The 72089-nt window shown below is 39.7% G+C and overlaps 6 protein-coding genes across 7 annotated transcripts in view; 2 read left to right on the plus strand and 4 right to left on the minus strand.

The window, feature by feature from the left end:
• Window positions 1-2504: 2504 nt before the first annotated feature.
• On the minus strand, window positions 2505-9943 carry LOC125767040 (proteoglycan 4-like). Its single transcript, XM_049433274.1, has 4 exons — window positions 8480-9943; window positions 5898-6229; window positions 3114-3760; window positions 2505-3031 (listed from the first exon to the last, which is right to left on the minus strand). The coding sequence occupies exons 1-4, from the start codon at window positions 8498-8500 to the stop codon at window positions 2739-2741; spliced, it is 1293 nt and encodes a 430-aa protein (XP_049289231.1). The 5' UTR covers window positions 8501-9943; the 3' UTR covers window positions 2505-2738.
• A 9127-nt stretch (window positions 9944-19070) lies between these two features.
• LOC125767049 (nascent polypeptide-associated complex subunit alpha, muscle-specific form-like) lies at window positions 19071-22135 on the plus strand. 2 transcript variants are annotated; one of them, XM_049433293.1, is made up of 4 exons: window positions 19071-19733; window positions 20760-21091; window positions 21165-21367; window positions 21506-22135. In XM_049433293.1, exons 1-4 carry the CDS (start codon window positions 19713-19715, stop codon window positions 21997-21999), a joined length of 1050 nt encoding a protein of 349 aa, XP_049289250.1. In that variant the 5' UTR covers window positions 19071-19712; the 3' UTR covers window positions 22000-22135. The 2 variants fall into 2 exon arrangements, with proteins under 2 accessions (XP_049289250.1, XP_049289249.1); XM_049433292.1 differs by having other exon boundaries at window positions 21165-22135.
• Window positions 22136-24072: 1937 nt separating this feature from the next.
• On the minus strand, window positions 24073-27464 carry LOC125767073 (uncharacterized). Its single transcript, XM_049433323.1, has 3 exons — window positions 26282-27464; window positions 24879-25210; window positions 24073-24801 (listed from the first exon to the last, which is right to left on the minus strand). The coding sequence occupies exons 1-3, from the start codon at window positions 26300-26302 to the stop codon at window positions 24285-24287; spliced, it is 870 nt and encodes a 289-aa protein (XP_049289280.1). The 5' UTR covers window positions 26303-27464; the 3' UTR covers window positions 24073-24284.
• Window positions 27465-48026: 20562 nt separating this feature from the next.
• On the minus strand, window positions 48027-48650 carry LOC125767102 (pulmonary surfactant-associated protein D-like). The gene is made up of 2 exons (XM_049433365.1): window positions 48548-48650; window positions 48027-48459 (listed from the first exon to the last, which is right to left on the minus strand). Exons 1-2 carry the CDS (start codon window positions 48606-48608, stop codon window positions 48083-48085), a joined length of 438 nt encoding a protein of 145 aa, XP_049289322.1. The 5' UTR covers window positions 48609-48650; the 3' UTR covers window positions 48027-48082.
• A 123-nt stretch (window positions 48651-48773) lies between these two features.
• Window positions 48774-50053, plus strand: LOC125767101 (perlucin-like). The gene has a single exon (XM_049433364.1). The coding sequence runs from the start codon at window positions 48805-48807 to the stop codon at window positions 49243-49245; it is 441 nt and encodes a 146-aa protein (XP_049289321.1). The 5' UTR covers window positions 48774-48804; the 3' UTR covers window positions 49246-50053.
• A 2006-nt stretch (window positions 50054-52059) lies between these two features.
• LOC125767059 (uncharacterized) overlaps window positions 52060-72089 on the minus strand; it is a 30627-nt gene continuing 10597 nt past the window's right edge. The window contains exons 2-5 of the mRNA XM_049433304.1: window positions 54417-54929; window positions 53555-53790; window positions 53356-53490; window positions 52060-53265 (exon numbers count right to left, since the gene is read on the minus strand). Coding sequence (XP_049289261.1) covers window positions 53088-53265; window positions 53356-53490; window positions 53555-53790; window positions 54417-54929 — 1062 coding nt within the window. The 3' untranslated portion in view covers window positions 52060-53087. The remainder of the gene's footprint in view (window positions 53266-53355; window positions 53491-53554; window positions 53791-54416; window positions 54930-72089) is intronic.

Genomic DNA, 72089 nt, shown 5'->3' on the forward strand with positions numbered 1-72089 from the left:
TATACGCTAGCTGGACTGCCATAGAGTTTATCCAACCGGTCGAGAATCGCGTCGACGTTTTCTGGATTAACCAATAGACCGCTGACTGCTCGTAGGGCGTCTCCCTTTAAGTGTTTTTGAAGCCGGCTTAGATTGTGCAAATTTGTCAATTTTCCCGTCTTCGAGGTTTCCTTAAAAAGCAGTTTGAATCTTGGCCAGGTCTTACTGCTTCCGTAGAACTCTGGGAGTTCCAGTAACGCATTCTTGCGACAGCTTGGGCCGAGGCTCCAAGCATCTACCAATTTATCGACATTCTTAGTCAGCTCGTGAACGTCGTGTTGGCTTGTCCCTGATTGATTTAAGATTTCCTCTGCCCTAATGATTTCTTCTAGCCGTTCAATTTCCTTTTCGTATTTTGCTTTTTCTTTCTTCTCTTTTTCTTCTGCTGCTATCTTCTCTGATAATAGGCGTTCAGTTTGCATTATAGTTTGCCTAGCTTGTTCCTTTTCTAACTTCATTTGTTCACATTTTGGACATGTGAACTTGCTAGGAACCGTTTTTAAATTAAGACATGCTGAGTGGAACCATCTGTCACACTCCTTGCATTCTGCCATTTTTCCCTGTTCATCTTCTTTGACACACAGCTTACAGTGCCCGTTTGGGTTTTTCTTATATTTGTAATCCATTTTACTTACTCTGGATAGCTTGTTCTGTGAGGTCCAAACGGTGCGTCGTTACAGGGAGTAGATTGAGCCGTCCGCTCAATTGGCTGGCGACCTCCGCTTCAAGGCACCTCACCGCGAGCCGTCCGCTCGCCGTCGTAAACACTGCGCACTTCTGGAACGCTGCGGGTTGAGCCGTCCGCTCAGGATTGGCGTCCCCCGCACCTCACCGTGAGCCGTCCGCTCACCGTCGTTAACACTGCTCACTTCTGGAACGCTGCGGGTTGAGCCGTCCGCTCAAGATTGGCGTCCTCCGCTTCAAAGCACCTCACCGTGAGCCGTCCGCTCACCGTCGTTAACACTGCGCACTTCTGGAACGTTGCGGGTCGAGCCGTCCGCTCAGGCACTTTTCACAAGATCGTCACTGATTGAGCCGTCCGCTCACCGCTGTCTTGCACTTTTGAGGTCGTCGTGGGTTGAGCCGTCCGCTCACCGCTGACTCACACTTCTCACTATGAGGTCGCTGCAGGTTGAGCCGTCCGCTCACCGCTGACCTATTCTTCTCACCTCAGATGGCGTTGTGAGCCGTCCGCTCGTCGCTATCTGGTTCTCCTCGCTTCAGATGGCGTTGTGAGCTGTCCGCTCGTCGCTGACACTTCTCACTATGATGTCGTTGGGTTGATCCCCCCAACTTACTTTATTCGGCACTTCTTGCTCCTGGCACCTCTCAGTGAACAGTTTCTTGCGTGTCACGAACCTATGTGACTTTTAAGCGTCAATATCACTTGACGAACTTCACTGTTCACTTGTAACTGGTGTTGCACTAATCGCACAAGAGCTAGACCTTTCGTGGCTCGTCGGCGTTATGTTGCCTATGACGGCCGTTACCACGGTTTGACGCGCGCGAAACTTGGTCGTCGACGCGTCCCGAGGGAGTTTGTCTTTCTTAAGGTACCACCGCGGGAGAGTTTCAGGCGTGAGGAAGTTTTCCTCTCTGGAGCCACCATGTAGTTTATGCGAGTTTTCGGATAAACCTTCTCGAGACAGGCGCAGTTCACGCCGACTCAAGCACTAATATCTGAAGCCTCCACACCGGGGTACTTTTAGACATACTGCCTTTATTGGTTAAATTAACGTTCTTAAATACTAAATTTTTGCTTACTTAACGATAATGTTTACCATACGCGCACCACCTGTTGCTGGCTTATTTTATCGTTGCACGGCACTCAAATTGCCGACGATGCAAAGCCGTGGCAAGGTACGTGGTGCGTGCGATCAACGATGCACCAGCATTTTGGGCTGCGATTGATCGTAGCACCCAAATTGTTGACGCCGCGAAAACCGCGGCACCGGTTTGGGGCGCGAAATTCGATCATCCACTGCACCCAGACTGCCGATGCAGCTCTTATGTCTCACACGCGGCGTGCGCTTCTAACGGAGTGACCCTGTCGGCGACAGTTGCTTTGAGTTGATGTTGAGAACGCCTGAATGTATGCAATCTATTGTTTGAATTTTATGAAAGAATACAACGATGGGAATGAGTGAAATTAAAGAGGAAGAGAATAACCAGGTTGAGGAAGTGAGGACAAAGGAAGATGTGAAGGCCGAGGAAGGAAGAGGAGAAGCTGCAAAAGAGGGTGAGGGACGAGAGGATGAAAAGGCATTTTGAAAAGGCAGAAATGGAGATGACTACTACCAAATAACTTCGGTCTGTGTATCTCTCTGTGTGTCTCTCTTTCTCTCTCCCCCCCCCTCTCTCTCTCTCCCTCTCTCTCTCTCTCTCTCTCTCCTTTTTTCTCTCTCTCTCTCGCTCTATCGGTTGCTTAGGACGTTTTTCTATTCATTTATATTTTGTTTATTACAGTATTTACAATTGGGAACTGATAACATCTTGATAACTCGAACTATATTTCTTTACAAACAGAGATGATATGTTGATTGTTTAAGAAAAAAGATTTTCCACATCCACAAGCATCATTCAAACACATAACACAGAACGGAAACAGATTTAACCCCACACAATTGCTTTATGTCTTTTCCACTTATTTATTTAAAAGTCTTAAAAGTAACATCGACATTACAGTTTCCACTATCCGGTTAACCACAGGTATTACACCGTGACGCTCCGTAACCAAACGACGGGATGGCAAATTGACTGCCGACGGGCAGTCCACCAGGAGCACCCTGTGTCACGGAACCTCTAGCACCGGGCAACATATCCACAATGACCAGCGGAAGAAATACTTGCTTGGCGGCGGGATTTACCGGACCCAGCGAGCTAGCATCGTCACAGTCAGGTGCCGCCTTCGGCGAACTGTTGATTGACTTCAGCAGCATCTGTAGCAAAAACTTCAGCTCGGAAATATCCTGACCGACCGCTTGCAAATCCTCTGATAAGGGTGTGATGAGAAACAAAAGCAAATATGTTATCACATTCTACATTCAAAGCACTTAATTGCGGCGATCACTTACGTGGTGGTTTCAGGGTTTCCGCTGTGTTGGTTGCCGGTGAACCGACAAAGTTGTCCCGGTTGTTGCCGAACTTGTTACCGCTGGGTTTCGGAGTTGGGGCCGGAAGGCTTTCCGGTTTGAAGGTGTTCTTCGGTGCCGTTCTGGCCTGTGTCGTCTGGGCCGGTGCTGGAGCTCGTGGAGTTGGTGGCTGTTGTTGCTGACGGGACGAATCTGTGATTGGTCGAATGGTAGTTGTACGCGGAGTAGTCTGTTTTGGCGTTGGCTTGGGCGTTGGAGGTGGTGTAGTTGGGGCCTTTTTGGGGGTAGCCGGTTTGGCAGTTGTAGGTGAGGTAGCGGCACGGCGAGTAGGGGTTGGAGTCGCTCGTGTTGTAGTGCGGGAAGAAGTTGCTTTCGCCGTGATCGTTCGTGCGGTCGTTGGTCGTGGTCGTGTTGCGGTCGATGGTGCCGCAGTTTTTCGAGCTGTTGGTGCGGATGTTTTCGGTTTCTTTGTCGTTTGTGTAACCGAACCATCATCGTTCACTTGAAATCCTTTCGGGATAGATAGCTCGTTACGTTCCTCTTTGCTCTTTTGCAGCACTCGGCACACATCGGGGAAGTAGAGCTTTTCCCAGTCGTACGTTTCACCGACGGAATCGTAAATATTAGCCCTGCAATGGTACGAAAAGGAGTGCTATGCGATGAGTTTCCGTTTACCAGTACGATAGATGGGCATTTTGTACAAAATTGTTTCATTTAATGCCTTCTTGGTTGGGTTGTAAATGCAATTTGACTGAAAATGACTTCATCAGGTTTCATCTAAACATTTCTAACCACTATACAAACGTACAAAATATTTCTGAAAATAAGATTTCTCCAGTGAAATCACTATGCATTTTACGGACAAATATCGTTTTTCTTGACAAAGGAAACGATTTTAAAAGTTAAAATAGTCAAATAACAGTATCAACGCATTCAGAAAGTCCTAGGTTTTTGTTTTAATATTTCAATAAACAGCAAAATACTTGGGATCGATTTGCATCATAACGATGAAGCAAATAAATCCACACCTGTCCTAAATTACGCAAACTTTTCAAATAAAATAAATAAATTACAATCTACAACTTCAGTAAAACAATTAAGTTCTATCACTTGTTATTCCTCGATTTTCCAATAGGCCATCAAGAGAGTATTTTAATAAAAGCTGCCGTTTTAAAAAAGCTGGCAAAATGTTTCCTGAAGAGTTAATTTCATAATTTTATTTTTCGTCCGCCGAGTAAAAAACGTGCTAAAAACCCTGCTAAATTATCTGTACAGTGTCCGAAAATGCCTCAAATACTCTAACAAAACAAAAGACACTTTTTTACTCCCTTTTGGGGAAAAATAATGGATAATCAATAAGCCTTTTAAAATATGCAACAAGAATTCCCAATACCCACCCCTCTCCCTAACAATTTTAAACTGATAGTATGATGAACTTACCATATAAATGGCAAAAGGTTACTACTAACAATGGCCAAAACAATTAAATTCCACCTTAATAGAAATAAAAAAGAAACATCTTTTAAAAAACACTCTACAAAATCTGTACACTATCTTGATTAGGTATCTGATATATTCAATCTACGTAAAAACAACTTATAGTGTCATATCCGATGTAAATATGGAACCGATCAATATATCAGTAGCTGTAAAATTACTCCCAGCCTTCCTGTTCATGAATGTTTCTTTTACTTATTAATTTAATAAGCAAATTGGCTTTTTTCATGCCTAGTCTCGGGGTATCTCTAATCGTGGCATCATGTTTAGCGGCTTCTTTTCGGTCTTTCATCTTTCCGGTGCTATATTGGAGAATTATTTGCCGAACTTAACTTTTGTAGCTTAATTGGGGTTTCCGCACATTTTCAAAACATTATATAAGTTTTCGTTTGAAGTTTATACTTCAAAATTTCTTTAACAATTCTTCAAACATCCCTATTCTCTGTTTCCCATCCCTATTTCCTTATAGTAAGGATTGATGTTTCCAACAATACATTCCCTAAGAAGGTCCTTATAGCAAAAAGGAAAATTATTTAACCTTCAGAACACAGTAAAGATATGGTCACACAGTTTCTTGAACAAGTTGTTGCTTTCAGCAGAAAGTAAGGCGCGACATAGAATGCCAACTTTTCCACTAACCAGGCCTCGCTGTTCAATGTCAAGAATTCATTGGAGAAGGCCTCATCAATGCCCCTCCATGAGGACTTTCAGAGCCAATTCTCAATCGGTGAATCTCATCCAATAACTTGGAGATCAAATTGGGGGATTCTTCTAGAATGCTTATTAAAAACACGATTCACGCAATCTTTATTACATTACGTTATCGTTTTCCGTTTTTGTTTTTCATAGTCATTCGATCGCAGTTCATGTTTCGAAAAGGAATACTTTACGCTAATGATGTCATCTATTTTAAGCTTATTATTTACCTTGTGTTGGTCATTTTGGCCTTTTTTTTGCTAATGTGTCTATTTTCTCGTTTTCGTGAACTACTGACGTATGTTATAAATATATTTGAATTTCATTAGTATGTTGCGTATTAGTTTCTCTTTCTGTGCGTGTTGAAATTCTCAAATGTAAACATTGCAATATCTTCTTGATTTAGATGATTTCATTCGGATTTGATATTTGATTCAGTTTTCCCAGTAGATTCAAATAATCGAAACCCTTTTTCTGTTTTATAGTTTTTTTTTTCTTATCCTCAACCAAAGTAAAAAATCGAAAATGTTATAATAGTGAAATGAGATTATTAAAAAAAACGGCAATACTTACACGCTGTTTGCAACCCGATCGGTGTACACCTTGGTCGGCTGATTCGGTGGTACCACCCGGTAGCCCTTCAGATCCGATACGTAATGGTAGAGATGCGTTCCGTTCGTTGGATCGACAAACCCGTAACAGCCGTACGTCACACCGTCCGGGCCCTTCACCTTGTGCTGGTACTGGTTGTAGTTTCGCCGTGGCACATTGTAACCGTAGTTAAACGAACCTTCTACCGTTTTGCCCTGATGGTACAGCTTCGAATCCGTGTCGACCTTGATATCGATGTCGATGTTGTCGTTCAGTGCAGCCCCAAACACGCTGCACACGCCACAAAGGACAATCTACGGTGGGAAAGATGCAGGAAATGAGCAACGCAATGAACCGAACCATCGTTAAGACGTATCGGATGAGCTAGGCAACTAGGAATGCCATCGAACAGATTTCAATTTATCGATAACCCGACAACAGGCTCAGCGTGGCAAAGTTCGTTACCAATCGATACGGCTGGCAGCAACGATCAATCCCGGGGCGTCGATTGGGGGCCTCTAATCTAATCCCACGCACCGAACGACATCTGCCTACGCATGGTAGCATCACAAAATGTGCTATGCATATGTTCAAATGCCATGGTTATGATACATGTATTTGTCACCCTGTGCGTGGAACCACCGGTCGGCCAGGTATGCATAATTGAGCAGAAGCAAGAATTTTTAATGCTCGCGATGACACCTGGTGACATCAGTCCGGTGGCCACGGTCGACCGAACGACCAAAAACCAAGTCCGAGATACGGAGACCGGTTTCGTTGTGCCATGTGTGATAGCAAAACGCAATCCGTCATCAAGGTCGGGCCATGTAAAGTATTGTGAACGAATTTCGAATGCCGCAACAGCTGGCGCACGGATTTTGTGGCTCATTAGAGCTGGAAAGCAAGCGAATGCTAACCTCCGACGATGAAACCTAAACGGACCACATCGTCCCGTGCCAAACACGACAATGTATGAGCGCTGTCATATGCGGATGTGAATCGGTATCACTTCGGCAATGAAACATCTTCGATGTATTGTGCATAAATTAGGCGCCGTTACAACCATGCGGTCGTGTGTGGTGGCGGGAACCTGTAATGGCAAATTCGTTACACTTTTTTTTGTTGGTAACCCAACAAAACCCATTCCTCAAATGATAGATCCCATTTATTAACTTTCTGTTTGATTGTAGGTTTTTAATTCTTCCTGCACCGTAGGATACCGATGGTGATTTTTCATGGAAATTGCTTTAGCATGTTATTCATAAGAGGGAAAATTTCTACATGATTGATGTGCTTCGGAAATGGAACTAGCTCCAAACCTCTATCCCTTCAGCAAGTTCAATAAAAAACACACACTTTTTTATTCAGTTTCACTGTGCCCAATTATTGATTGGATGCTCACTACAAAAAAAAAACTTTTCTCATAAATCTAACTAGAAGTGAGATAAATAAAGCAAATCGTAAATATCTCTTAATATCATAGAACATCGAAATGAAATAAAACCTTCAAACCTTACGAAACTTTTTTTTGTGTTTTCCCCCCTTTTAGAGTGCTTGAAGTTTTCATCAATCGCGTAGAATTTGGATAAATCTCCGCTAAAGGCCACCATTGAACGTTTCGGGTAAATCAAACAAAAAAACCAATCAAATGCACCAACTATACACAATCACCCGAAAAAACAAAAAATAATTGAAAAACATATTCAATTCAATGTATTCAATAAAAAAGCCGCAAAAATTGGTTAAAAAAAATTTTAGAATGTATTACGACTAAAACCTATTTTTGATCAACTTATTTGATCCGATTTAGTAGAGCAGAAATATGAAGCACATCCAATCACTTCCGGATAATTGCGTGTATTAAACATACGAGCATTTTATATACCACTGCTGCAATATTGCAAAAAACATCTTTAAAAAAAACTTTAGAGCTTAACAGAACGCGTGCAATATGATGAAATCTAATGAAAATACCATCGCAATAAAAACTGACAACCACAAAAAAACTCAAAATCCATCATTACGCTAGAATAAGTTAGTATATGCGAGAGTAAATCCGAAAACAGAAATAGGTTAATGTTCATTAGAACGGAACAAACATTGAAATATTTATGAAGACTGTAAATGAACAAAATATTTAATTATTTTGAGTTTAGGATGTGCATCAGCCTCTGCCTTTTTTCTATTCTATTCTGTATTCTTTTCCATTTCTATTTTTTTCTATTAAATTAACAAATAATATATTAGCAAAGTCAAACTGTGTTACAAAATCTAATCAAACTTTTCACTGGATTATCCAGCATAAGTTGTTGAATAACTCATCTACATACAGAAAAAAATAAATCACATTGAACTATATTGCATTTTTTAAGCAGGTTTTTCCAAACTAAGTAATAGTAAATTTATTTTAAGTATCTTTCCATTCGAAGAATTTAATTTATGTTAGATTGTATTACATTGTTTATTGGTCTTTTTTAAATTTCCGTAAGGAAATCGCCAAGCCGATTATTCATTGATTCAATTAAACAAAAGACGCTTAAGCTATCCTTTCATTATTCACTTACCACAATAGTTAAGCTCCACATAGTCACTGATTTCGGTCGCTGATGCTGATAAATATGGTGCTTCACTTTGGATCGTTTCGCGAAACAAGATAGACGGGTCTAACTTTATTTTTTTTTATTCGCAAAATGCTCTTCCCACGAAACGACCTCCACGTTCGTTATTAATGTCCAACAATTTGCAATGGCAGCACAACAAACGAAAATGGTCTCTAATGTCCACTGGAGGATGCTCGTAACTATATTCACCTTATCCTTCTGAACACGACACGACACGGTGAAAAACGACGCTTGTATTATTTATGTATATGCTCGATACACTGACCAACGTCTAGCCTACAGTACTATACCGGTTTCCGTACCGACTGTACCAGTTCGGCAGAACTTTCTACGGAGCGTGCTCAGCACAACGTTTTCAGTCCACCAGCCGGCGTTCGACTAAAGTTCGGGCTATGGTTTCGAAGCACTTTTAAATAGGTGACAACACCAGAAAAAAACCCTCACCAGCATCGGTAGACGCCCAAAAACTTACCCCATAGAATACACTCGATAAAAGATCCTACGTTGCTACCGTGGCAGGAGGATGCGAATGCTTCATTTTTTTTTTTTTTTTCTAACGAAAGAAGGGAACACAAAAGATAAAACGCACGCTTCTCCACACATACATGGTTTTACATATGCTGTGCCGTGTCGTGATCGTTTTATATATATTTTGCATTTTTGATGAGGACCAGAACGCGGCTAGGGCGCCCCAAGAGTGCGACTTATGGCCGAAGCTTACGATCATCTCCAAAACCAGATCTTTCCTTTACCGTACCGTACGGCGATGGTGGAAGATGCTCGGGGTAAACGGGACTGTGCGTATCACCCGCTGATGGTGGTTTGAACGATGATTTCCAATTATTTTTGAAGCTCATCTGCTAATAGAACTGTCTTCCGTCATCTTCCGGCGTGTTTATGCAAGTCGTAGATCACACGGGTCGAGGTTGGTTGCTCGAATTACTAATTTATGAGACAAATTGCATCCTCCCTCGGTTGTTTTTGGTATTCGAAACGGGCCCTTCGGGGCAAGTGTACCAATGGTCGTACCGGGTGTGCGTGTGTGTGTGTGTCTCGTGGCTCTGGTAGCTATAAAGGTAATCGAAAAACCGGGGCATGATTTACATCCCAAGGTATTTAATTAGCAAGTTGTTGATATGGATTTGAAACGTTTACCAGAACGATGGTAAAGTAGCAAACTGAAGTTTCAATTGGTTGTCGCTGCTCTAGCTCCCACGACAAGCGCAGAATGTTTGCTGTAAGCAAATCAGCTAAACAAACTACAAGTGAAATCAATTATCGGTCATGGATTATTACGTGTCTACCTTTAAGGCTAGACTTATTTCAAGAATACTCCCAACTCAGCATCATTTTAATGTTATAATGCGTGTGTGAATTTTTAATGTCTTTTGCAATACTTGCGGACACCCTTAAAGATACAGATTCGTTTTAGGAAAACGTTTTCTAAACAGTCAATTTTAACTATAAATCAGACCTTTATGATCAATAAAGTCATGAAATTAAAGTGCTATTTATACAGATTATAAGAGTTGAGAATTTATGTGTGAATTTACTAACAAAAATCGTTGTTTGATGATTCATCCTGTGAAGTGATCCTGCATTTGCATAATAATAACAGTGTGCTTCCAATGATTGGTTGTGTTTTCCGCAGACGCCATTATGCATCGTTCGATAGTGTTTGTGAGCAACCCAAATTCCAGAACACGCATTTACGCCATACCTCTGTTGTCTGCATCTTATTTTAATGTGTTAACGGAAGTAATAGGTCAGGTAGTTTGGTGTGATCTTCATGACATGATCATAACAAAGCATTTGTAGCTATTAATATCTTCTTCTGGAATATAAGGATTTATCAACCTTAAGCAGTCTTAAAGCCATGTCTTAAAGATTGATAAAAAAAATAATGAACAAACCAGAATTTGATATTCATAACAAGTTTGGAGTCATGGACATGGAGTTGCTCACCAGGAAACTGACTCGCATCAAGTGCTAATATCGATTTCAAGTTTAAACAAAATGTATTATTTTTGGACTGGTTGAAAATGGCTTAAAGTTGTGGCACTCGGAACTATTTCAACCCGTGGAAATAGAATACTTTTATATGACATTTGGCCATACCTAGGTGTCACATGTCAGGACTGCTCATCAAAATTAGTTTTAAATCTTGAGAACTGAGCTAAAAACTCCTCAAACTTATTGCGTACCCGCTATCTACTATCTCTCCTGTACCAAAGTCACTCATTGCGAAGTTGCCTAAAAGACCAATTAGAAAACAACAGCACTCTTCTCGAGAAAGTGAGAATGAAATGAAATAGGTAAATGAACCCATTGACGATATCAGGAAAGATTGAAATATCTGGCACTATTTCCTAATGTCAACAAAATGTCATATTGCTGTCCAATAAATTCCCCCACATACAAGACATACCAATCAGAGAAATATATCAATAGTCGAACAATTCTAACCTCATCCTCGCTATCGTAAAATAGTTAAAGCCGATTGTTCTATTTCTTGATATGCTATAATTTATGTGCCTCCCTCACGTTCATCAATATGCTAATGCTGTTGCTTTGCAGACATCATGTCCACCCGCCCGATCAACATCCCGTCATCTATTCCAGATCGTTTCATTTCTTGTCCGTTTCATTCTAAACACCCTCCATCAGTGTGGCGCTATTTGCATAGCGCCTCAACCACCAGGAACCACATCTGTGGTCTGAACTGATGACATTTAACCATCAGCGGCACAGGTTAAGGCCAGTGCGAACAACCTACGATCTTTTGCAACGTGATCGACCAGTTGCGAATTTTACCGATGCTCGATAATTGTGAACGAAGGATAAGCGAAGATTCTACCGGACCGGATCGTGAAGCAGCGCCTCACACATAGCAGACAGCTGAGTCATGGTTATTTTGAAAAAGCGTCTTTTATTAAGCGCCTGGCACACTATAAATGTTAACTACAATCAATTAAAACCATGGAAAAGATAAAGTTCGTTAAAACGAACAAAATTTGTCTGTTCATAAAGGTTAATCTGTAATAGTTCCGTTTGCAATCGCTTTATAAAATCTTTATCACATATGTTAATCTGTGTGCAATCATTCCCGACCAACCGAAGGTCATTAACACGCTGCATGCGCCATGATTATTTTATGTCAATCCAAGAACACGATTTAGTTGCTCATTTTCTATTCATGCTAATACCGAACACGAAAACAACACATTCGAAACCGGTACTAACACCGTCTGGCCCCATTTAGTACGACCCCAAATATAGCGTATCTTAATTCGTTGCTCAAATTTCACGACGACAACCTTCACCCTGTGGCAGCCCTAAGTCAGTAGCGTTGGCCGTCCTTGCCATCCCAGCTGTTATCGCGAGCTTCACGAAATTCCTCTAAAAAGTTTTCATTAACACCACCAAATGTGTGCTACCAGCCTTTACGCTATCTTGCCGAATTCCGTCCAACCCCCTCTAAGGAGAGTGAAGATTTTGATGAGGGGCGGAGGAATTGAGGTTTGAAACGCATCTCATCCGTTCGATGACGGAATACCGCTTACATACCGAGCATAAAGCACAACGGATGATGGGTATTGTATGCGTGGGATGAAGCTGTTGCTGTAGTTGCCGATTGACTCATCCTTACCATTAGCAGCGAAATGGTCGTATGCTTTGCCGGTGAAATAACGAACAGACTCAGAACATTGAACCGGATCTACTTATGCAGGTCCCGTGTCGCGTTTCCAGCTCTGATCCGATTCGCTAAATAACTCTTCTCGCAGGAACCGAAGGTATCCGCATCCTGACGTGCTGCGCCAGTAAGGGAAGGTTCCGCCGAATGCGGGGAAAATGGAAACAGACAACTCATACATCCTCGCATCCGACCAATGCTAAAGAGGGAGAGAAAATTAAAAAGATACATAAATAAAGCTTGCCCACCAAAAATAAGGTTGCCCGGGTTGTTTTGGAGCTTGGTTTTATTTTTTATCTCGACCCGGGTCCCAAGAACAAACCCATGGTTGATATCACAGAGGAAACTCATTTGCGAAAAGAATGCGATATGGTCGCACATATCTAACCGCAACGCCGTCTGAACGCGGGTGATATTCTTTATTTGGAATTTTTTTTCTCGTTCCTTTTTACCCTACTAAGCATCCGGAGACTGAATCGTAGCAAAAATTAGCCTTAACCCATATCAAGATGAAGCACGAGACGCGCATTGGATCGATTTTAGAACTTCCCGTAAAAATCTACCAGCTAACGATGATAAGATACGCGCCAGGGTGGAAAACATTGGACCGAAAGCTGAAATACTAATCGTAGGCATAAGACAGGGTCGTTTCAAATTGTACGCTAGTCGCTTAGGCTGTGGTGTGGATATATGAGAAGTTTTCTCTCATATAACCATTGCTCGGTAATAAATCAGATAAAAAACATTTTTTATAAAAACTAAACAACATCTAAAAGATAGAGAATTATTATAGGTTTTAATAGATTACAAAGCGATATAAGTCTTGATACGGCCAGGCCGTTCTAACCGAGCAAAAAAAAAAGATTATAAAGTGAAATAGATGTGTTATGTAAAAAAAATCTATGAAATCTTACAAAAACCTGGAAAACGCGCATTGGAACTCACCAAAAATAAATGTTTGAAGTTTGGTTGAACTCTTGATTCATTCCTACAAAAAAGTCCCTATGTACCACACAACTCGATAGACCAGTGAGATACTACTCTTGGATTACAGACATAGACTTCTTAGCGATATCATTATTAAAATCATCTCTTCTTCTTGTACAACTTCAAGAGATGTTTTTTTACTTCGTAAGAACGGTCCGGTCGTACCAAGACCTATTTTAACCATGTAGTAGGATACTCCTTGCTGCGGGGAGACGGTCCGGATGGGATTTGATCCTGCCAATCCTGCCGTATGGACCTGTTCCGTGTATCACATACACCACCGTGCCGACCCATAACTCAAAAGTTGTTGGTCTGCGCTGTCTTGGTTTCGTTGACATTAATTTCCCGAACCAGGATAGTCAGTCATATAAAGGAATTAAAATTTGCGCAACTCATAATATCTGGTTATTATTCAAAAAGGTAGTTTGTGCTCAAAATTTTATTTATTGCATTCTCGTCGTTGTACACAATATAAGAAATGTAAAATAAAAGTTCTCGGCTTAAAAAGCTAAATATAAATTTTTCAAGATTTTCACGTAGCTTAAATCTCTAAAACACAGCTTTTACAGACCATCATCTCATCGCAAGGCACCGTTAATGGCCACTGTGCGACCTATGCTGCTGGTATGGGGTCAGATTGTGATCGAAGATTTGCAACGTTCGATACGCATTAGATCCGCGTTCCCGAAGTGTTCTACCGAAACCGGTCATCATAAGAATATTTTGCAGTCCACCACCGGTTGTTTTCTTCCTCTAAATGCTAAACTAAAAGTCTCTCAGACAAATGAGAGGACCATAAAAGTTGCAGTTAAGATGGAATTATCGACGATATCGCACGGTGACGAAAAAACACAATTAATTTCAGTCACTTTAACGCGGTTTTAGTGATTGTGTGTGCGGACAGTTCTAACGCCGATCTGAAACCGTGGGATATGCTCAATTAATTTGTTTCCTCATGTTTTTTTTTCTTCCTTTTTTTCCCCTTTGTAATCAGAACAATCATAATCATAATTTAGGATTCTTTTCTACGCGCAGAACTTGTTAGGCAAACGAGATACAAATTAATCCCATCAAATGCTATTCATGCGAACAACAAAAGCATTCTTATGCTTAGATAAAAATGAGGAACGTATGGGATAGTACACCGATATGAATGAACTGAACCAACCGCGAACAAACCAAACTACAGTCCTAGGGATATTTTTATACGCGGTCCGCTGTAGGCCGAAAAATAGGTTAATTACAAACGAGCATCGATTGGCTAGAATTCATTCTCTGTTTTGAAATGAATTAAAAATTCATAAATTGATTAATTAATCATACATTTTAATTTCAATTTAATATTTAAATTTAATCACTGGTTACATTAAATAATATGCTTCCTTTCCTTAATAAGAATTAGCAAAAAATTAATCATAATCATACTTAACATCCAAAAACATCATTTTTACCATGTTGCCAGATAATTAAAAGGCCTTAAAGATCGTTAAATGAAACGCTTTAAAAGTATTCAATCTAAATGACGTCACAAAAACGTTTTGTATTGTTACTCGTTCCAAATAGCTTCTACTGGAGATTTTCTGAGAGATTTTATAATTACTACAAAACTGCTCGAATTCATAAGATAAAATAGAAAGCATATAAACTAACATAAACTTTAAAACATCATCGCAACTAAAAGCTCTAGCAAAAAGTATTAGGGAAAGGTTTACATTTGTATAAAGAGCATTTTTTTGTTCAACTATGAGATTTCCAACCGCAGAACTTCCGTACCGTATTCCGTAACAATATCAATATCAATATTTGATATTGATCCGGGACGATGAAAAGGATTTTTTTATTTTATGTTAAACTCATTTTAAAGCCATTTTAATTTGCTTTCATGATTTAAAAATTTTAAACGATAAACAATTTGTTTTAAATTGTTTTTTCCAATTCTATTGATTCTCTATTCATCATTTCGTATGCCATGCAATGTAGTTAAGTGTGAATATTTTCTTTGTGACTTGTGATTGAAATCTTCGGCTTGGCTTAACGACCTCTAAGGTCATTTATTGGCTTACTAGACTTATTTTTACGACGTACCGGAGCCTTTTATCACATACATCACCGGATTGATCCCAAGAATTAACGTATTATTGTAGAAATAAATTTAATCGACATTTTCCTAGCAAAAGCATGTTCATTTGCACAGTACAAAAACATTACAGAAAATAAACATTACAACAAATTGAGATTGCTCAATTCCCTAATACAGAACCTATTCAAAACTATTAAAACGGTCAAAACATTGCTATCAACTTATAAACCATTGAAAATATGTAGATTTACAAAATGAAAATATCAAGCATACGAATCGCTACGAAGTGTTTTGTGAACCTTTACAAACGTCAAACACGTAAATTGTGAGCTTAATCGAACGATGGTATATAACTCACCGTTCGCGTCCGTGTCGTTCGTATGTCATTAGAGGAAAATGTATTTTATTGTTATACCATTTCCCGAAGCATTTCGATGCTAATATATCTTGTCGTTTCCACCATTCCGTTCTCAAGGATGTCGGTTAATAGGTTGTCAAACATTAGCCCACCATTCAGCTGACCGAACCTAGAATAAGGCCGCGTTTGACTACTTAAAAAAAACCTTGGTAGCTAGCAAAACGTAAACCATCAGCAAGATGGCACCAGAGAAAACCGGTGTCGTTTTCTGTTCTGGCACATCTAACACACTAGAGCTAGAACGCACCGCACAGTAGTACGCAATCGTGTGCGTCAAGCCAAATTAGCCACAAGCGCAAGCTCAACCCCTTGGCGTCGCCGTTAGAAATGAATATTAATAAAGGCCTTCGGCAGTTTCGCCCGTGCAGGATGGACGGCTTTCCGGTTATGGGATCATCGCAAACGAGAAACCCAACACAACTTCTGCAATCGAACTAGTTTAAATTGATAACATATCGTAAAACGAGGGATGTTTGGTATGAAAATAAAAGGCCAATTCAAAAAAAATCAAGCCACATTCATTCTAATTTAAAACCGAGTACGAGACAAATGGTTCCAGCAGCATCCTTTCACGCGGAACACTTTCGATCGTTCACTCTTTGCTCAATCGCTGTTTTATCCTTTCCATTGGAGCTCGTAAGTTGCTTTTTATGGTTTCAGATCACAGCTCGACGAAAATAGCATGCCGTAGCGTTAAATCTACAAAAGGAAAGAAATCTTCTTTTTTCTTCTTACCCAAGTAGCTTGCAGTTTGAAAGGGATGCACGCTTTTGCCAAAAAAAAACAAGTAAATAAAATAAACATGAGGAACTGGTTCAGGATGATGCCACAAATTTTAGATCCGGAATCCATAACAACATAACAAGGCTACAATACAGAACTGGAGGCATGCAATCAAAAACATGTTCTTAGTTCTGGTAAAATAGAAGCGAATTTATGCAAAAACTACTGGAACGTCGGGCGCTCACATAATCAAATTGAACGACTTTGAATTAATTAGCAACGAAATGCATAGTTAATGCATTTCTACCAGCTTTTTGAAACGTGTCTAGTTTATTATTATTTTGCAAGAAATTTTTTTCAATTCTTTATTTGATTTTCTACTAATGAGCGCCATACAAAAACCACATGAACAACATTTCTTGAAAGGGAGTTTAATAGTTTTAAAAACAGCCATTTCTTCAACTCATATTGTTTCACATTTTTCAACTTTCATAAATAAGTAAAATAATGAAAAAGAAATTCGGCTTTACCCGACAGAATCGCGAATCAAATATTATACTATCCGAAACGTTTCCCCCGTAGCAAGGACTGACTATACGGCAATGTGGTAAAAACAAGTCTAGTAAGCCAGAAATGGCCAACATGACCTTGGAAGTCGTTAAGCCAAGGACAGAGAGAGAATTAAAAACTAATCAACAAGACAAGTAATCGCATATGATCCAATTTCGAACACGTTTTCACAAATGTTCTTTAATTTTCTAACCAGAAATACTCAAAGACCTGCAAATTGATTGACTTCGTATATTCGATATTTGAATATTGGTTTTATAAATATTTTTCACGATCTTCCTTTTTGGTTTCAAAACTTTTGGATTCGATCTTGTGTTCAAAGTTCGGTCTAGAAAGTTCTAATGGCCACATCTTACCCTCATTCGGACGATTGGTGTTCTTTACTGAAATATTTATCTCTAAACATCTCATCTCTTGCAGTGATTTCTTGGTGAAAATGCTCACCTCCTGCAGTTATGGTTGGTATAAATGTTGAGGCCAAGTCTGTCAAAATGTTAGCTTTCGAATTACTGATGTCATACTTCGTCGGGGGCGTTCGTTTGGGGTTATTACTCAAACGCTCAGATGCGCTAATGCGTAGATGGCTCGTGAAATCGGCCCGGTGAATAATGCATTTATTAATAGTGATGTAAAGATTTTTTCTTTCTGGTTTCTTCCCAGTTTAGCACTCCATGGTCAGGTTATCAAACCGTATCCACAAAACACGGTTGAAAATTGTACTGCTCCATCCACAGCTGCAGCAGAGCTCGTAATTTGAGCTCCACTGGACAAGCTGTGTTTTTCAGCAAAACGTTCAGCTAACTTCAATCTCCTTCTACACAGTCCATGCAACAATGATCGTAACAATGCAACTGAACGCTTAGATACCCTTCTTTTCAGGGGAATTCAGAACTTCCAGCAAGAAGGTACTTTTTTTTATCCTCGATCTAATCCTTAAGGACTCAAGTTTTAGTCGAGTGTATATTCCGCACACCACCATTGCTAAATGCTTGAAAACATCGGTGTCATCCTTGGAGTCAAGAATTCAATCGGTGAAACAATTGAAAATCGTGACACGTTTCAGAGATAAGATGAACAGAAACCAGAAGTTTAGGTCCTCTTGCATTAGTTCCCGGCACGGTTCCGATAGCACACCGCATCAATGTAGGTGCTGACACTTACTTATCAAGAAATCCATACTGCTCCATAAGATGATTGGATCTGCTGACTTTTGGCACATCTTCTGTCTACATTTTAGCTGTTTGATGGCCCTGTTAACTTCATACAAATACTGCTAGGGCTCAGTAGCGTTGTGGATATCGTTACACGCAATTTGATAAATAGCAATCTTACAAGTGTAACCGTGTCGTGTTCAACATCCTGTAGAACTTAAGTGTCTGCTCCGACCAAGACAGATGCGTTAATTAATTCGTACGACTCTTCAATGTAACACTGCTGGAAGATTCTGCTGTTTTTCCAGTCGTATGTAGTTCTACACCTTCTACTCACTCGTGATTAATTGGCAGCTGCTGCAGTTCAGACAGTGTGTGCCTTGTATAAAAACATGTTCTAGTCAGGAACGGAAATGCAAACCCGTTCAACATTGGTTTAACACCATCCACCTCTAATTAATTCACATATATTTTTGTGCAAAAATCGAAGCATCCGGTATGTTGCCTTTCCAGAATTTCCCTGCACACCTTTTCGGCCAGTTGTCCATTTTTAGACACTCTCGCCAAGAATAAGTATAGACTAAAGAATATGTGCGCGTTAATACCAACTATATGCCTACCGTATTCTTTTCGTCCTGTTTCCTGAACGCATAAAACAGGAACATTTCCAAATCGAAATTTGCTATTTGTAAAATATGCGACAGTTTGACGCCGGCGTTGTGGCGGCCTTTAAAACCATAAGATTAAAAACCATAAGAATTCCACCGCATCGTACCGGTACGTTAAGTAAGGAACGATAAGAGCAAATGTAAAACGAAGATCGTGCAAAACAAAAAACGGCCAAAAATCATCAAAATAGCAAGTGACCGGTAAGATTTAATGAAAACTCAGCGCCATAAGACAAATGGTAAGCATTAGATGAGTTTTTTTCCTTCTTTCCTTAAAGATAAAACAAGTTTTCGCTTTCATGTTTGTCTCCTTTTGTTTGTTTGGTTTTGTTTTGCGAATAGAAGGTGGGTTTTAGAACTACTGTCAGATCGTTTTAAATGAATAAAAAAGAAGATGAGTTTTGTCCACGATAGATAATGCTCGGACGAATATATCAAGCGAGCGAGAGTGGGATTGCATATGTTTAACGTTGGTTCGTTGGCGAACGCAGTTAACCCGATCGGCAAGATAAGTCGTTTAAATAAGACCATCCGACACGGCACCGATCAGCAACAGTTCTCTGCCAGAAGTTGAGTAACGCGGTTAAAATCGAAACGCGCAGACGGAAGTCCAACCGTACCGGGGCGCAGTGTCGATTGAGCACGACGGGCAGAAGGATATCTGCAGCGAAATTCAGAAAAGCATACTACGAACTATCGCGAAACAAGTTCCTATTCGAGTATCAGCTCAAGTGACGTGTCGCACCAAGTCGATTTTAGAGTGGAATATACGAATAAAAAGTAGAACAAGCTGTGATCAATAGTGATGTTTGTGGCGTTAAGTGTACATTGATCTACATGGTGTAATACAACATTTGAGTTTTTGTTTTGTGATAATTTATCAAAATGATAAAATATTTAGTGTTGGTAAGTTGGGTACGGTCCCAAGCTAGTATCAGATTGAAACCCCATGTCAAGTCCTGTCCTGTGGCTGCTTATAAATTATGCCAAAGAAACCCGAAATTGTACACCAAAGTGTATGCGACAGAGTTTTTTTCTTTCACCAAAGATGAAAAAAGTGAATTAAGCCGAATTAAAAAAATGAAGTTCGTGTTTTCAGTGTGTGTGTTTGTGTCTGTGTGTGTTTTTTTGTTGTTGAGTTTTTTTGCAGTTTTTAACTTGCACCAATTATGCTAAAAATGCGTCGAAGCTAAAGGATATAAGACATGCGCTTTGTTTTATTTTTTCTTCACTTTTCAATTTTAGAATAGTTCACTAAAGTGATGATTTGTGGTTAATATGTTAGAAAATATTTCCTTCTTTTTGCAAAAATCAAGGAATATCTGCTAAAAATATACGAAAAAAGCTATCCAATTTCCAGAACGCAAAACTTATCGCCATGCGCAAGTCGTTCATATAGCTGTTTTGCGCGCTGTATTTCACTTAAGAAAAGTCCTTCGTATCTCACAGTTGGTGAGCAATAGAAAGTAACGCAAAATGTTACGCTCTATGAATTTTGCAAATGTGAATGTTAATGCATTTCGAATAAACTTTAAAGCATCCAACGACATATGTCAAAATAAACCGTTCATAATCCTTAGATAAAATCAATCTTTTTGTTAAAGCCACATGATAAAGAGAGAAAGTAAAATTATATTCTACAAGCTACTGGGCTCCTCCATCATTTCCATTGCGAAACACGATCATATTAAATACGTATATAATCTTCGAGGACATAATGCTAATAGTTCACACAAAACACAACCAATGTAGTGTGAAATTTTGTTTGTATGCTACAGTTTAACCGGCCGATTGAAGCAGATAAGATATCCAAAAGATCCTTGTCAAGGCTTGTGAAACAATGCAACTGTTCACAGTACAAAACGGAATTTGCGTTATAATTCATATTGTCACACAATTTGTTCCTTTTTCACGCTTTTCACGCTTATGCAGATGTCAACAGTGGTTGTGCTAGTGAAAGCACTTCACTACGGTGACCAGGGTATCGACGTGAAGATCGCCGTGGAGAAGAACTCCAACTCGTACTTGAGCGGACGACTACCACAAGGATCGTTCGTGTATGGACTCAACGTGGAGAAGAAACAGGATAATCATTTCCAGCACAAAGTCAAGGATGCGGATGATGTGACGTACGGTTGCTATGGGTTCGTCGATCCGGACGGTAAGCCTCATCTCGTACACTATGTATCGGATCTTAAAGGATATCGTGTCGTGCCTCCGAATACCACCACCAAGATCTACATCTCGCGTCTCGAGGGTAGCATGTAAGTGTAAAAAAGGATAATATATACAGTAAACAGACTTGGAACGATCTTAACATATTGTTCACTTCTTCAGCAACAATCTCTATAAAGCATCGCAAGAAAAGAACGTCGAGTGGAAGGATCTGTTCTTTCCACCAGCCTGTAAACAAGCGTTGACGGATAATGATGTACTGATATCCTTACAACCTACCCCACCGACACCGCCAACACCGTCACCGCCAACTCGGAATCCGCCAAATCGGCCATCACCTCCCCCACCAATAGAACCGCCAACACCTTCCCCACCGGAAACACCTTCCCCACCACCAACACCTTCCCCACCGCCAACACCTTCCCCACCGAAAACACCTTCCCCACCGCCAACACCTTCCCCACCGAAAACACCTTCCCCACCGAAAACACCTTCCCCACCACCAACACCTTCCCCACCGGAAACACCTTCCCCACCGAAAACACCTTCCCCACCGAAAACACCTTTCAAACCACCAACACCGTCACCGCCAATTCGGAAACCGCCAAATTGGCCAACACCTTCTCCACCGGTAACACCGTCACCGCCATCTCCGTTACCGCCAAATCCGCCAACACCACCAACACCGCCACCACCAAACACTAAAGAGCCCAGGGTTCCCGAGTCTTCTATTAAGTGTAAAACGGTTGTACCACCTCCATCCAATGCGACCTGCTCAAAAGTGTGCGATGAGCTGAAGGACGAACTGAAGGCCATTAAGGATCAGTTGAAGACATTGCTCGATACACTGGCGCAGAAGCCGAAGAATGGGTCAGGTGGTAATGGAACCAAGTTTGCCTATTTCCCGGTGATGCTAAGCGATGGACTACCGGACGGTGTGGATGCAAGTTCGTCCAAGTTTGTGTTCCCGACAGTTCCGCAACAGTGCGGCAAGTAAGTCAGTAAGATGACGAAAGGCATAAAGCCTATGTGAAATCGAATAAAATGCTCATGTGGTTTAACGATTAGCTGCACCCGGCGTGCTTTGTAAAATTTTCGACAATAAAAAGGACATACATTTTAGAGCATTTGTCTTTAAGAGCAGAATATTTGAAAGAAATTTAACAGTTCGCGATTTTTTCTATCTTCATCTTCTTCAAATGTGGTAATTTTGTTTCCACTTAATAAAACACAAACTATTAATAGTAAATTCAGATGACATGTATCAGCGTGTAGACTTATTTTAACAATCGTTTACTTGTAAAATCAATTGCCAGAAATTTGACTAAGACGAGAAATTGAACGCTGCGCTACCCAATCGATGATTGTAGCGCCCTCTATGATCAAATGCAAGAAGCCCGCTACCACGACCGAATCGACCGTTGAATATTATTGTTACCAACATAATTGTAAAGAAAAGAAAAGCAGCTAACTTCTTCTTTTATAACCTTCCTACCTCCCAATGACACTGACGCGATGGCTCATTTTTTATCGTCCGTTTTCGATGTTTTAATCCCGTCCCAGATCAAGATTGTAATCCAGGATGTTTCAATTCTAGCTCCTGCAATAACAGTTCTAACAGTGCTAACAATTCTGATTATTCAAATGTCAATGCAATAAAACCAATGCAGGTCGTTGGCACCGCAAGTCGTATTCTGGCGGTGTCTTTGATATCCGGATCGCAACCTATGTGGTCTTGTATGAATTGTATTGCACTATCTATCTATCTATCTGTGTTTTTTTTCCTGTTGCATCCATCCAACCATCCATCATGAATTGTTACTTTTTGATCAGCATGCGACACTACCCGTGCATTATAAAATTCTCCGAAACACATGGCGCCTAAATGTAGGCTGGTTAAAACACATCACGAATACAGTGTGTACCGACAATGTAACACCATTGCTTTTCGGCAATGTATCTCCCAGGCGACAAATGTTGAATATTTGGGATTGATATCTAATTTTTTTTTCATAAAAGACCCTCTTCCTCTATTCGAGTGAACTTTGGCATTCGTTGGAAGCAATAGGCAAGTTTGATGATGCTTTTGCGTTACATATAAAGAAAATCTAATAAATCCTATGTTTGCTTTGTATTCTGAATGGTAAGTATTTTTCCGACGATCCGGATGGTATGAATGGTAAGTAGAAGTATAGAATTATGTTCGAGTCATATGCTGTTCTGCCCATAAGTACCCATGACGAAATGATAGCCCTTAAGAAAACCTAGTTGAATGACACTATTCCTTTATACTATATTGTTTATAACATATACGCCATGTAACAATGCGATCGCCATATTGGGAATAGGCAGAAGACCATATAATCTTCGCTCTTGAAATGCATTAAATTACATATTCTGCTAAGCTTATTACTGCGGAAGTTATACACACATGACTAAGCATGATTCGATCTTACTTGGTTATGCATTAATATGAACCTCGTAACGATTACCTCACGAGCTAATGTGAAATTTTCGAGCGGACGAAATCTTCGGACCTGGGCCAACTAGACCTTATATTCACCAATCCAATGGCCAACATAATCTATTCCGGAGTCTATTCTATTTTGTCGATATCGATTGATCAATCTCTATAGAGTTCAAATAGAAACGTTGAATCGGCTAAATACGCCAGCAACAGGTAGTGCGCTTAGGTTAAACATTATTGATAGGTCAGCAAAATTTTAGTATTTAAGATCGTTAATTTTAATTAATAAACCAGTATGTCTCAAAGTACACTGGAGCGGAGGTTTCAGAATTTAGTGCTCGAATCGGCTTGAACTGCGCCTGCCTTGGGAAATTTCCGAAAGAAGTTACGCATAAAACTACTCGTATTCGCGTATTCATTCTGAGAAAATCATATACTATTCTTGCAAATATGCTCGTAACAGGTCAATATTACATGTTGTGTTTTTGTTGTTGTTGTTGCATTAAACGGTTTTAATATCACAAAATAATAAAATCATACTTTCCTTTTTTTACTTTTTCGATTCTTTATTTTCTTTAGTTACTAACCTTTCACTTCCGCGAAAAGCCAAAGATCCCGGGACAAACTTCACCTTCAATCTAGTAAAACCGGCAACCGTTATTTCAAATAGTGTTTCTTTTTTATTACCAAATATCTTACAAAGCACAACTTATCGCTAAGCTCTTATACATAATCATTTGACTCGAATTCACACAGATAGTTATTACCTTTTGGATTTCCTCAACAAAACAAAAGGTAACAGCTGACTGATTCACTTACTTGCCGCACTGTTGCGGAACTGTCGGGAACACAAACTTGGACGAACTTGCATCCACACCGTCCGGTAGTCCATCGCTTAGCATGACCGGGAAATAGGCAAACTTGGTTCCATTACTACCTGACCCATTCTTCGGTTTCTGCGCTAGTGTATCGAGCAATGTCTTCAACTGATCCTTAATGGCCTTCAGTTCGTCCTTCAGCTCATCGCACACTTTCGAGCAGGCGGGCTGAGGTGCGAGATCTGCCGGTGGGGCCTCTACAATCGACGGACACAAATTGCTGGACGCGGTAAACTCCGGCTCTGGAACAGCTGGTGCTGGCGGTGGGGCGGCTGTGACGCGGCGAGTAGTTGGAGGGGGACGGCGTGTGGTGGATGGAGTACGCGGTGTCGGGCGTGGTGTGGTTGGTGGGGCGGATACCTTCGTTTCGGTGTACAGCTGCTTACAGGCCGGTGGGAAGAACAGATCCTTCCACTGGACATTCTTCTCCTGCGACGCCTGATACACGTTGTTGCTAAGGAAGGGACCAACGTTATAAGATCTTCCCAGGGCTTTTTACTAAATATGTATATTATTCTTGTAAACACTTACATGCTGCGCTCAAGGCGCGAGATGTAAATCTTGGTGGCGGAATCCGGAGGCACGATGCGGTATCCTTTAAGATCCGATACGTAGTGTACGAGATGAGGCTTACCGTCCGGATCGACGAACCCATAGCAACCGTACGTCACATCATCCGGGCCCTTTACTTTGTGCTGGAAATGATTGTCCTTCTGCTTCACCACATCCAGGCCATACTCGAACGAGCCTTGTGGTAGTCTTCCGCTCAGGTACGAGTTAGAGTTCTTCTCCACGTTGATCTTTACGTCAATGCCCTCCTCACCGAAGTGAAGTGCTTGCCCGACTGCAACAACCGCTGCAAACTATGTGCATCAAAGAGAAATTTTACGATAACAACAATAATGTTAGAATACATATCACGTTACGTCTTAAAAGCTCATTATTACCGAAATACAAAAAAAGCCACAACAATATAACCTCTTGAATTATAGACATCAAAACTCATAGGAAACTAAATATTATAAATGTATAAAAAAACGCTGTCCACCTATCACCTCACAACCTTGTTCCAGTTCTAGTAACATTCCAATCGGTGCAACAGTTGCGCTGTTTCACGAGCCTTGACAAGCAACTTTGGATATCTTATCTGCTTCAAACGACCGGTTAAGATGTCCCACACACGCCATTCCACACCACATTGGCCATGTTTTGTGGAAGCTAATCTCACCACGTCATTGTGATGCGTAAAGTAAGTTATGCAATCTCTTTCCATCTCCTTCTACACTCTCACATTCTCACCGTCGCTCTCTTTCATCCTTACAACTGCTTACTGCACAGGAGTAAATAAATCCTTCGGTGATAGATGATGAGATCGATACGTAAGATGAGATTGGTTTAAGATTGTCGTTCCTCTTTATCGCATTAGAAGATTATATTCTCGTTAATATGATTTGCATCTAAATCGGTTCTTTAAACGGTACATGAGCCGTTCGTCATTACATGCGTATACCGCAAGCATGTCACGCTTGTTTCGCAATGAAAACGATGGAGGTGCCTAGTAGCTTGTAGATTATGCACGTTTTCAACTCATGAAGCTTCACAGTGAGCTTTAATTTAAATTATTTTACCAAAGATAGAACAAATCTGGTAAAAAATATTTTACCAAAATAGAAAAAGTTCTATAACATTACCTCTATTTCACAAAATTTTTACTTTTAAACTTCTTTTGGATGTTTCTTTATCATTGACTTATAAAATTAAAAAAAAAAACAAACACACAAATTTTGATCAAAACACGATTTAAAACGATTTTTCTTATGCATACTTTTGAGAATTATTTTAATGTTCTTCATTATTAATATAACATAAAACTGCTGATTTGATATTTCCCCATAATAGCATAATACGAGCACTTAATCCCCCATTGTACTTACCAACAAACAATATTTAATCATTTTTTTTATAAATTATCACGAAACGTCTCTTTGCTGAAATATTCAGTTACACCATGTATATATATCGATCTTTCAACTAACTTCACCACCTTCACTGTTGCGCACAATTTTGTCCTACTTTATCCACTCGATACGAGACTCAAACAGGAACAGCTTTCGCAATAGTTTGTGGTTTAGTTTTCTGAATTTCGGTACAGATATCCTTTCACTGATTTGCTCGTCGTGTTCAATCAAAACTACGCCCCGGTACGGTTTGACGTTGGACTGCGCGTTTCGACTTTAACCGCGTTACTCAACTTCTGCCACACAACTGTTGCTGATCGGTACCGTGTCGGATGGTCTTATTTAAACGACTCCACTTCCCCATGCCAATCGAACGGACAGCATCCGGCATCGTTTCGACGCAAAACATATGCAATCCCACTCTCGCTCGCATGCTCGCTTCGTCCATGCGTTATCTATCGCTGACAAAACCCACCTTTTACACACAAAACAAAACCAAACTAACGAAAGAAGATGAAACATAAAAAACAACCCGAATATCACCAAAACCGTAGCGAACTAGCGAATCAGGCATGAAAGCGAAAACCTGTTTTCATCTGCAAAGAAAACAGACAAAACAAAAGCTCATCACATCGCGTCTCTACCATTGCGCGGGCGAAAGAGCTTCCTTTGCGGTAAGCACCTTCCTATTGAAACTTTGTTTTTGTTTACATCTTTCCCTTCGCATATTATTCTGATGTTTTTTTCTTTTTTTTTTTGCACGTTCTTCATTTTACGTTTGTTTTTGTCCCCTACTTGCTTAGCATACCGATACGATACCGCGGATTCTTATGATTTGAATCGCGATTTTTTGGAAAGGCTACGACAGTCCCGGCGTCAAACTGACGCACATTCTCGGAACGCTACAATCGATTTGCAAGTTTTCCTTTTTTAGTCATTTCGGGCCATGCTTTCCATCCATCGTGGCACAACAGCAAACCGGACCAAAACAATCCGGGAAGAATCCGTTGAATAACAATTTGGCAACAGGCACATATTCTTTACTCTGTTCTTATTCTTGCTGACAATGTCTAAAAATGGACAACAGACCGAAAAGGACGGGTAAAGAAAATCTCGGAAAGTCCACGATCGCGATCGATACGGGCAACACACCGGATGTTTCCGATTTCGCACAAATATATGTGAACTCTTTCACGATCGCGATCAACGGAGATCAACAAACGATGACGTGTATCGGGTTTACTTTCCCGTTCCAGAACATTACGGCCCGTCGTTTGGCGGGCTAATGTTGTTTGGAAAGCACAAATCTTGGTAAACAAAATTCCAAAGCGTATCAATACTATAACAAACACGTCAATGTTTTCTTTAGATTTGTGACAAATATTTAAATTAAAACAGTTATTGTGGCATATTCAGAAATGTGATTCAGCAATATCGCTCCCAAATTTTGTTGAGGGATAATATGCAAATTTTTACTTTACTGACACTTTCATAATGTTGTACTCATTGCAAAACAAGTGATCGTATTTTGATGGTTAGACTTTTTCTTGTTTATTTTATTTCCTTTGATTTTATCGCAATTTATGAAACACAACAAAGAATAAATAATAATCATTAAACTCATAAAAATATAAAAAAAAACAGATAATAAGCAGAGTTAGAATCACAAATGAAGATAAATCATCCACTATTGTTACTTGCCAACAAGTATTTAATATACAATTATATCTTAAAACGTTCAATTAGTCTTGTTTTTAAGTTTTCATTTGGAAGCTTTTTTTTGTTGAAATATTGCTAAAATAAAGTTAAATTATTCTACTTTAGTAAAAAAAATCGCTTTATTTTAATAAAAATTAAAATATTTCTTACTATACACCTAGCTATTATTAAAAAGAATATTTGATTGTTTGAAGTCTGCATGCATGACTTTCCTGAGGATTTTGTGTGGGGTACGTGGCCTTGAAAGTATGCATTTATTTGGCAAAACACCGTCTATTTTACAAACACCAGAATTCAGAAGAGGATTGCAGAAAATGATCGTAGCCATCTACTGATCAGGTCAAAACACAACCACACGTTTACTGGATCTTACATTTCCCAGAGCGGGAAAGCGCATCACTTTAAAGGAGGGGACAACGAGTTTCGGAACATGATGTAGTATTTTTTAGGAGATTTGTCCAGGATTCGTTTACTCTTCGATCAATTTCTCCTTCATGGAAAGAACAGTTTGAAACAAGTTGCATGATTTATGACTGAGACTAGAAATATGAAAAATTACCAATACCAAAAGTGTGATTGCATACTGACAGGCGCAAAAAACCCTAGATACCATCTGGCTGAAGGACAAATTGAAAATTTACTACAAATTATGATAGCAAATTTATCACACACCTTACGAAGCCTCTATTGTCTAAAATCTATGTTAAAATCGAAGCTCATATTACGATTCTCTGACCTGTACCCGCGAAGTGTAAGTTATGAAATAAAAAACGAACTAAAATATTGTTTATTATAAATTTCCGGTTACTAAATCACTAAAACCTGCTCCTACACCGATCTATCATCGAACCGTTTATGAAAACCACTCTATTAACCCACCAAACTGGTAATAATCACCCCCACTAATGACTGGCCTAATGATACAGACGAGAACTTCAACCGGGGCTCATGTCACCGAAAAAGGCGTTCGATTTGTGAAACAATAAAATACATTATCATTATGTAGCATCTCCATCGGATCGAAAGGTCATGCTAGCGCGAATGTTGTGTCTATAAACTTTACGTTTATTAGCTAGCTGCTGTTGTATTTTTTGGGTTCCGATTAGTATACACATTTTGCACACAAGTACCGGCGGACGGTAACCCTGACACCTTCGACGTCGTATCCCGGTGCAAGGACGAAAGAATTTTATGGTGAAAATTATGAGCTTGGCGCGAAAGCTCTCACAGGCGTACGATGTGATGACATTTGGCCAAACCGTTCCAAGGATGGTAAATCGTCGTACTAGCACCACTAACGATCTGTACAAGTTCGAATCTAGCATGCACATTATAAGCAGCGACATGTATTCGCTCGTCGAAGAAACAAATCCTTCGCCAATACGAATCGTTTGATAGCCAAATTGATTCGGACATTTATTTGTCTACATTTTATTCCGGCAACACAACGAACCATGAAAATTGGTGCGTTGGTGTTTTGCGAAACGCGGCAACTTCTTCGGTGACTAAGTTTTTATTTTTCTCCACTACATCCGACGATTTCCAACTTCCATGGATGATCCGGAATTAAAACAACCTGCATTCTTGATTACTCATCCCGCGCAGGATGCAATCGATTTGGTTCTAAAACGGATTACGACGTCCAGTTTTGACATTTAAGGCGATATCTACCTTCGCTTATGTTTCGTTTTTGCAACTCTATCAGCGTGTGCCCATAAAATAAATCCTCCCATAGACGCTACTTAGCCTAAACAGGCGTTAAATCTCGGGCTCGTTCTCGCCCAACCTGTCTGCCTGTTGATGAAACGATGAGCCAAAGCGGTGATTTTACGACCAAACATCATTTACCAAACCCTTGTGCTGAAGGTGCGAAACGGACGAATAGTGGAACGGAACAGACGAACGGACATCTAAATCATATAATCCGTTGTCGCATTTGAATACGGACTGCCGTTGCTGGAACTTCCACACGTAATCGCCGTGCTGCATCTTGGAGATTCTCGACATCACACTGAGTTAGAGACTATAAAATGTCAGCCCATTCATCTTCCCCAGCAGCTCTCATCAGTTGCCTTTGTTTTGTTGATATCCCAGGAAGTCATTACTATAACCCCCCCTACAAAATGCGTACATTTGGACTGACGGCAATAATTAAAAATATTCAACCTTTTCGGTGACTTCCAACTTTAAGAATAAAAGCAAAACCCAGAAAGATAATTTTAAGCATCTCCAGTAATATTTCTTCGCTTTCCAAACGTCCCCATTTACTTTGCCACTCCGGTTTTTGGGAACATTCACTGGGAAAATTTAGCAGCAATAAAATCAACTTGTTCTTTACGATTGTTATCCGGTTTTTTTTTTCAATATTTCAGTGCCTTTGATCTGTTTTTAGCAAAAACCGTGGTGAATGTGGCGCCATGATAACAGACGACTACCTTTAATTTCTTTGCAGTTTTTTTTTGGCGTCTCTCTCTCTCTCTCACACAACCGATTGGCGTCACGGGAGCAATAAAAGTAACCACAACCACTTGACCACTTCGTGGTGCGCCCATAACGGCGAGTTAATTGGGTCCATCGCATGGATAGTTTATGAGCTGTATGGGAGACAGACAAACATGGTCCAAGACGGAACTAACTAATCTTGCCTGGGGGCGTCGGTGTTGATAACAGAATTTGCCAGAAGGAAGATGATTTTTTCCTTCTTCTCGGAGATCGTTTCGACAGTGCTTTGCATTCTGATGAGAATTTGCCTCTTCCTAGACCCCGAGGCTATGCATTAGGGAAGCTTTTCGAGTGGCTTTATGCTTCCATACAGGATGGTTTCACGCTTGGAAGATGCTTGTCAACTTGATGCCGTTTTTGGAAAAACGAAGAAATGCTACCATTCACTCCATGATATCAGATTCCATTAGTTCGACACAACGTTTAATCTTAGTTCAGTTTAAGTGCAAGGTCTTGTGACGCATGTTGAAACATTAAGCAACACAATCCTCTTAGTTCGTATCCATTCGTTGCACCATTATTACAACAATCTTGTATCAAAAATAAACCCTGACCATCGTGGACCACCAGCCAGACTAGGGCCGCTCCAAAGGGCTCCCATACCGGAGGTGCAATTGCATAACGCGAATGACATCCAGCGCATCAAGGGCGTCAACATTAGCATAAGCGCTTCCTACGGATCATCCAGCGTGCGATCTACACCACCGTCACTGCATCCCTAGTGACGTGGCCATGTTAGCATCTGATCAGCTAGAGAAGGTGGGAATTGGTGTAAGGAAGATAGTTTATCGTTTCGTTTCGTTCAGCAACCGGTTGGTGGGCATGAAAAAAGTTTTAAACACCGCAAAGAAGCTCCCGATTACTGCTGTTGTCAGCAACGGCGACGACCTTGTGACGGCATTTCTCGGTCAATATTCGCTCTTCGCATAAAGCGCCAAACGAGAAAGATGCCGAATAGAGAGAGAGGAAACAGATCACACCATTAAAATGGAGCCCGTTTGACCAGCTGTCCTGGGTAGTTGGGAACTATACATCGCATAGTTTAAATGTAGCAACACTGTTTGGAATTGTGGTGTGATCGCAATCGTTTGTTTTGTTTGTTAACGATTTGGGTATTTCTTTTATTAATTAATCATCAGGACACATTTTGCTGTAAGTAATTTTATATTTATGCTAATTATTCACATGTTACGAATCCCAAAGACATACAACTGGAAATACGCAGAAAACAACCTTTTTTTTTGTTTCTGGTTTTGATTTTTGACTCATCGTTTGTTGAGTTTGCTTGTTTTGATTTGTTTCTAATCGTTTGATGTTTACTTTCACTGTTTTTTGGCATTGCTTTTAATTGTTTATTGTTTAATTGTTTATTACAATTAAGTTAAATTTTTTTGATAAAATTTTGATAATTAACTGTTTTGATGTGCATTTCACATTTCTATGTTGGCTTGTGTAGCTTGTAGCATGATCATAGACACCATGGACCGTAGACAAAAATCTTTGTAAAGACTACTCAAAGTCGAAAAAAGCTAAAGCAATGTAAATTGAAATACAAACCTCGCATAATCCATTTTTGGGGTGAAAATTATGTTTTGAATAAGTTCTTTTATGGGAATTAATAAATTAGACAAAAACCATATAAAGAGCAACCATTTAAAAACTGTTTATGCTCGAAAATTAAGTATAAGTTTTGATGTGATTAAATAACTCACGTACATCTTATAAATGATTATATGATTTTGACGGATCGCAAAAAGGAACAATGCACAAATTTGCATTATGAAATGAACAAATGAAGATTATCAAATGGCACAATTTTGTAATTATCCTGCGACATTCCCTATTAATATTGTCGTTTGCTATATTAATTTATGTGCTTATTTGCTGCTGTTTTATGCAAAATTTTGAATTACTTTCTAAGAATTTGACCAAGCCGAAAATATAAAAAAATTAGACCAAGTATAAAAAAATAATTTAATTGTAAATGTGCTTCCATATTGATCTCTTTTTTATCCTTGAACACCAATGGTTCAACATATTTTAATCAATATTATGTAATTCTTTCCTTTTTAAGTCGCAACTCCTAGAACCATATTTCAGAATGGTTTGCTTTTTTTTAAATCTTAAGTGTTACATAAGGTAAACTGGATTTAAATTAATACTTTTGAGGGCAACTTTTGTAAGGATTCATTATAATTTCAAGCATGTTTTTTTCATTCTCGACCATAGAACTGGTTTTCAAGCTATTAGATTTAAAATTTTATTGCTCGTTGATTAGTCCCACATCGGTTGAACGATTTGCCTGTATGTTTCTAATTCCTATCCGATTATTGCTTCGAGGCGTCAAGCTACAGACAAACATAGTGACGCCAAAGGTCTCCGTTGCGAGCCTAAGGTCCCCACTGTCAGCAGAATCGTATCTTCTGCACCATCAGCGTGAACTCGAATCGTCATCGAGGAAGGCGAGAAAGCAAAGCAGCAAAAAAAGGAGCGTTCAAACGAAACGTGCCAGTAGCCAATGTGCAATAACAAATTCCAATGCAAATTCGATTGCCGACAACATTATCTTTTCACTGCGTAGCATCATCGATCGAGATTGACCTCAGCGCATATAATCTATGCGGGGAAGGTAAAGGGAAGCGTTGGCGGGTGGGCACGATTGTGCGATATGCTGCGAACACCCGCACCTCGTCACGATATAGGCCGCCAGCTGGGAAGTAAATTAACAGCACACTAACAAACCAAAAACAGGCAGCCAAACTCGGCAAAGTTCGAGGACCGCACTGACCGCGAAAGTGCATGGCCGCCAAGGATGTGTGACAGCAATACACCATCCTGCTAACGAAAGCAATCCGAATGGTGGGTCATCATTGGCAAGGTCAATGGTTTGAATAATTTACTAGCTCTGGCCGGACCGGAAGATTCCTTCAGGAAAAAAAATACATACCCAAAAAATATCATCCGATCAGCATCTCGGTCACTCTCATCTTCTCACCACCCGCGCAACACATACGACCAATGCGGTCGATTTGTGACGCAGCCATGTTTAGCGCCACATCGATTATGGTAACGGCCGGCGAAACAATGGCAATGTCAAATGTATTAAAATCGTTAATTTATCAGCACAGCTTTTACGGTAAACGGCCACAGTAGCGACGTTGCTGAGGTCGCACAAACGAGGTTACATACCGATGCTGCATTCAGCGAAAGATTTAATCTTCTAATCTCAGTTTTTAAGGATGTCTCGAAGAAGCTTGCCACTGATTGTAAGCTGCATTGTGTGTGTTTGTCAGTAAAGCTTTGCGATAATGGCCCTGCTATCCTTGCCGATAAGCCCGGAAAATGTGTGGCAGTTCTGATAAAATGTTGTCAATAATGCATTATGCGATTAATTTTAAACGGTTTTATGTACAGTTTCGCATAAATTGAATGGTAGTATTTTATCAATTAGTATAATGTAGAATTGCGGAAGACATTTAGAGCGATAATGTTTCTTTTTTTACATTTTAGGAAAAATTGGAAAAAAAACAAAAAATAACATTATAGCAAAAACAAATAACTAAAATAAACATATTCAACAGGTTTGTTTTTATTTTTAATAAAACTTAATTTAGATTTTCTTGATAACTAACCAGATAATTTAGGTATCCAAGTAATTAGTTCAAATATAAGTAGCATACACAGCTTATAGCCTGATTTTCAAACAATTGTTAATTTTTTATTATGTCTCATTGTTATCACTATTTTCTGTAAGAGAAATGCAACCACACCATCTAAACACAACATTGTTTTTGAACATGTTGTTTTAAATACTCTCGTGATTTTCTTTGTCATCTTCCTTTACCTTCTATGTATAAGACAAATGTTTTTACTATTCTCTAGAAGTTGTTTCATTTGTTTCTCAAATTTCAGCGAAAAAATTATTCGCATTCAGGTTGAAGAAGATTAAGTCGTTTTGTTTCGTATTTATTTATCTCGTAGAATTTGTACCTTGTTATCCTTGCATAAATTCATTTGTTCCTACTATACTCCACCTATCGTATCGTTCAAAAACTATCAACAGTGTTCTGACATAAATATTACCTCAAACGCGCTTTTCTTTGAATGTCAACTCAACCTAATGCTAACATAAATACAGTCAAATTTATGTCCTGTTTTACACGTTTTACGGAAGCGGAAGCTACCAAGCTTTATTTGTTGGAAGCAAATCGACCACCGACCAAATCTTTACTCAACGGCGTTGAAAGTGTCTATTGAAATCCATTTGCTGAATGTTTTGTTACAAAAGAATGAGAATAGAACTGAACAATGAAATTTGCAGCTTCAAATTCGTGTATCTATTTCAAACTATCGTATCTAGCTAATTAGCATGATTAAATGTAAACATTATTTGCAACGCAGAATGCAGTGTAATAAAGTTGATGGAGTTTTAAAAATATAAGATATTAATCAGAAAGCATCGCTCCCTGCATTGTGTTCCTAAATGCCTCTTGGCAATCCTTTTCAAAGCTCTTCTATTATGCTTTTCATTGATGTTTAGATGTTAGATACCGGTAGTACAAATAAACTTATTCTGTTACATGATGTTTAACATCCTTATTTACAAGTATTGACAAATCCCTTACCGTATTCGTTCCTCGTTGTCGGCACCTCGTTTAATTACCGCAATACTCGGATTTTTGTTTTCAAAGCAGTGAAGCAAAAACATAAAAGCCCATCGATCGATTTGCGAGTGAAAGGTTGTTTTTCTTTGCTGCACCTTTACACAGCGTGTCGCATGAGATAAACATTTGGAAAAAAGTAACACCGCACAAGGTGTCATTCTTTTCGAAATTTCCTTTCCCACAGCCAAGAACGTTACCATGTCACCATGTGCCAAAACGCAAAACACTAAACGTTGTCAACAGGTGACAGGCAGAAAATATTGGTACTTCGTTTGTCCTTTTTGGTTTTTTGTAATGGTTTTCGGAAAAAAAACTATTTTTAGCCTTCAGCGCAAATCCAATGACCTCCGAATGCTGTCGATGTACTTTCTTCGCGAATCTACACGTCGTTCGGGCAGTTTGTATTTCTGCGAACGGAGAGCTTTCGATTCAAACTTTATTTGTATTTGAATCGCATTTATTTTCCCCTCCGTTTTGGCTATAAAGAAAGGCTTCTTTGGCGTAAACGGACATTGAAAACAAGCAAACGAACGAAGTGGAAAGGTACCATTCTGTTATGAAATACAAAACATGGCTCGGTCCATTGTTTGCATTTAGCAGCGATATTTACAACTTATAATAGAATTTTTTTTTCATAGTTTTTTGGTAGTTTGTTTGGTTTTTTAGGAGTTTTTTTTGTTGAGCCATTTGTTGACCGTAATATTAATTAATTTTAATTATTAAATTCAATTATTCAAAAGCTTTAATTTTGTAACAAAAGAAATTATTTTGCTTTTTCAATTATATTACACAAATACGTTTGGATATTTGTTGATACAAAAAAAACGAGCTTCATTGGGTGTGATGGATAAACAAGAGGCTTCTAAAGATGTTTTTCTTTGTTCTGGTTAAGACGTGAAGATAATAGCTGCCTTTCTCTTTATAACAGTTGATGTCATTTGAACGACATCCACGTATCTTTGATACGTAACATCCTGGCGTTTCAGGCGAAGCTTATTTTCACACTATGCCCAAGAGAGAAAGAAATCATCCTAATCCCATCATTTATTATCCCATATTTTCCGCTATATCATCCCTTACTAATCAAAAGCTGTGCTGTCGGTGTTGTTGTTTACCATTACATAGGCTAAAAAATTCACGTTTAAAAATACCTTTTTTATAAATAAGCAATTTTAAAACATACCCAAGTGAAACGTCAATTATAGCAAACAAACAATCGATCCATATTGGAAATAATCAACTACCTAAGCATGATTAGCATTATTAATTTTAACCACTTAACACCAATGCGATTCGGTGTACGGGAACTCCATTGTCACATTTTGTTTTCCAAACTACCCGGTTCCAACGTTAAAGCGCTGATAAATTGATTTGTTAAGGTGACAAACACTTCGCCTTGTCGGCAGCTCCAATATCAGTCATCTTTACGATCGCCATAAAACATAATTAATTATAGTTTGCCACAGTGACAAAAAAGCCAAACTTTGGCTTGTAAATTATCCAAAAGCCACCGTAATCAACCGCCACGCAGAAACGCTTCGGGGAATTTAATTATGCAAAACCTTACAGAACAACTCAAGCATATCTGTAATATCGCGTTTGTTTTAATCAGATAATGCGCTTCCCAAAAACCGAACAGCGGATCGCCCAATGACCACTTAATTTTCTTCATCCGTTTTCCCTTTTCCTGGGACGCAAGTAAACACAAAAGAAGAATTCGATGGCAATTCATTAATCATTTTTGTAATAAGTTTTTCATGCGTTTGAATTCGACTGAATGCTTCAGCAACAACCAAAAAAAACATAATAAAAATATTAGATAAATGCTACCAAATCGTGTCGCGGTGCGATAAATCAAGCTGGCACGCTCGGTGTCGTGAATAAATCTTGCTCAAAATAACAAACACCTTCCGTATCGTATTGCCACATATTTGCTTTGCGTAAGTGCGTACGGTACGGAGAAGGATCCACGATGCACGATTTATAGCACCAAGTAGCATCTTCACATTCACAACCAGCTCTAAATCAATCGCAAATCACTTCGACATCTAACAAGAGACAAAAGGATTGTCACTGGCGAAGATTCACCAAGCGCACAAATAAGGTGAACGTTCTTGGGTGGCATACGAACCCGATATAGCTTTCGCAATAAAAGCCGCGTAGGCGGGCTGAAGAATGCTCGAAATATCACGCAATCTTACCATGATACGCGTCTGAAAGCATCGGTCGAAGAAAAGAAAAAACCCGGATGCAAGGGATCTGATGTCACCACGGCAGCGTTTGTGAGCGAAGTAATATCCATCCTGCACATTCCCGGAGTGCGCATTCTGTCTGGCGCCGGCTGAAAGACCCACCCGACGATGAAGTTCAAATTATTCGCCTGGAGGAAACCCGAAAGCAAAACCTAAACATCACACGGTTCTCATCGCTTGCGTAATCCGACTGTGGGACATCCTTCGAATACGATCACCATCTGTACCATGGCCTGATTACGGTGTGACAGCACGTACGCGACTGTTGCAAAGCAGCATGGCGCAGCCACCTTGAAGACACATCATAAACATATGCATACTGCCGCGTCACTGGCCGAAAACTCCCCCAAAAAGGCTTCGAAGGGTAATTAAAAGTTAATTTGAAAATTTAAAACACTGGCCCAAACGTGGACGAATAGAAAACCACGATGTCACCACGCGCATCAAACCGCAAACCGATTTCGCTAACACACGAACACGCAAAACAAACAAAAAAAAAGGACAACCAATTCCTGCCCGTGGTACCCGAAAGGAGGAACTACCGTGCGGTGTCGCAAATGTCGAGGTCACATTTGCGGTCACCAGCATCGGTCACGAAACTGGTTCACTTTGCCGGCGTGAGCACTCGCAGGCAGCCTACCACCGTATGCGTGTGTCATCTTCGCACACGAAAACTGTCCAAAAACGGAACCCGCTCTGCCAAAACTGTTTGATTTGGTTTTTTTTTTCGTTGGCCCAACCACTGCTCATCGTGCCAAACGTTACGTTGGGGATTTATTTGAGCGATCGGCCCAATCCAGCAGAAGGAAGGAAATGGAAAGGAAACGCTAATATTTACATAGAATGGTAAAACGGAACCACAGATAGATGGATCGTTGCGCGCTTTGAAAAATATGGATGATCCAAGGCGGAATAGGTGTTCGTTTCGATTAATTTATCGCATTAATACATCGGTGATACCGAAATCCGGCTCATCAGCTGGACGGCTGGAAGGTGATGATATGGAGCAGCTGCTCATTGTATGCAAAATCATTCCTGCCTAATGATGTATATTTATCGCACCGTGGACCCTTGGCACACTGCCAAGGCGATGTTAGCGATGCATTTGTTACGCAGATCGAATGCTTGTGGAACTACATCGTAAGTCACTTCGTTAATCTGATTAATGTATTAGCTAGGATGAACCAAACCAGATCAACCCGATATGCCTAACTATGAAGTAGCGCATTATTAAATGACCTTTATCAAATAGGACAGTTTTAAATGGCCAATACATGAGATGCACATGGTGTAAAAGATAGAAATGCTCGTGAAATTGATGTAATATCGAATTATATTCGATCCGATATAATATTATGTAAAATATTACCAAACTAACTTGCCCTCTTTCAAAGAGAAATTTGAAACATAGCAGTTTTGTATTACAGATACAACTGTGAGTGGTATAAACTGTTATATTTTGCTAATCTTAAATATTGGCGCGCCTAAATGTAGGCAATATGATGTACAAGTTTTTCTTCCACGCAAGTTGCGTGCAAACCGTTGTTCTTCCGTTGGGAGTAAAGAACTAGTGATGGGAAAACTGGTTCGCAGAGCCGCTCCAAAAAGTGCAAACCAACAGCTCCGGAGCAGGTTTCGATGACGGTTTCGAAACAACGGCTCCTTATGCCCAACTAGCCAAATTCTTATACATTCTCGCTCTGCCTAACCTACAATCCATCCAGTGGCGGATGAAGCTTCTCGGAGGTGCTAAGCCAAATCTAAAACTCTAAACTAAACCTCTTTAAAGAAGAGACATCGTGTGCTATAGGACTAAATGTATGTGCTAATGGATTTTCGATACAGAATGCAATAATATTGTTAAACCCGTTATTACTTACGTTTAAATCGAGCACACGTACTTCGCGCAGTACAGTGGCCGAAATTCCCACAAGCTCACTCACCACGCAAGCTTGTTTGTAATTTTGAACCGATTATTAATCCCAGTTATATTGTTTTATTATTTAAACGACACAAAATTGAATTATAAAACATATTTAGGTTGTGTCATCACAGGGGCGGCCCAGTAGTGTATGTGATCAACGGTACCGGTTCCGCACAACAGGATCGGGTATCAAATTCTAACCGGACCCGTCCTCCGTAGCAAGGATTGACTCTCCAGTTATGTGGTAAAACAAGTCTATCTAGTAAGCCATAAATGGCCGGCGTGACCACAGAGGTCGATATAATTACATAATAATTTTATTGTTTTGTTATTGTTGTAAACCAGGGGTCTAAACGCTATGGCCCGCGGGCCGCATGCAAAAAATTTCAGAAGTATCAATCAGAACGATTGCGGAGTTGTCTTAAAGTGTTTCATCTTCCGTTAGCAGGTTTAGCGCTGGTTGCCATTATTTGCTTTATCTGTTTTTACGAATCTGTTTTTATCATGGTGTTTACTCAACCATTTGCGTCAGTACTTGTTTTTCGGATTTGTGATAATCTACTTGTTTTTTTTTTTTGTTGATTGCATGATACGTAACCCAATGGGTAACCCAATTAAAAATGGGGTTTTCCATTTTCCGCTACGAAAAGTCTGTCGATGTCGTGTAAACGAATCGCGTTTGGCGAATTAATTCATTTGTATTACCAGATTAGCGTCTGAATTGCAACTTACCTTTTCTTTCCTAATATAAAAAGATGCGTCACTACCAATACTTATAAATTTTGTTATAATTTTCTAACATTGGATAGAGACGTAATGATAGAATAGCTCGGTATAATGGGAACAAATAAGTAACTGATATTGGTACAAAATAAATCATATCTTCTATCCGGATAAATATTCAATATGCTCTATATGCTCAATATCGGTTTTCACTAAGGGTGACCCGACTGAACAATACTCTAGAACCGATCTGACCAGCGAGCACTACTACAAAGTTATCACATTTTCAAGCAGAGAGGGTACAAAGTTTTCCAAGAAGCTGGGACCAATTCCTTTAAGCAAGCCAAGATTCCTCCAAGCTCTACTAACCACGGAATTGATTTTGAGAAGGATTTTTGTCCAACATCCAACGAAGGGTAAGGAAAATATGTGCGTACCAAATGGAAGAATATGGCAAGGAGAAATGGATAAATAGAAGCGGAAAGCAGAGGCTCTTCCAAACAATACTCCCACTCCCCTTCACTACCCCCTTCACCAACCGTCACTGATTCCGGAGTTTACAAACCTCTCCTCTGCGGAGGATGGTTATTACAGGGTAAAATGATCCGCGAACCAAAATGAGTTTGACATCACTGGATGGGCTGTAAACCAATGGCATTTCTTTGGTAATATTATTATTGTACTTTTTATACTAGCATTTCATTTAGTACATTCGGCCTCCAACCTCGGATGAGATCGGACGTAATTTGGATTTGCTCCCGCACAGCGAAGCAGAGTTTGGGTCATTGGCCCAGCTGAATTGGCTTGTGATACCTGGATAGTGTTACGTGTAGTATTGCTCACTAGCACCGTGTGTTCTCAGTGTAGTAGTAGTGTTAGTTATACGGAGCATGTGCTAACGCACTAGCATCGTGTGGTGCATCGTGTTGTGTATCGTTTTGTTACAGTAATAGTTATCGATACGCTAAGCGTATCGTTAGGAGTACGATAATCGTATAGTCAGTATACTTAATTGTTTCCCTGTTCCAGCCTTGTTCTCTGGCGAATTAAACGGCAGCGATGGAAGAAGATGAAATTGGTGGTTTCACACCTGTTAAAAGGAAGAAAGCTATGCAGGGTTCGCCCGGCGATTCTGGCGACGCAGATATTTTTTCGACGAATGGTCAATTTAAACAAATACATCGTCCCCGCGCATACCCACCGTCATGGGAAGGACGATTAGATATATTTTTTATGCCTCGTGATAAACCGATGGACATAAGAGTAATAGCCAAGGCTATTTTCAAAAAGTATCAAGGCGTTCTCGATGTTTATCGAGTACGCATGAATAAAATAAGAGTAACAGCTAAGGACAGAACACAGGCGAATGCGATAGCCTCGGACCAGGAATTTACGGAGCACTACCGTGTGTATATTCCCGGTAGTTCGGTAGAAGTGGTAGGAGTAGTCGAGGACTTCGATTATCCGATAGAAGACATTGTTAAATTTGGTCAAGGTGCATTCCATGCCCCGAATATACCGTTCGTGAAGGTACTCGAAGCAAAAAAGTTGTATGCTTCGATTCATTCCGAAGGGGTAAAAAAGTACCACGAGACAACATCGGTACGTATCACTTTCGAAGGTAATATTTTGCCGAAGTACCTCATTATTGAGGGACTTAGAGTACCAGTGACACGACCGTACATACCCAGGGTTTCTACTTGCGCTAAGTGCAGTCGGATTGGCCATACGGAGCCGTTTTGCTCCAACAAAATCATGTGTGGCAAATGCAAAGGATCGCACTTAACGGCTAATTGTGTAGCTCCTGAGCAGAGATGCCCCCACTGCAAAGACTCGTGGCATGAAGTATCTGCATGCCCAGTCTACAAACTGATCAGCAAAGAGCAACGAAAAACAATTCAAGAAAGAGCTAGAGGTTCTTATGCTGATGCCCTTAAAGGGACAGAAAACAACCGTTTTCAGGACCTCAAGGATATGGAAGAAGTGGATTCGTCCAACGCAGGACCCTCTTCACTGACGGCACCCAAGCGAGTTGATAGGAGAATATACCGTACAAGGAGGGCTCTTTCACGGAAATCACTGTCAAAAGCCCTGAAAAAGAGAGCACAAAAGCTAGCACCTCCACAAGCTTCCCCTAGCAAGAACCTTTCCTCTCTTAGCCAATTCCTAGATCCCAACACCCCCCAGACCAATCCCCAGGAGGCTAAACACCGTAGATCTTATGACACTAGATCGAAGCTAGCTTTCCCGGAAGAACCCCGACACTACCCCCACCACCACTTGCCAACTCTGACAGAGATTCTCACATCTCTGTTGGAAGTTCTGAAGTTGCCGCAACCGTTAAGGGGTTTAGTGACCTGTGCGATTCCGCTATTGAAAAATGTACTGAAACAATGGTTGTCTCAATGGCCAAACTTGAGTATGATGGTTCGATTAGATGAGTAAACAAAAATGGCCAACATACTCCAATGGAACTGTAGAAGTTTTCTTGGAAAATTAGACCTTTTTAAAATATCAATTGGAGAAAATAATTGTGATGCATTTTCCCTCTGCGAAACCTGGCTATCACCTGATATAAATCTATCTTTAACGGGATATAATTTAATCCGTCAAGATCGCCTCTCAAGGGGTGGAGGAGTGCTAATTGGGATAAAAAGGAGTCACACCTTTTCCCGAATTGCAACCCCTGGGCATGACATAGTAGAATCAGTCGCAATCAAGGCAAACATCGGCGGTCTTGAAACGACCATTGCATCAATATATATCCCGCCGATAGCCAGGGATGAACAAAGACTGATTGAAAAGATCAAAAAGGATCTTGAAAATCTCGCTTCGGTTTTGCCTGAACCGTTTTTTATACTAGGGGATTTCAACTCCCACGGTATAATCTGGGGAGGAGAAAAGGATGATCTCAGAGCCCCGATCATCCAACAACTCTGCGACGATTTGAATCTTAAAATATTAAACTCTGGAGAGCCAACTAGGGTGTCATCGCCTATGACACGACCAAGCGCATTGGATTTGTCTCTGTGTACGTCGTCACTAACCTTCAACAACAACTTAACATGGAAAGTTATACAAGACCCAATGGGTAGTGACCATCTACCGATTTTGATCTCAATTACCAAGGGCATTCAACGAGTTAATAAGTTTCCTGCTAAATGTGACTTAGCACGAAACATCAACTGGAAGAGATACGGCGAACTAGTGACTGCTTCACTGCCACTTGTAGACTATAATTTATCTCCTTTAGAGGAGTACCAAAATCTCGCTTCGTGTATAACCGAGTGCGCCCTTGGTGCCCAAACAAGGAGCACCCACCAAGTAAGGACTTTTAAAAAACCTCCCACTCCTTGGTGGGACAAGGATTGTGAAGCAGCATTTAAAGCGAAAAGGAAGGCATTTGTAGAATATAGAAACATGGGCTCTAGTCATCTTTATGAAAAATATAGAGGACTAGAGAGAACATGCAAAAACTTGCTAAAAGCTAAAAAACGTGGATATTGGCGTAAATTTGTAAATAACCTAAATCCTTCCTCTTCGCTTAGTTTGCTATGGAAAACCGCCAAAAGGATGCGAAACTGTAATGTAGAAAATGAGGACGAAAATTTTTCTGGCGATTGGCTCGAGAAATTTGCTCACAAATTCTGCCCTGACTTCGTCCCCGCGGAAAAGTTTATACAAACTTCGCTTGGAAGGGAACCTCAAATGGACGTACCATTCACCATGGTTGAACTTTCTCTTGCCCTCCTATCTTGTAGAAATTCTGCGCCTGGTGTAGATCAGATCAGTAACCAACTGATCTTAAATCTACCGGATATGGCAAAGAAGCTTCTATTGATACTGTTCAATAGGATGCTACTATACAATATCGTTCCGCCAGAGTGGAGGGAGGTAAAAGTGATAACCATCTTGAAACCGGGCAAACCGGCATCAGATTATCGGTCTTATCGACCGATAGCATTGCTCTCATGCCTTCGAAAAATCTTCGAAAAGATGATTCTTCTGCGTTTAGAGAAATGGCTAGAATCTACCAACCTTCTCTCAAGTACCCAATATGGTTTTCGTAAAGGCAAAGGTACGAACGACTGCTTAGCGCTGCTGGTTACAGAAATCGAACTGGCACATGCACAAAAACAGAATATGACTTCCGTATTCTTAGATATACAGGGGGCTTTTGACTCAGTATCCCCTCATATACTGTGTCATAAGCTAGAAAACGCTGGAATTAGCCCGAAGTTAAATAACGTAATATTTAACCTAATATCAGAAAAGGCAATGAATTTTGATAACGGCCACTTTCAACTGAAGCGGACCAGCTTTCACGGACTAGCACAAGGGTCCTGCTTGAGCCCCCTGTTATATAACTTTTACGTCAGTGACATAGACTGCTGTCTTACGCCTAATTGCAGACTTAGACAACTAGCTGATGACGGCGTTTTATCAGTCGCTAGCAGGGACGCCGATGAAATTAAAAATTCTTTACAAACCACGTTGAACAATCTAGCAGAATGGTCTCAAAACCTAGGTATCGATTTTTCAGCAGATAAAACTAAAATGGTAACATTTTCCTTTTTTAGTGACACTGCGAAAAACAGAGAGAAAAGATTGTATAAACCCGATATTGACATCTTTCTCTATGGTAAAAAGATAGACATTGCCGAAGATTTTAGATACCTAGGAGTTTGGTTTAATTCTAGGCTTAACTGGAATAAGCACATACGATACTTAGTGCAAAAGTGCACCAGAAGAGTCAACTTTTTAAGAACAATCACTGGATTCTGGTGGGGAGCACATCCAGTGGATGTGCTACGTTTATATAAAACCACGATACGATCCGTTTTAGAATATGGAAGTATATGTTTCCACTGGGCATCTAAAACGCATCTAATAACATTAGAAAGAATCCAGTATCGATGCTTGAGAATCACCATGGGCAGTATGAAATCAACTCATAACATGTCCTTGGAAGTGATGTCGGGAGTGATGCCCCTAAAACTACGATTTTTGTACCTTTCGCTCCGACTCCTTATCCGTTTTTCCGTATCAAATCCCTTGGTGATAGAGAACTTCAAATCATTACTAGAGACACAATCCAAAAGCAGAATCATGGAGTTATACCATGATTTTGTTTCATTACAGGCACACCCTAGTGCTATAACAACATCTAATCGTGTCGCGCTCCCAGATACCTACAGTTCCCTTTTAACGATCGACACCTCGATGACGGAGGAAACTAGGACTGTCCCGCATAGTCTTCGCTGGATGACAATCCCCAGCACTTTCGTGGACAAGTACGGCCATTTAGATAACCACAAACAGTACTACACTGACGGCTCGTCGTCAGAGAGCGGTACTGGTTTCGGTGTCTATAATACAACCATCGAAGTTTTTCACAAACTGAGACAACCGTGCTCTATCTATATTGCTGAGCTAGCAGCAATATTTTACGCACTGCTACTTATTAGTGCCAGACCTCCAGATGAGTATTTTGTTTTTACAGACAGTCTGAGCGCTGTGGAAACACTCAAAACGGTAAAGTCTGTTAAGAGCCCAGACTATTTTGTGCAAAAATTCTAGAGGTCCTAAGCTCCTTGTTTGAAAAAGCGTTTCGCATTTCGCTTGTATGGATTCCCTCTCATTCTGGTATTACTGGCAATGAGAAAGCGGATAATTTGGCAAAAAGAGGCGCTTCTGAAGGTGATTTGTATGATAGGCCCATCCTATGTCACGAGTATGCCCACTCTCCCCAGGAATTCTGTCTAGCACGTTGGCAGAATCTATGGGAAGCAGATGATCTCGGGAGATTTCTCTACTCGATATCACCAGAAGTCTCCTTACGACCCTGGTTTGACGGGCTCTCTGAGGGAAGAGCGTTCATCCGCATGATGTCTAGGCTCAGATCTAACCATTTTGCGCTGGGCGCTCACCTTCAGCGTATAAACCTGGCTCCAACGAAGGTTTGCGATTGCAGTACAGGACATCACGATATAGACCACCTTCTGTGGTCTTGTCAAGACTATGATGATGTCAGGGGATCACTGTTGGCAGCAATAGCGGCAATCAACAGGGATCCGGATGTCCCAATTAGAGACATTATGGCCACAGGAGACGTGCCATATATGAAAATTATTTTCAGGTTCGCCAGAGAACACGGTTTAAATGTTTAAATGTATACGTTTCCCTATTTTTAGTCATCAAGTAGTAAGTGTTGTTTGGTCTGTTTGTTTTTATAGTAGTGAGTAGTGTTGCACGTGGCACATCGAGGCACAGAAAACAACCCAGAAAGCGTACAGAATACCTGGAACAAGAGAATCGACAGACCCCATCAACGATATCTAGGATTTGGACATTGGACATCAGGACATTGGACAACATGATACTGGACAACTGGACTTTGGACAACTGGACTTTGGACAACTGGACATTGGACAGCAGGAAAACGCATCAACCGAGTATGCCCGGGATAAGGCAGCTTGGTAGGAGGAAATTCCTACTATAAAAGAATACCATAGATTGTAAAACCCTAGTCGAGAATTATCTCGACAATACGGCATAGCCCGTAATACTCAATAAATAATAATAATTTCATTTAGTACGTTGTATTAGTTTGGTATGGGTTTTTTTAAACATAAAATTCCAAAATCAACCCAAAACTAAAACAAATAAACTTCGGGCGCCCTTGATCCGAGAAATTGCAATACCGTTCGTGTGTCTCATAATATTTATTAGATTTTCAATGTGTCAAGATCCTAAATACGAAAATGATATTCGTACGCACTCTCTCTCTCTCTCTCTTCTTGGCTTTAACGACCTTACAGGTCACGCCGGCCATTTCTGGCTTACAAAACTTATTTTTATCACGTAGCCGGATATTCAGTCCTTGCTACGGGATTCGTACACACTATATAAGTAATAAAATGAAACAAGATAATTTAACCAAATCGAACGATTAATTGTGATGTACAACCTATTTACTATTGCACTACTACAATAGAAGAATAGCAAGAATGTGGTAACATAATTTGCAATTGACTTTTTAATTATTGCATGTTTTTTGCACTTTAGCGCTTCAAAAAATGCGTATTTCGACCATTTCCAGCAAAATGAATACTCAAAACTACATTAAGCTGCTGAATGGTATGACCCCACACACCGAGCACGTAATGGATGAACAATTCGTCTTTCAACAAGATAACGCCGAGATCCACGTAAGCAAAGTATCAAAACAATGGTTCGTCGAGGGAAACATCCCACTTTTGAACTGGCCAACACGAAGTTCTGATCTTAATCCTATTGACAATCTTTGGGGAATCCTGACCAAACGGATGAACAACGGAGGAAGACAGTTTGGAACGGTTGAAGAGCTCAAGGCGTTCGTAAGAGAAGAATGGCGAAAGTTACCATTGGACATGCTACAGAAACTGGTAAATTCGATGCCGAAACTAATATTTTAAAACAAGATTTCAAAATGGTAAACAAACTAAGTACTAATTGTAGGTAAACAGATGGTTATCATGCTTCAATAACATAAACAGTACGGTGCGCTTATAGGACTGTCTAGTACTGTAATCAAATTTAAGAAGATTTATCAAAATTACATAATTCTGGTAAAAATGCCGTTAATTCGGAGAAAATTCTCGTGCAGGTTCAGGAGCCGTTGTTTCGGAACCGGCTCTGGAGCCGTTGGAGTAGGAGTCGGCTCCGGAGCCATGCTTGCACTCCGGAGCGCACGTTAACTGTAAAGAACTACGCTCACATCCCGATACAAAAGTTTTGTAATTTCCGTAACCGGATTATTTGTTGCCGCATCTGTTGGTCGTTTATGTTTCTCGTCGAATCTTTTATTGATAATCAAATTTTAGACCTTTCAAATCATTATCATTCGCCTGAAACGTTGGAAAATTATGTATGTAAGTATATGCAAGCAAAAGCCTTCAAAAGTTTAATTTATATTTTTTTTTCATATATGTTTTATTCAGCAAGTTTATTTTCAGCGACCAAAAGCACAAACGTATCCTCCCGCCCGTGTATTATCGCACGTAACATCATTCCACTTGCTTACTCCTCCGCTTCCCATCACTAAACAATTTTCAGTACCGCCGTTGTTGGAAGGTTCTCCTGCGCCAAAGTTAAGGTACGTGGCTTTTTTGTTCAAGCCAATCCATACGAAATTACCTTCCGCTCCTAGATCTGTGGCCCCAATGATCCATTCTTTGGTAAAATCTCCTACAGCCCTGATGGCAGCTTCAACACGCGCATTTTCTTCGGCCGACTCAATAGAGGCTAGGTGTCCACCACTAATGCGACATTGTTGCCAAGCTTGGAAGAAGCTGAGGGAGCGTTTATATGCCACATAGGTTTTGGCACCTGTACGAATGATAGTTTCAGCGTGTATGAAGGTTTTGAAATATCATTTACTATTGGTAATTAACTCACGCATTTCACGTATACTAACCATGTGCTTCCATCGCGAACAGCATCAAACACAGTACTAAACACAAACTCTTGAACGCCATGGTTTCCACTATAACTTCGAAGTCGACGGTCTTGCCAAACGAACTGCTGCAAAACTCAACTCTTAGGCAGTCTTTTATACACTACTTCCAATGTTGACTCAGGTGTCTCAGGTGTTCATCATCTGCCTATAAAAACGAGTGGTCTCTTGTTGGTGCACCGTACTTTGCGGATAGAGTTTAACCGTATCTCCACAGGATGAAGGCTTGTGTAATCGCTCTAACTATCGGTGTGCTTGTGGCCGTGGGTCTACCCACAACAACTGCGCTTCGATACACCGTCCACAACACTCCGGTAAATTTCTTCACAGCTTGGCAGCAGTGTATAGCGAAGGGAGGAGCACTAGCTGCGATTGAGACGCCCTGTCAGAACGAATTTGTTTATGATGCCATCAAGCAGTCTGGTGGATCTGGTGGATGGTGGATCTCGGGTACAGACCTTGGGCTGGAAGGATCGTGGATCTGGATGTCGAAAAATGTACCACTCGGCAACGTTAACGGGTACATGAACTTTGCTCCTGGAGAACCAAGCAATTCAGGTACCACTGGTGAACACTGTCTCGCTATAGAACAATCTCCTCAGTGGAATGATATGCCGTGCGATAAACTATTAAACTACGTTTGCGAGTACTATATATGATGGGAGGATGTAGTCGTCTCTTCGCATTATAAATAAACTGACAATAAAAATACTTTTCGCTGAGTATGAGAGATATAACCGTTCATTATTTAAAAGATGAGATATCACATGTACATATGAATACTTACTCTTTTGTAAAATGTAAGTAGTTAGTTACAGACTATTCCAGCCGTAATTTGGTATATGGTACATGGCACTGCTACGATATATCTGCACTGTGCACATAGGCATGTGGCCCAAGGCCATAAATTCCTATTCTTTTACGACAATCGATGGTCAGCGCCGCGACGTACAGAAGATGCCATGAACTTATTCAATAAAACTGTTGAACAACGCTTGCTAGTTATGGCTAGCAGCCTTAGGACATAACATCCTCGAAAACCCTGTATCATTATCCACTATTTCTAACTCGAATTCTTTTGATTTACTGACATGTAGTAGATACTTCTTTCATTTTAATTTAAACAATTGGTATTGAAATTCTTCCAGAGCATCTGCAGTTGCGAATTTTAACGTTTTAGTGCGTCCGGTGAAGATGAAGATGGGATTGGGGATACGGGAGTAGATTGATTGTTAAATGTGCTTATGAATTACTTAGAAAAGGGACCTCATTTCTGTTCAATTGTGAATTTGTGAAGCATGCATCAACGAATTTAACAACCTTTGCGTGAAGTGTGCCAGCCTTTCTTCTGATACTAACACTTTCGTATAAACATTTTGTCAACCAACAACAAAATCGTCATTTACGTTCATATAGTTTGATTTGTTTTTGTTTTATTAAAGAGGATAGTACCAGACACACTGTTGAGGATATATTAAAACTATAATAGAAACAATCATAATTGAAGGATTTTTTAAAGATTAAAATACATGAAATCCTTACTTGATTGTAAGGAAATCTCTTGTTTGTACTAAATATTAATTACATCAATTACTGATTATTAATTCCATGAAAGTGAAATTGAAATAAAAATGTCAGAAGGATCAATCAGAATGACTACGGAGTTGTCTTAAAATGTTTCAGCTTCCGTTAGCAAGTTTAGGCAGGTTGCCATTATTTGCTGTATCTGTTTTTACGAATCTGTTTCTATCATGGTGTTTACTCAACCATTTGCGTCAGTACTTGTTTTTCGGATTTGTGATAATCTACTTGTTTTTTTTTTGTTTTTTGTTTGTTGATTGCATGATACGTAACCCAATTTTACATAACCAATGAGAGTTTTATCATAAAAAATGGGTTTTTCCGTTTAGCGCTATGAAAGATGTCGTGTAAACGAATCGCGTTTGGCGAATTAATTCATTTGTATTACCCGTTTAGCTTCTGAATTACAACTTACTTTTTCTTTCCTAATATAAAAATATTCGTCACTACCAATACTTATAAATGTTGCTATAATTTTCTATCGTTGGATAGAGACGTTATGATAGAAAAGATCGGTATAAAGAGAACAAATAGGTGTCTAATATTGGTACAAAATAAATCATATCTCCAATTCGGCTGAATATTCAATATGCTGAATACGGGTTTTCACTAAGGGTGACCCTGCTGAACAATAATCCTGAACCGATCTGACCAGTGAGCAATACAAAGTTTTCAAGCAGAGAGGATACAAAGTTTCTCAAAAAGCCGGGACCAATTCCAAGCAAACTAAGATTCCTGCAAACTCTACTAACATTGTTTTTGAGAAGGATTTTTGTCCAACATCCAATTCCCAAGTCTTTTCAGTTTAAGTTTCAGAGCAGATAAAAGGAATAACACAACACTTATCGAGACAAAGGGTAAGGGAAATATGTGCGCACCAAATGGAAGAATGTGGCAAGGAGAAATGGATAAATAGCAGCGAAAAGCAGAGGCTCTTCCAAACAATACTACCTCCCCTTCACCAACCGTCACTGATTCCGGAGTTTACAAACCTCTCCTCTGCGCAAGATAGTTATTACAGGATAAAATGATCCGCGAACCAAAATGAGTTTGACATCACTGGACTAATGGGCTGTAAACCGATGGCATTTCTTTGGTAATATTTTTTTTACACTATCATTTCATTTAGTACATTGTATTAGTTTGGAATGGGTTTTTTTAAACATAAAATTTCCAAAATCAACCAAACAAACAAAATAAAAAATTTCGGAGGTTCGTGGTTCGACACCTTTGATCCTAGAAATTTAAATACCGTTTGTACGTCTTATAAGATAAATTATAATTTAAATGTTTCTAAATCCTAAATGTGAAAATGATATTGCTACATTTAATTTATGGATTTAATTAGACAAGAAACAAAATAAATAATAAAAAGAATCTTGAAAATGTAAATAATTAGTGATATTACATAGTTGTCTCTCACTCTTACACTTCGAATGATAATTTGTACAGTGTTCACTGACATTATATTAAGCACCCATTAGCTTTTTCTACTTTTTAATAATAAACAAGTTAAATGTTTGAGACAGTGCTTAAGGTATCTTTCTCCATTAATCAGACAAGTATACAAAAGACGATAACTTACGGAATAAGACATGAAAGATGTTTTATCTCTAATAGCAGTAGACCGATAAAGTAGAACTTTATCTGTAACAGTTATCTGTTTAGCGGTGGAACATGCATTTAACGCTATTTTAATAAAATTTAATAGGAGTTTCGAGTTACCACACATAATTACGGCGTTTACATTAAACGATTGTTACTTAAAATTATATTGTAGTAGATTTTTTTAATGAAGCTACCTTAAGTAACGACAACGAATTTCCATATCACATACTTACCATTGGTTTTCTTTTTCTTCTCATTCCGCCGTAAAACACATCGCAGAAACGTTTTATGTTCAATACATTTATTTTATACTCCTTACATGAATGTGCCGATTTGTAACAAACCGACCATTCAGTAATAGATGGAAAAAACACATAAATATAAACACATTATGCATATAACGTTAGGATACATTCCCGACGGACACGGACGTTAAGTAATCTCGCGGAACAATAAAAAATGCCTAAAGTTTGTTAATGTTTGGCATACTGCTAACAAACCGTACCGTATATTCTGCTCCTAAACGAACCTTAATTTATGTATACCTTGTGCATAATGCTTATATGACGATAAGTATATAATACAAGCCCCTAGCGACTACTGTCTTATGATATGTTTTGAGCCTATGTTGATGCGTTCTAGCATGAGTCCGATTGGAAGAATGTTCTTGTAAGCGTTTAAGCAAAATATATAAAACCTCAACAATCATCGTAGTTTATGTTTTGTAGGGAACAGTAATGCTCATATGCTTACCTGCCCAATGACATATTAAACGATTTGCTCCTATATTTGTTAGAAAGCAGCATTTTTAGTTAGTTTTTGGTTAACTTTACTCTGTATTCTTCAAAAGTAAACCAAATCTGTAAAAAAAACCTTCCCTATAAGAACTTGCGATTCTACAACCACTCTCTTATATTGGGTAATGCAATTTCTGAGAAGTAACAAATAAATTAAACCAAAAAATAGAAGGTTATTCAGTGTAAAACAAAACCAAATGAAAAAAAACTAAATGAACGTTTTAAAAAGCTGTTGTAAGATTTGCAATTTTAAACCATAATAGAACGAAGCGACAGTAAACAAAGAAAATGGAATACAGTAAAAGAGAAAGAAAGCGTAAGATCCTGTCCCACTATATCTTTGCGATTGGTTGTATTCGTGTAACAGTCAATAAGCAACCAAACAAAAACAAAAATCACATTAAATTAGTTAACTTTTCATTCCGGGCTGGCAACCTTTCCTTCCGTCCACCCGTTAGTGTTTTTGTGCGATTTCCTATTTTCGGGATATTTCCCAACACTCAACACACATCGCTCTATCGTTGTTGTTTCTGTTGAATCAAACTTTCCCATTGGGCGATCAATTTGTGCGACGAAGGTGCCTCCTGCGGGTCAAGATCGCAGAGCTGGGCCAATGACATTGCTGGCCGCATACCGCCACCGCATCCGTTGCCCATTCGCGAGCGGCTTTCGAACAATGGCGAAGGAGTTTCCCTGCAATAGAGAAGCCCAAGATAAACATGGGGGAAAATGAGGGCGATAAGTAAAAATTGGACAAGTTATTCTGGTCATTTGTAATCTTACCTCGGCGAAAGACTAGAGTTGGTTAGGGCATCACACAGTTCACTAATCGATTTAGTCGACCGAAGCTTTCTCGCCAGCGGATAGATCGGTTCGTCCGTATTATCTTCATCCGACAGTTCCTCGCTCGATTCGAAGCTACAAACAAAGGGTAAACATCTTAGTGATATGTTCTGTTAAGTTCTTCAAATTCTATACATACCCATCATAGTTCATGTCCAGCAGATCAGACTGCGATGCGTTCCGATTTATCTTACGGATCCGTTTTAGTTCACATTCGCGTGACTTAAGATCACGCAGCTCGCGTTGGATCTTCTCCTCGACCGGGACGTAACCACGGCGTATCGGTTTACCATTGGAGTCGCGCTCAATTGCAGGCGGTGTGGAGATGGCCGTCGGCAAAATCATCAGATGTGAACGGTTCAGATCGACCGAAGGCTAGAAAGGAAAAAATATTAACATATCTATAAATGTTGTTATAGAATCTTAGCTACGTACGTAAGCAGACGACAATTTTTATTATATTTTTTTAGTGAAGTTGAAAAAAGGATGCAAAAAATCCTCCCAGGGCCCTTCGAAAACAAAGCGCCTAAAAGTATGCAATTTACTGAAGTCCAAACGTACCAGAGTTAAACAAAATTCATTTACAATTTTTGTTGGTCAAAACGCCTCTAGCTAAACTATATCACCCACAAAATCAATGACTTATCAACACCGTTTTAAAGATAAAGCCGAAACAGAAGAAGAAGAGAAAAGTTCGTAATACTGCAGCTTGTTAGTTGGAGCTTTATTCGTGTCCGGAATTAAATACCGAAACAGACACTGAGCGATAGATAACAGTCGGTACTTCAAAAAGTAGATAAAAGTCGATTTTCATTTAGCCATTGCTATATACTGCCAAATTTCAACTTCGGACTACCCAAATCAAGGGTCGACGGGAAGAATTTCCCGCCTCAAGATGTAGATAAAGAGAGTCCACAGAGACCTCCCTAAACTAACAGCTACCATTCTGGCTGTCTGTTCATCTTATCTCATGCATTTCCATAGAAAACCATTTTACCTACCACGATTGGATCTGCTTTCGTGCTGGCTACGGTAGTCATCATCTGCGGCACGTTCGCAACCGGTCCGGATTGAGCTCCGTTTGCCGCCAGCTTACTGAGCCGTCCGCGTGAAGCGATGAACTTCTGCATAATGCCGCGCTGGTTCGGGTTCGGATTGAACCGTCTCGGTGGCGTTGACGTGTGGAAAAGCTGCGGCGTGGAACGTGCCCTTGTTAGCGTTTTTGGGCTCGGTAAAATGAATGCCCGGCGCTGTTGCTCCTCTTCGCGCCGTTGGTGCGACTCCTTGCCGTTCTGCTCGAGTTTGTCCTTCAGGTTAGACACTGAGGGCGAATGCACTGGCGTAGGCGACAGCGAGAGTCCCGAATCGTCCGAGTTGCCCGTTGAAAGATTGTCATCGTTCAGGTCCAGCCCGTTTCGTTCCTCCGAACCCGTTCGGTGGCCTTCGCGCAGTTCCTGCTCACGGCGCGTCACCTCATTGATCTCCTCCTGTATCCGCTTCAGTGGGTCTTCGATCTAAAATCGAGTAAAAAAAACACGATCATCTATCTTCTCACTAAGCGCGTCAGGCAAAAACCAATGTAACATATTATCTTATTAGCGCAAGAAATTTTAATGCAAAAGAAACGGAACTGCTACTTCGCTAAGATCCATCCGATAAGGTCATTGTTTGGTTCAATTGTTGCATGATGTACCGCAAACTTGCTGCAGCCAAGAATGAATCTGATGCTGATTTACCACCTCACAATTAATCGCCTAATTTACGCACCCACTAACCTACATTTCTCACAATCGCGCCAAACATGTGCATGTACCCGTTGCCGCTGTCCAGTGAGTACTGGGAAGGAAAAGAAGAAATTATTCGGCGCCAATTAAAGCCATTAATAAGCCGGTTTCCCCATACATCATCTGCATACGGTGTACTGCATACGGGCGAAACATTCGTTGCATGTTTAAGGTTAGAAAGCCAGCAGGAATCGGCCCGACGAACACCGATGGTGGGAGTGATTATATTTTTCTCCCATACCCATAGATGCTTGATAATTTGTTACGATCTGGCCGGTACTTCAATTAGGTTCGATGCTGAATTGAAGGAAAGGGTTCATATTCGGAAGCTGCTGTCATAAATGTGTGGTGGAAATGGGGTTAAAGTGAGATTTAGACGAGGAAAATCGAGGTTTCGGTTTCATCTTGAAAGGCAATCGTGAACTCAATGTCATGATTATCAAAACCATGTCTACTCACATTTTATTTTAAATAGCTGATTTCTTAACTAAAGTATGCTGATAATTTTCTTTTTTTTTTGAGTGTTACTAAAGTTACTAAAGCAAACATTTAACTTATCAGCTTAAAGCAACGAAAAAATAAAAATGTTTGCTTGTTATGCCAGGAGACAAAGAATGTATTCCGATTTGCAATTAGAATTATAAACTGATGTTACTTTCAACTTTATCAAAGCGTAATGTTCTGCTTCGTTATTTTTAAGTGTAATTTTATGCCATTTTAATACGGAACATCGTTAATACTTGCTTGAATTTCATCAAATTAAATTTAAGTTATCCATCAATTTCACACAAGCAGCATAACAGATTTTGGCAGAAGGCTTCATAAATTCATTACCGCACCCGGCAAACCGTCAATTCTGTTTCACCATTCATTCCCATTCTTGTGAATAAAACAAAAATCAGCAACGAAAGAACAAACCGTGGAAGGACAGTAGAGGAAGAAATGTACCATTTTACAAGTACAACACATATTACTAGCACAAAAAAGCCCAAAGCTTCCTGTGCCCGATCTTGCTCAAAATAAATACAGCAACTGCTACCGAACGATCGTACTTAACGGGACCGGCATATCGGCTGTTTGTCGCAATTTGCAAACACCAATTCCGTATCCGTCTTTTGGCTCGATCGTTTCAGAAAGTCCAAATAAATTAAGATACATTCTCTAGCACCATCAGGAAATGCGAACAAATGCTGCAGAATGAAGCACGTTAAAACCATTTGCATGATCAAACGGCACGGTCCTACGCATGATTGCACACGTGGCAGACGGGAAGCTTAAATAATAAGATTGGTCTCTCTGTGACACCGATGCAGAAAAAAAGAGACAGCAACAGGAAATGACCATGTAATTCGGGTTTTATTTCAATTGCAATAGTTTGTTGTACGGGGGGTTTATTGTGCCAACTTGCACGGTGAGCTGTTCAACCAGTTTAATGACTTTATTTTCAATAGAAAGCTTTGGTGGAAATTGGATGTGTAAGTGTGTAACAAAAAATATATATCATTAGCAGTGCTTTTAACAAATCCATCAAGTTTGAAGAATTCGGTTCCGGTTGATTAGTTGTGCAAAACGAATATTTTCGTATTTTATATTTGTGCATTACGATGGGTTTTACTTAAATAAATGATTTAGAATGATTTTTATGTATATTAACATATGAATGATTTTTTTCCTAAGAACATTAGGAAAAATTGAATGCCTGTGTATTTAAATAAATGATTTAAAAATTGGTGCCATGACCAGGATGAAAATAACATAAGCCTTAACTAACAATGCTATGAAGTATTGAGTTTTCGTTGTCTGGGTATTGGTTGATTCGTTGAAAATCGATCATCTGATGTATATAAAAAATATCGATCGTTTCAATACGACAGGATACGAAACAATTCCTTAATTATTGATTGTTTGTTGAGAAAGAAAAAAAATCAATTACTGCATTCAAATCGTTTTAGATTCAAATTTGATACAGAATTTCAATTAACCTCCGTACTTCGTGGATAAAAACGAAAACATTTTTAGACTTTATCATTCGCAGCTTGTTCGGTGAACCTTACTTCGCGGTTTATAGAGAGCTTAAAAAAAAGCTACGTTCCTTTCTTTTGTGTCCATTACACCGACCAACGCCCACGCACGCCATCAAGATCAATGCATGCGAGTTTCGAAACTATCTTATTTCTTTTTAGTGTCGTTGAAAAAAGTACAAATTAATCAACCAAGCTCCAGCCAATGGTTTGGCAAGGAAAATAGAAAATCAACAACCTTTTCCTTACCAGAGCATTTTATTATTTTTTTTAGGTTATTACGGAAGGAATTCGTGGTCGTGCTCGTGAGGTCACGGTTAATGGATATGGGATCACCGGCAATGCTTTCCTTTGCCGTCACTGTGTTTCGCCCCTGAAAAAAACGTGAGCGATTTAGCGCACTGATGCAATTTGCAATTTAATCCAAAGCATCGTGCCGGTTCGGCGTATGTGTTAATAGAAAAAAGGTAAGCCTTCGCGTCGTACTATCGACAAAAGATAGTGGTAATATTAAGAAAAGTCGAGGGCACGCGTTGAAATTTCTACTCACACTCGCGAGAGTTCCTTGGTTGGTTTGACCTACTTCGTTCCTTCATGTTCCCCGCCCCCTTCACCTCCTGCTCTCCTTCACATCTAAACCGCATATCGCGATCCATACCGGTGTAAATAATTTATTATCGCTCCGATGCTCCAAACACCTCAACGATGCAACATGGCGAACCGCGTTGATTGAGAAGCACGGGTCGAAGGGCGGATAATGATCACCGGCATGATCATGCCAAACCGAGAAAGACCGACGAAGGAAAGTGTAGCCTTGAGCTTGGTCGGAGTACGGAAACAAACGTTTAAACCTCCGGCGGGGTGGTTTTGTGGTCGATGCGTCATGAAGACGTTGCTTGCACGCCTTTTGTGCTAGCCCAGTTCCGAAAATTGATGGCAAAAGAGCATGCATTTATGTCAGCACCGTCATCATGGGATGGGTGCTGTCGGGAAGGAAGGGACCGACCGGCAAAAAGGCGACCATGGTTGGAACGAGATGGCACAGAAAACGGAACCAAGCGCCGAAGCATCGTCGGGTGAGAGGTTAGTTATGCTACCCGGAGCATGACGACGGTGTCAGCGAGATGTGCGGTATGTAGGTCTTTTCGTCTGTTTATGTATTTTCTATCCACCGGTAACAAAGTTGAAAATACCGGAACTTGAGCAATGCCAGTGTGTAACTAGATCGTGTAAATATCATATCGCTTGCACCGGTTAATGTGTTGCAGTTCGACGTACGAATCAATTTGGATCCGAATGTGCCGTTACTGACGAAGAATACGAAAGAATCAGTTACGGTTTGGGGTGGTTATTGTTAAAGCCTTTGCCCGATGCGATGAACTGGTTTTTGGGTAATTATTTTCATCTTTATGGAGCACATTCTAGGCAAATGTTTGTATTTACAATACTGAGTCAAGACTTAAGACAACTACAACCGATTTTTTTTCTTTGCACAATGAAATACTTCGTTACTTTTACTTTGATTGAAAACTATTACCGTTTAAAAAATGCACTTAAAGAACAATATAAAGCCTCAGTGTAACAATAAAAAATAATGCTTTGATTCCATCACGAACTAGAGAACGAGGGTTTTTTTTGCAAAATTTAATTATTGCATTGGGAAACCACTTTCCCAAAATGCGATCTCTGATTTATGATGATAGCGTCTAAAAAAAACCGGAAATAAAGAAGATGAGTATAATTCGCCATCATCTTTGACCGAAAAGGTAGCACACGAGCAGGATCCCATCCCACTTCAGCAGCAGATGTGAAACAAACGACATCAACGACCGAACAGACAGCGAACCCTCATTATAATGATATTTTCAGACCAAATTTGGCTCTGCCGCTGTATTAAACAGCAGCAACCTGCTTTTTCCGTCGGTTTTCCAGATTCCAGAGGTCAGACCCGCTGGTAATTGGGGCTGCAAAATTTCTCTCATCCACCGGTCTAGTCTAGCCTGTCCCAGCTGACACCGTACGACAGCGCTCCGGAAAGACGATTATTATCGCACAGGAAAGATCTTTTCCGGCCGGAAGTGGCCGATGACGGGTGGATTTAGAAAAAGAGAGAAGAAGAGAAAGAAAAACAATAAGATTGGCAACCTGTGTGGGTTATAAACATTCACCCCTTTGCTGTGTGTCTGTGTGGAAATGCTAAGCAAATGGTGAGCTTCACATCACTGGCACCGAAACCGAACAGCAAACAGTGAAATGCAATCGATGGGACCAATATTCTGGCCGTTGGTGCGATGTTTATCTTATCTTAGCTGGCGGGTCTGTTTATTAGCGAGGTAGAAGTGCACAATAAATTGAATTGCTGCGCGATAAGGCCACCTCACCACGTACGATACGCCAAGCGCTTGGTGCGTTGTTCCAGTGGGTAGCAACGAAAAAAACAAAAACAAGGAATACGGATGAATGAAAAAGATTGATTATAAGGCACTGCAGCAGCAAACGACACGGATCTATATCATAGCTTGCGTTTAGAAAACAATCTGTGTCTTATATAATCTATTTGTTGTTTTTAATTAGTCCCCAAAAATATCACAGCCTGTTGAAAGAATGAAGTTGTGCTTGTGGAATGAATTTATTGCATTTAATCCATTCTCAACGCTCGTCGAGCAATATTATCATGGTTAATTGGTTGCCAATGGTAGAATCAAACCAAAGCTTTTAATACCATTCTAACAATACCGAGTCTTTGGGAGGATTAACTTTTATAATTAATTTTATTTAACGTTTTGCTCCATTGAGTTAGATCGATTTGGTGTTGCAGACGCTGTGCAATGTCTTTTCGATTGGATTCTCGAATATTCTAGAGAGATTTTTAAAATTTTAAAACTAAAATTATCGATTAAAAAGAGCGCATTGCTCAATAAAAGATACTAGAAAACACCATTTTGAAATTTCCTCTCAATTGAAAAACGTAGTAAAAGGCGTTAACTACAAATGTTTCCTCGTGGTAAATAACGTAACCATCGTGCACGAGCTAGAGCGAAGAACAAAATGCGGGACAAAAGGTGAATCAACTGTCCCGAACGGATCCGTTCTGTTCTGCACCGGTTCCGCATGCATGCACATTGAACCCCCAGAACGTACATATGTATGTATCTACACACACTTGAATCGGAGGGTTGCTATCAAACTGTGACGAACGAACGAAAAAAAAACCTCCCCCATCAAGCATCAAGGTACAACAATAACCCATCACGAACCATGCTCTTCAAACACGGACTGTAACAACTGTACGTGGTGCATAATTTTACTTTCCGGTTACGGCAAATCCATGGTTCAGATCTCGTTTGTGGCAGCGGTTGACTGTTTGTTGACGAATGATCAACCTCTTCTGACCGTTCGCGCTAGTGACAGTGGAATTGGAAATGAGACTGAAATGGGGCTAATATTGTAGCAAATTTTGAAGGTCTTTGATCGAGTTAGGCCACCACCGGAGAAGAATGAAATTAATTTTATGGGAATGACGGAAATTCAAATTTTCATATGTTTTATGAATGATTGTCTATTAAAAAAAGAATTAAAAAACATTATTAGCGTTTATCGTGCTGTGAACAAGAATATTAATTTTAAACCAAACGGTTTTTTTGTTTCGCTAGCAAAATTTATATTTACAGGGTAGGTATGTCGAGATTTTTTATATTTTGCCAGATGTTTGGAATTTGTCACATGGTTTATTAACGACTTCCCAGATGTTGTTGAGTTTGTCCCGAGATTTATTTGACGGTTACCTAGTGATTTTTAAAATTCTGCTTGGTTTCTTCTATGTGGAATTCGAATAACCAATTTGAATCATACGAATTGTCTGTGAAAACATTGTATACAAACGCTACAAAATATTAAGCCTAGATGAAAAGTATTAGGAAAACGTAAAAAACAGTGGAACCCATATACAAATGGACCTTGGACATCATAAAAAATCTCTAGACTGATTCAAATATATTTTGGAACTTTTTTTAACCCTGTGAAACCGTAAAAAATATTCGGTATACCCTGTATTAAAGTTAGAGAAAGGTTACATATGCTTGCCATTCTATACAGACAATCATACTTCAAATATCTCGAAACAAAGTATCTGTTGGCGTTGTGTCTTCAGTCATATACTACGCTAATTTGTCAGACCGCTTGGCAAAACGATTGAGCACAAATATGGTCATTGACGTTGTGAAATTCCGATGTGAAATTATTCATTCGACACTCAAATTACCAGAGATACCGTGTGTACGATACCTTCATGCCGATAGCTAATATATCCACAAGCGTCGGATGAATTTCTACGACCGATTGATCACTTCAAGATTATTGACGATCGGATCGCAAATAGTTGCCAGACAGTGGGCAACAATCCCAACTGGACCTCCAACGGGTAGACACTTTCGGTTAAAACTAGGCCACCGTAGCCACCGTCTATGTCGCTTCCCTTCCCTTAGAGATACTTGCCCGATCGGGAGTCCCCGTGTACCCCACTAACCCCTTGGATAGGCGCATTGCAAAGGCAAAGAAGCAGAAAAACCGGAAACTTTTCACTTTCAAGTTCGCTAAACCAACCAACGAGTCGCTTGGTCGACACTGTTGGCCTTCGGCCTTGGAGCTCGAGCTGGATCTTGGTTGTTGTGTAGCTGTATGTTTGACGAGGAAAAGTGTCTAATCACCTTGCGTTTTCAGAGCGGGTTTCTGTGTACTTCCGATGCGACGTAGGCTGTCAGATGAGGATCTAGAGCAAGTGCTCTCCAATCGCCTCAGCAAACGTTAATTGTAGCCAGTGGGGAACCGTTTTTCCTTTCTGCTCTGCCGTCCCAAACGTACTTCAAACGTAGCAAACGACGTGTACATGAAAACAGGATGGTGAAGTTTTAATCTGGCCCGAGACAATGCCATCGCTCGCTCCCCCGGTGGAACGTTTATTTGCGTTTGCGTTCATTATCGATCAACGAGGCAGCATGGAAAAAAATATACGGCAGCGTTGATGCTGATACCACTAGCCAGCACCAGAAGACGTTGGCGTACCTGTGTTTAGTTTTCCATTTGAAAGTGAAATGAAACTAGTCCCAGCGTGGTAACAGTCCACATCCAACGATATCCCGATCGGATAGTAGCAACACTTTTCCTTCGATCAAAACCGGGGAACCAGCATGGGGGGGGGGTTAGCTCCAGTTTTGCCGTACACCAACCGGGCAAGATTGTTGGCAAAACTGCAAAACAAGACAACGTTCAAGATCGTTGACAAAGCTAAGGTAGATAGATGATCATTTTCTCCTCACCCTCCTATCTGCTTGATGGTAAAATTCCGGAAAATCGTGTACTTACTTTTCTTTGCCATGTTCACCCGCTGATAATTGGACAGTTTTAAATGTTGTTTAATTGACAATTCAATTAGCACAACAGTGAAGCAGCTTTAGTGTTTAGTTTCGTAAAGCTTACCTGCCACAATTTGTTAAATGAGAAGGCTGGCGAGAGTGCTCCACCTCTCTCATTAAGAGCCTCGAGTGGAAGGAAAAGCTAGCACGTAGTGGCTCAGCTCAACTCACTTTGCAGCTGAAGTTGCATTTTAATTGGATTTAAATAATTCGATTGATCGTCTGATTGCTGTTGCAATATTATTTTTCTTTCTTATTTTGTAAACAATCGTTTGATTATACAACTTTCTTTCATCTCATCTCAAATCTCAAGAGTCTCAACAGGCACGGAGGCTATAAATAAGATATTAATTAGCTACCGCTTCTACCCGGTCTGGGGATGGGAAATAAATCATTCCAACAGATTAAGACACACAAATGTTTTTTTTTTTTTTCAATTCAACCTGAGGCACGCTCAATCTGCATTTTTGATCGTCCGGGAACAGATCGTCCCATAAATAAGGCTTTCCATTTTACATTTGTTTCATTGATCGAATGATTACGTTCGTCGCACGATGGTCGTTTGGATCGATGGAAAGAAAAAAAAACGCTTAACAAAAGCACACAACAAAAGAAAACATATCTGGCGCCAATTGTGTGATGGAAGACATTTTTCATTTTTCGAGTGTAAAATCATACGTAGAACAGAAGGAAAACTTTCTTTACAAACAAAAAAACACACAAGCCTGAAGAAACACTAACTGACACTTTCTTAATGTGTTTTTTTCCTGTTTCGATTAGCTTTTGCTTCCTCTAACGCATCGTAATGTCGCATTGCTTTTGATTGATTTTAATGTTCGTTTTCCTGCCGAACGTGCCGAAGTGAAGCACCACGTTGGAGGCTGAAGAAAACGGTGAGCATTAGCTGGAAGGCTACAACGTTCAGTGTAAGTAAAGTGGAAAAAAGCAAAATAAAAACCCCAAAAAATCACCTACGGGGACAGCCAGAGTACGACCTCGGATGTAAGAAAGGGGGAGCGAGCATATGGCGGTTCATTTTTCTTCTACCGGTCGTTAACTTTCAACGAACAACAAACGGTGCTTTTTAGGAGGGAGGGGGTAGTTTTCTTTGTGCCACAAAATGCCATCAATTCGAACAGCACGCAACGAAGATGGACGGCAATTTGAAGTGGGAAGGTTATTTGGAAATAAAATATTTTACTTAAATTATTATTATATTCAACATTTCCATATGGAACGATGAATCATCTCCAGCAGGTTGCGTTAATTAACCATCAAACACCCGCGATGTGTTAATTAAGCTGAGCAAAATACAAAACAACATCGCAAAGAAACTTTTAAAGGTAACGAAAACGTTGATAATATAAATTAATTGTACCAAAATATCGAAAAACTGGAAGAAAAAAAGCAATCATACTGCATGCGCTAACTGCCTATAAAGTGTGATCATTAAAAGGAAAACTACAATGAGATGAGATTGTTGTGAAAATAGAAAACAGCAAAAAAAAGTGCCAAAGTTTGCAACCACTTCTCTCTGGTTCCGTCGAGTGGTGGAAATGTTTTTTTTTGAGCTTGACGACCATTAACCGGCAACCAGGGTGGGCACTATATTTTTAATGCGTGTTCAATGCGTTTAATGTAATGTGCAAGCTTCGTCAGGAAAAGAAAAGCAAAACCTTCAAAATGAAAAGAAACGGAAAACTGAATCTTTTCAATGATCGACGACGATCACTATCTCTTTACTCGCTTGACAGGAAAGGGAAAAATCGGTAGCACACACGCACAGGTCGGGAGAACATTTTCGTAGTCGGCCGTTCGGGGTGTATTGGGGTTAATTGAAGCTGTGGCGCAAACGCATTGCAAACGCATGTGAAACGTACCAACGGGCGGGCACGTATGGTAAGGGCAAACACACATACACGAACAGCATGTACTACCGTGGCGCCCATTTCCATCGTGGGAATAGAGCCCATTGATGCCCATCAGTTGTGCTGGTAAATCAAGCTGTATGTGTGTGTGTGTGTGGCTTTTTTTGGGGGGGGGGGGGGAACTAAAGTTACCCACGGAAATGAGTGGTGGAATGTCTATTATTTGCCTCCAAAATCGTGCCCAGCTCACATTCCACCAACGAAACGTCAATCTTTAATTAATTCAACCGAAGCCATTTCGGACCATTTCAAGCAGGGAGATGTACTTTAAAGCTTTTTCTTTCTGTTTATCACGCATGCATATGACTGTGTCAAAAACGATTCGTCACATAGATGTGAGCTTTACGATGATACAACACATCAATTGGGCACGTGCCGAATTGGGCGCAGATTTGGGACGCAATCAATTGTGCAACTTGTATACGACTATTCTTTTTGGGGAAGATTTCCACTTCATACATCATCCGTTAAATCCCTTTAATTGCTACCAATAGTTAATGTTTTGTACAAGATTAATTAACTAATTTAGATGTTTGAAAAATATTTTTAAGATCCCCATACTGTTAAAACGAGTAAATTTATGACTTCATCATCAAGCTTTAATCAAAATTTAGCACTGAAATCCGCCATTGTTGTTTATTGATATAAATTTCGAATCCATCAGTTGTGTAGATGTGAGGTTTCATTAAAATCGAAGTTGTCATCAAATTCACTCAAAACCCTAGACATAGCAGATATTTGTTCGTGCGATACGTTTGCAGTATTGCTAAATTGTGGTCTTAAAAAAGTCTGTTTTTGATTTGTTAGAGTATTGTCGGTGTATATATGTTGCCGCTTAACACTCCTGCGATAAACAATACTTGCGCATTTCGTCTTCTGTTTTCCAGGGCTTCTAGGCTTAGTAGCAAACAGCGTAATCGATACGGCGGAAGTTAGTTGTTAGATTCATTGCATGGCGGTCTCGATCCTATTTATCCATATTTCTGCGTACTGACATGACCATATCCGCTACCATACTCTAATAAAGATCGAACTAATGTACAATACAAAGAGTTTATGCACATTGGATCATTGAGGTCTCTGGCAATTTAAAAAAATAACAAAGGCCCTGTTTGGGCATTATCTCGTGAGATTATTTAAATGAAGGACTTTTTTTATTTTACAGAGGCTTTGAGCCTATTGGTTGACATTCGCCTCGTAAATTAAGGAGTCTTAGATTTTCCTGTTAGGAATATTATTTAACAGACACCAAAACATCCAAGGTGGTAAAATCGTTTTATTCGCAGAGTCCTTATTGAAAGAGTGTGTGGAGTCCCAGATCAAGCAAATATTTAAGCAATGAAAGAGAAAAGGAAGGATTGAAATGGAAATGAATTTAATTACATTTTGTATTGTTTTTTTAAATAATAACTATGGCACAAAATAAGAGAACAAATGAAAATAATGAAATGGATAACAATATCGCTTCGTTAGTCACGCGATATTATGATTCAATGGGATTACTAAAACACTTGTTTGTGAATGTAGAAGAAAATTTCTAGTTTTCTAGAACTAATTAACAATCAACAGAACTTTGGTACTGAGAAAACATAATAAGGCCGATTACTCTCAATTCAAAAATTAATGCAGATACAAATAATTTAATATGCTTTTATGCTTAGCACTTAACAGCTCCAGTTTACCATTTCCTATATTAAATTTCATTGTATATGTTTCCGCAACTTGTAAAATACACTAAATTTAGACAGTATTGTAAAAATGGTGAAAGTTATGGAAGCCATTTTTTGTTGTATTCTTATGTTTCGAATTATTACGACCATTGATTTGTCATTGAGAACCCTCTTACTTAGATTTGAGCTTTTTTGTTATTTTCATGAAAATAACCATTTTATATGCTACTGTCTCTGGTACACTTGCATTTGCAACACCTTTCCCATTACCCCCAGTCAGCAATTATAGCACAAATGTGACCAAATCTTTGTTTGTGCTTCTATTCGATGGGAGATGTGGCGTGCTTTTTGCTCCCTTCGGTTCGCGATTGCGCGACCACAGCATTACAGACTGGCGCTGGACTGTGTTTATTTATTTACTTACTCGCCACCGTCCAACTTTTAGTACCGTTGGGACCTGCCCGGCTTTCGGAGCAATTAAACGACTCTATTGTTTGTGCGAACAGCGTGCCTGTTGTTGTTAATCTTTGTGGCTGCACTATTTACCACATCCCTCTTCCCTTTCCCCTCCCTTGCAGTCACTCTCATGCACTCTCCCCAGGGTTGTTTGGGGTTAGTGTTTATTTGTACTTAGCGCGATCTGCAAACTACAAGCAGTAGGTGTTTTTAAAGGGGATCAAATTAAAGCAAATCTTACATTTCAACACCTCCGCATTCCGACCCGGGGATTTTTTTTTCAATGTTGTTTTTTAGCTTAGTTTTACGTAATACCCTGCAGTTGATCGAAACCTGCACGAATGTTTATAAGACACTGAGCCCTTCAAAAGATTATAAAGATGTATTAATGTTGTTTCTTTGTGCAATTAATAGAAGAGCCAGAAGAAATTATGTTTCTAGATGATCAAACAAAGCTTTCAATACCGTAGAATTAAGTTATGAAAGAATCGAAAGAAACATTTTATTTTCTAAACAAATTAAAATCGAAAGTATTACATTTTTCCCTTCATCATGCCATTCACGGACATCTTTCGCCAATCAACCGCGACAAAATTGGGTTTCATTTACTATTTGACCATCTTTCAAGGCTGTCCGCGGCTTGTCATGTTTGCGCATGGTCAGCTGTTTATTGTCGTTGCAGTGTTTTTCACGTTTTGTTGTGTTTTCATAGCGCTTACCTCACCAGCTTTACTAACCCACTGAAGTTTGTTTTGGGTTTGTCCAGCAGAATTGCACCGGTGGACGGTCTGGGGTTTTTTTTCGGATTTTTGTTTTGTTCAATATTTGTCGCACAAACTGCCGAGTTCACACTGCAACGCGTTTACGGTGCAAAACAAACAAGAAAATGTAGAGCGTGGTCAAGATGTCACAAGGATGATGGGTTGCATAATAATTAAAAATCGGGCCAGAAAAAATGCATTCCAATTCATGGTCGAGGTCACGAAATAACAACCGGTTGATATCTCTATTTGTGATTCTTTTTTTTTGCTTTGCTTTATAACTTACTACTATATCTACCTTGCAGTCAAATATTAAAAACCTTACTATAAAGGTCAGGTTAGGATTACATTTAACATGATTATGAAGAAGAGTATCGCATAGTCGATAATTAATTACACAACAAGCAGGTTTTTTATACAAAATAAGATGTACTTAGATTAAATTGTTTTCTTTTTATTATTTTTTTCATTTTAATAAGTTTAGTTTAACAGTTCAATATTATCCTCAACAAAATTATGAGTCTCTATTGATCGGACGAACAATAGGATGTACTTAGATTAATTTGTTTGGAGTTTATTTTAATAATTTTAGTTTAACATTATACAATTATTGTCAAACTGATTATTAGTTTGTAGTTTAAGAACTAAAAGAAACATTGAGACAGTAAAAATGTTTATTAAACTAATTTTTTGCAATAATGTTTAGTTAGAAGTTTAACTAAAATTAGAACATATAAAAATATGAATTAAACAACGCATCGCATAAGGTAACACATTAGTTTGAAGAAATAGAAACAAAACCTTTCACAACACATCATAAACATGTTAATAAACATTTGAACACAACGCTGTCTACTCTTTTCGTTGTATAGAAAATCGAACACTACTACAGTGTTACAGTTCCGCTTGGTTAAAATAATAGCCCCATGTGGCTTTCCGGCTTCCCTGGCAGATGACATGTTAATCACACCATGAAGCTTTTAATCGTATTTAAACCACGAAACCATAGCCCACATGCTTGGCAAACGGCAAATCGTAGACCGAAAGCTCCCCAGACAAACGGATGATAAAATTCACTTTTCATCCGATTACCGATTCGTTACGTGACGTGTCGGAACTACTTCGGCAACGGGGATACGATGCGTAACCGATATCGGGTCGGGTGTTGGTTTTTGTTGCCGTTTGTTGGATGGGATGCAATTAATAGAATTCCATTCCCTCACCATCGTACACCGGTGATGTGGAGCTCGTTGTGGAAACGAAAGGCAGATACTAATAAATTTCATCCAAATTCGTTTCGTTGCGCAACCGAACCGGGAAGGTGGCTTATGTGGGCGCAGCGTGAAGCAGAGCAGGCGCTAAAGATGAGTTTTCTATTGCTTCCAAACAAAATTCCACAAGCTTTCCTCTTATTCTCACCGGCTGTTTCTTTTTTTAACAACAACAGCACACACAAAAATAACACAAAACCACACGCATGCGCTTGATACGTACCAAAAGCCCAACGGTCTACGATAACCGATTATGGCACGGATAACCATTTTGGAAGCTAACAATCGGAAATGAAATCAAACACGCATGCAGCTGCAGGTATTTGTGCTTTTGATGTGCTTTTGTTTGGCTCCTAACCATCTCCCATGTCATGGGCACATGACGGGTTGCTGATTAGATTGGATGCGATTGTCACTTTCGCTTTCTGGCACGACTGCATGTGGCGCTGGTTTTCAATCGAGCGTACTGCAACACGTTAATGTCCGATTGCCGAGACGGCGGCAATGGTGAAGCGAAACATGTTCAACGCCTCGTGCTCCACACCTGATTTACGGTACTCAAACCCCGGGAAGAGGAGACAGGTCGATGACACACGCTTATGTTTGACACGTGTTTGTTTTCGCATCGTCTTATGACTGAAAGCCCACGTGCTGCACCTAGGTAGAAGTAGTAAGTATGTTCCGGTGTTGCATATAGTGTGACGAACCACGTCTGTCAAGACATTTTCTGCTAAATTTAACCATAATACAATAATATAATGCTAGCGAAATGGTATTAACTATCAATCGATTTGAGATTTCCGTTGTAGCATAGTACAGTTCCTGTCAAAGATATAGGAGAACCGAACTTTTTCGATTTTTATACCATTAGGAGAATTATGTTACTATTTAAATTATAGCAAATTTTCTCTCTTCAAAAATGTGTTCTGGTTTGAATAAATTTGTCTAAAAATAATTTTGTCTTGTGCTGTACCGGTAGAGCCTGAGACACACTGTTATAAGACCTATAATACCTATAATACAGGACTATCTGTACTAAAAATGTACTAAAATTCAAAAAAAAATAAGAAAACACGTGTGCAAGCTTCTCTATATTTTCAAATTAAAAATTTGGTCAATTTTATAGTTTTAAAAATGCCTGACGTTGAAAACAATGAATAAGACAACAAAAAACTGAGAAAGCTGTTAACCGATGACCATGTCAATCGAAAGTATCAGCTCCTATCCAAATCGTTTTAATTGATTTGATGTTCGTGAGCTACAAATTTGGACAACACGTAAATGAATGTGTCGTGACGTGGTGGATTCTAATGAAGGCATGTTCGTGATATATTCACCACTGTGCGCTGACGAAACGCGTTGTATGTTCGTGCTTTTTGGATTAAAGATGCTTGTGACGATTAATTCAATTTCTAAAGCGTGAGAAAGGCCAATTTTAAAAACATTCAGGAGTAGAATGTAACCCTCCTCAATCCGGGAGTTAAATATTTAACAAGCGATAAGCAACTTTATCTCGTTCCCAGGGTAGTTACTTCCCCTGTGGAGAGAAGTAATTGTGTTACACGCAGGCGCGAAAGAGCTGTTTCTCTTTTTTGGAACACCAGAACAAGGTATTATGTGCATTTATTTTCCGACGATGGAAATCATGCGCTGGTGCGCAGTAGTTACCGAGAACAAAACGAATTAATGCACGATAACACAACCGTATTTTTCAAGCAACATGAAATGATTTCACCGTTTATCATCTCCGTTGGGAGTAGGAGCGTTTGCTGCCTGTCGAAGATATCCAGGGAACCGTTACCTAATTTATGTTTGCACCAAGTTATGAGAGGATCCCACAATCTGATCTAGTATCATTGCGAATAGAACCGGGAACAACCATCAGAGTTCAACTTCACCGCTATATTAAGGTGTATAAGTGTAACAGTTTACCAAAGTGAGATCAAAGCATTTGCTGCACACGAAAGCACTTTTTAAAGCTTTTATTTTACATCCGAAACAAACACTGCATCAAAGGTACGCTCGATTGGCAAGTTGGCTAAATAAACAGTACCATATTGAAGTGGTATTATCAGGCGCAAAATTCTTTTTGAAGACAGTCATTAAAACCCTCGATATGATTCGATCATTGAAGAGTCACGTAAATACGCGCCATCATGCTCTCCAAACCTTGGACATGATTGTTCCATTCGGGTTCGCTCCGCTTGAACGCGTTATCTGTTATTCAGAAGCAAACTAACATCCACTAATCGTGAAGCGAACACTTAAAACAGTGATCGATAAATGTGGATTGCTTTTTTCCTTTAAAAAAGTTGGGGAAAAAATGTATTGGAAATACCTTACACTATGGGAAATATGTTTGAAAATTGCTTATTCTAGCTTTATTTGTTTTTTGAATTTGCTTTGTAATTGTAATTAAGAAATGTCTTTAACTCGTATTAGTTTTAATGGTACGACGGTAGTAAATGTGTGACAGAAACAAGGGATATATAAAATATGATATTATATTTTAAAAACAACGTTCATTACTTTACTGGCATTACTTTAGACGACGTTACACCAACAAGAGTACAGTGGAGAACCGATTATCCGGGTACCTTTTATCCGGCTATCGCATTATCCGTGCAGCTCGGAAATAACAGTTCCAAAGGCGAATTGACGTATGAACTGCAAACTGGTGATGGCAAGAAATAAAAGCCTCATTATCAAATGATACAATTGCCTCAAGTTTGACTAAATAGAACAGATTTACTTCTCAAAGTGCATCTCAGAATAACAACATTTAGATTTAGAAAAAAAATCCACCCATTACACACTAAACACTCATATTTATCAATAAAAAGAGTTGTGCATTAATAATCGGCGTTCCACTGTAATTTACTTATTCCCCAATATGGTCCCTTCAATGTTCACCCCTATTCTTGAAGAAGGGAATATAGCTGCCCAACTCAAACCTTTTATAAAACAACCAACAACAACCTCAATTCTTGGATGGCAAGGTTAAAGTGTATTTCTACCTGGTGCAGATTCTTTTCTTTCGCGTCCTAATCGAGCGCATTTTAATTGCACAATACCTTACTCATGATCACCAAACGGTATTGTTAAAATTATTTCTTAGCGCAAAAGCTCTTATCTTATCTACGTTTTGCACAATTTATCCGTTTTCTTTTGGTTTGGCTAGGTCCCGTTCCTCCCTTTTTGCGCCATTGAGTCACCATGCAATGAATCATGCATGCCAAGTGCTAAATTTGGTTATACTAATAAAAAACAATACAAGACTATTTGCTGAAGACCAAACATTTATCATGCAGTTGAACAAGTTTTACATTGCATACTTACGGATCGTTTTTTCATTTAATGGCAAACATGTTT

Source organism: Anopheles funestus, chromosome 3RL, assembly GCF_943734845.2.
Source record: "Anopheles funestus chromosome 3RL, idAnoFuneDA-416_04, whole genome shotgun sequence".
NCBI classification, from domain to species: domain Eukaryota; kingdom Metazoa; phylum Arthropoda; class Insecta; order Diptera; family Culicidae; genus Anopheles; species Anopheles funestus.

Coding starts and splice junctions, on each gene's coding strand:
- LOC125767073 (XM_049433323.1), bottom strand. CDS start 26,302: ATGATTAAATATTGTTTGTTG. Junction 25,211..26,281: donor TGATTAAATATTGTTTGTTG/GTAAGTACAATG, acceptor TGATGCACATAG/TTTGCAGCGGTTGTTGCAGT. Junction 24,802..24,878: donor TCGCGCCTTGAGCGCAGCAT/GTAAGTGTTTAC, acceptor TCCCTTCCTTAG/CAACAACGTGTATCAGGCGT.
- LOC125767040 (XM_049433274.1), bottom strand. CDS start 8,500: ATGTGGAGCTTAACTATTGTG. Junction 6,230..8,479: donor TGTGGAGCTTAACTATTGTG/GTAAGTGAATAA, acceptor TTCCCACCGTAG/ATTGTCCTTTGTGGCGTGTG. Junction 3,761..5,897: donor GATCGGGTTGCAAACAGCGT/GTAAGTATTGCC, acceptor GTACCATTGCAG/GGCTAATATTTACGATTCCG.
- LOC125767102 (XM_049433365.1), bottom strand. CDS start 48,608: ATGGCGTTCAAGAGTTTGTGTTTAGTACTGTGTTTGATGCTGTTCGCG. Junction 48,460..48,547: donor GTTCGCGATGGAAGCACATG/GTTAGTATACGT, acceptor TCATTCGTACAG/GTGCCAAAACCTATGTGGCA.
- LOC125767101 (XM_049433364.1), top strand. CDS start 48,805: ATGAAGGCTTGTGTAATCGCTCTAACTATCGGTGTGCTTGTGGCCGTG.
- LOC125767049 (XM_049433292.1), top strand. CDS start 19,713: ATGATAAAATATTTAGTGTTG. Junction 19,734..20,759: donor TGATAAAATATTTAGTGTTG/GTAAGTTGGGTA, acceptor ACGCTTATGCAG/ATGTCAACAGTGGTTGTGCT. Junction 21,092..21,164: donor TCGCGTCTCGAGGGTAGCAT/GTAAGTGTAAAA, acceptor TCACTTCTTCAG/CAACAATCTCTATAAAGCAT.